Source organism: Corvus moneduloides, chromosome 14 (genome assembly GCF_009650955.1).
Source record: "Corvus moneduloides isolate bCorMon1 chromosome 14, bCorMon1.pri, whole genome shotgun sequence".
NCBI classification, from domain to species: Eukaryota; Metazoa; Chordata; class Aves; order Passeriformes; family Corvidae; genus Corvus; species Corvus moneduloides.
The window spans coordinates 17,089,602-17,148,678 of NC_045489.1; the positions used below are offsets into that span (position 1 = coordinate 17,089,602).

The following is a 59,077-nucleotide window of genomic DNA, read 5'->3' on the forward strand; positions in this document are numbered from 1 at the left end:
TGTGTTTTAGTTAAATGTGCTGATTGACTTACAGTCCAATGGCAAAACTGCTAATGGGAAAGTCGATTTCCTGTGGAGAAGTCCTGACTTGTTGGAGAATAAAAGCTTTACTTCCTTACCAAAAATTTCAGCTCAAATGCTAAGAGGAGAGAAGTGGTAGAGTTTGGACAGAGACCAATTATCTGGATGTTACTGGAGGAAAATTCTTTTCTCTGATAACAAATTCCAGGGTGCAACCAGTTCATACAGCTCGATGGCTGTTAGCTGTTGAAGTTCAGCTTTCCATAAAGACAGATAAGATAGCCTTTATCACTAGGTAGAAAGGAAATCAGCTGGCTCTGCAGGCCTAGAATTAAGTTTTTATAACCTAGAAACTAGATAATAAAGGCACTTTTCAACAGAGAAGGAAGCAATGTCTAAGTTAGCAGCATTGTCTGAGGATGGAGACCTAAGAATGTATTGGACACTTCAGTGAAAACACCTGTGCAGTGCTTGTGACTGCCAGAAAAATGATAGTTACATTTCTGTTTTAAACCTGTACATGCTGGATTTTTATCTTGTGCTCCAGGACATCAAAGCAAATGTACAGTGGTGCCTAAGAGGGAACTTCTCCTAACACTGTTTCCCTGTAACTCCTGACTGTGCTGGTGCCTTCCCTTGGAATCAGCTGTTCCTGGTGGTCTGTGCTGCACAGAAGGGTTACATTATGTTTCTCTGGGTGCTCTTCTGGGAGTACCCTACCTTCTCAGGTGCCCTTGGGTAAGAGATACAAGGCTCTGCAAGTAGAACAAGTGCTGAGGACTATGCTCCATCGAGATTGGAGGTGTTGACGAGGTCAAGTTGACCTGCATTCCACATCAAAATCACTTCTGTGGGGACAAAAAAAAAGGTTATTGTCGTAGGGGACTCGTTTCTGAGGGGAACAGAAGGCCCAGAGTATGGACACTGGAAGCGAGGACGGGCTACATGGGAAAATGGGAGCGATGCTGTTCACCATTGCAGGGAGAAAAATTAATGTGGCCAGAGCTCGATTAGTGTTCAAGCTGGCCATCACTGTGAAGGATGGCAAAAAGAGCTTTTTAAAACATGTTAACAGCAAAAGGAGGATCAGAGATAACATCGGTCTGCACTTGATGAGGTCAGACACTTCACAAACAGGGACACGGACAAAGCAGAGATGTTTAATGCCTTCACCTGTGTCATTAACATCAGTGATGGGTCCTGGGACCCCCAGAGCTCCGTGTTGGAGGGCTGTGATTAGGGGCAGGATAAACTCCAAGACAAAACTGAACTTGTTTGAGGCTTGCTGCTCCAGCTGGATGCACGTAAATCTATGGGGCATGATGGCATTCCTCCCAGGGTACTGAAAATGCTGGTGCTGTCATCACAGGATCTCTCTCCATCATTTTTCAAGTCTTGGGAGTCTGGAGAGGTCCCAGCTGACTGGAAGCTGGCCAAAGTCCTAGTTTTCAAGAAGGGTAGGGAGGAAGACCCTGGTAATTACAGCCCTGTCAGTCTCACTTCAGTGCCTGGTAAAAGAGAGTTATTTTTCTGGGCATTATTGAAAAACACTTGAGAGACAACACAGTCTTTTGGCTTCCATCAAGGAGCAGGTTTCTGGCTGAGAAAATTTCTCTGGATAAGTCTCTCATTCTTTTTAAGTTTCTGGGGTGGGGGGAGGGTGAGAGTTGAGTTTATTTATACATGTATGTGTGTACGTGTTTCCAAGGCTCTCTTTCACGCTCCGGGAAGCCTTGCTGCCCGTGTCCTGGCAGAACGAGGTGACCTGCTCCCACACGGTGGCACTGCTGGCCTGGCTGTGTCCCACACGTGTCCCCTCTGCCTGCCCACGGAGGGGTCCTGAGAGCAGCCCAGTGGACCTTGGCATCTCACAGAGTCATAGAATCGTGCCCCTCTGCAGCTGGTTGATGAATCACAGACCAAGCTGGGTCATCTTCTGCTCCTTCTTGCAGGATTTTGGGGAAGGCTCTGGGTTACACCATTGTGTGGTGAGAACAGTCCTGCTCATCCCTCGCTGGCTCAGGGCAGTCATGGGGCCAAACACCTCCTGTTGCTCCTGTTTTCCCGTCCTCATCTCTTCCCCCGACCCCTCTTGTTTCTCCTCACTGCTGCCATGCTGAACCATTTTTTCCAAACACAAGCTCCTCACAGTACCTCCAAGCTCCATCCACATCTTTGCCCTCAAAGCCTGTTCATCTCTCCCAACACCCCTATAACTCCTCCACACTCTTTTTTCCCCTATGCTTTTCTTTGTGCCCACATTCCTTGTCCTACTTGCCCAGTGCTGCTGGGAATCCATCCGAGGGCCTGGGCCAGAGCACAGACTTGCAGGTGGAGTGGTCTTTCCTTTCCTAAGTCAGGCTTTGGATTGTGTCCTAAATGGGCCAGGTATCCAGGGCTCTGTCAGGTGCAAGGCCTAGTTGTGTTTGTGGACAAACAGCTGTGGTCTTGCAGGACCAGCATGGCTTTTCTGTGGCCATGCTGGACTCTTCTTGTGGCTTACACCCTGCCTGGCTCGGGCTAGAGCTTCAGGGTTTGGGCCCTTCCACTCCGTGAGGCACTCGGGCATCCATCGGTCTGATCAACCCACGCAGCTGCTAAACTGGGTCCCTGCCTGTGTTTTCCTCTTGAGCGTGACTGTCTGTTTGTTAAATAATGTAGCGACACGAGGTTCCTTGAACTCAATTTATCTTCCCGTGTAGCCATGGGAACAGCCGGCGGGGTGGTGACGCTGGGCTTGCCGTCAGATCTGCTGCAAGGCTCTGCGTTAGCCTGGCTGAGCCCAGCTCCTTCAGCTGGTGCTGTCCTGCCTGGCAGCTTTGCCTTCAGGCTTGTTTTCTTGGACTCTTCTCTAGCCAGCAGCACGGCCGTACTTTAAACCTGGGAAATGTCGAGGATGATGGGGTGTTTGGAGGAAGATGAAGGGTTTGGGAGCGGCCAGATGTGACAAAGGGGAGCAGTTGCAGCCAAAGGATGCTGCAAACTCCCTGTTCTGCCCGCAGTATATGATTCATGAGAAGAAAACAAGAACAAGTGTGAGTAGTTCAATATTGTTCAAGCCTGTGCTTATTTCCAGCACAGAAGCATCATAAATCAAACCCGATTTCCTCCTTTATGCCATAAAATGACTGGCTCCAAGGAGCTGAGGAGAACCCACCCTTGCAGTCACACATTCCCTGTCCCTCCTGAAGTACATTCTCTCACCCAGGCCAGCACAGCGCTGCTCCTTTGACTCCAACACTTTGTTTTACCTGGGAAGGCACGAGACCATGTGACAGAAACCAGTGCTGAGGTGATAGCACCAAATGTGTGCCGTGTGTGTTGTCTGAGAGTCAGAGCTGAGCAACACAGCAAAGTGGACAGAGAGAGCCCCATCCTGCGTGGTGAGAACTGTGCCATGTCATTTCTCTCAGGGCTGTACCTACACCTTACCACAGAAGGGACTTTCTCTGTTGCTGCTGGAGGCAGAAAGGATATGTCTATACAGCTGTGGGGTTTTTGCAGTCTGTAGGACGTGTCTCTGTGCCTACCATTCCTGATCTCCTGTTTGGTTGCACCCTGTTTCACTTCCAGCTCATCTTTCAAGATTTCAGAGCTGTTTCTGTGACCTCTCTTGACATTTTCAGATTGTGCTGTTTACTGTGTTTTCAGGTCAGTGCGGCAGGTGGGAACACTTGAGATCGAAGGTAGCTCCCTTATCTCCCTCCATTCATGGTTTGAAAGTAGTGTTTCTTACCTTCATTCATGTTTGGTGTTTTGTTCTGACATCTCTCCAGCTGGTCCTCAAACCACAGGCCTACACTCCAATCATATTTAATTTTCACTAGAGCCATTGAGGAGATTGTACCAGGATATTGCAATGAGCCAAAGTTTTGCTTTACCAGTGTTTGGGATGCTTGCACCAGTGTTTATGGTTGCATGAAATATGGTTTCTGAAGTACAAAATAGCTAACAATCTTGGGGAGCATCCATACTTTTGACCATTCTAGGAAGTTTTATCCCAAAAGCCAATCATCCTTTGAAGCATCTACCCTGGGCGGGTGAAAAGACAGACCTTTATTTTCTTCTCCAAAGCTGCTTCTAAAGCAGGAAATGTCCACACCTCCTTCAGACTTGATCTCAATGTTCTTCACGGCACATATGTGTAATCTTAGCTGCTGCTGCTCCTCCTCTTTGCATCTTTTTTTATTCCCTCCCATTTAAGTAGCTCTGTGATCTGAACTTTATCCCTAACATACTTGACCTTATTTTTCAGAAGATTATTTACAGACATCCCTAGTGTTTTTCATGGAATGTGTCGAGCCCTTGGGGTAAAACCTGTCTCCTGGTTTATTCCTGCCACCCAGGGAAAGGAGAACATGTTTGAGTGATTGTCATGATTTAACCCCAGCCGGCAACTCAGCCCCACGCAGCCACTCACTCCCTCCCCACCGGTGGGATGGGGGAGAGAATTGGAAAAGTAAAAGTGAGAAAACCCGTGGGTTGAGATAAAGACAGTTTAATAACTAAAGCAAAAGTCGTGTGTGCAGTCAAAGCAAAACAAGGGATTCATCCCCTGCCTCCCATGGCAGGCAGGTGCTCCAGGAAGGCAGGGCTCCATCATGTGGAACAGTGACTTGGGAAGACAAACTCAGAATGTCTTCCCTTCCTCCTTCTCCCCAGCTTCATGTGCTGAGGGTGGTGCTGTATGGTCTGGGATATCCCTGGGCTCAGCTGGGCTCAGCTGTCCTGGCTGTGTCCCCCCCAGCTCCTTGTGCCCCCCAACCTCCTCACGGATGAGGGTGAGGAGCAGGAAAGGCCCTGGCTGTGTGTAATCCCTGCTCAGAGATAACTCAAACATCCCTGTGTTATCAGCCCTGTTTCCACCACAGAGCCAAAACCCAGCCCCACAGCAGCTGCTGTGAAGGAAATTAACTCTACCCCAGCCAAAACCAGCACGGTGATGTACAGAAAACAGACACTCAGGCGTTAGTGAGAGGAATGGGCTTTGCTGAATGAGGAGGTGGTGAGCAAAGGCCAGCTTTGATGCAAGCATCCATCAGCAGAGATCTGTGAGCCTATGGAAGCGTTCAACAGCCTGTGAACAGTTAGCAGGCTTCCTATTCTCACATCTCTGTGTCTGACATCAGCAGCAAGACAAAAATATATGCTTCTTACAGCAAGACATGGGTCTTTTGGCATTTGTTGAGCGGGTTTGTTTTCCTCAGTGTGAGGAAATAACACACAAAGTAGTTCTGTGATGGAACATTTCCTAAATGGATGTAGCTTGGCAAACTGCAGCTATTAATTTTCCTTAGATAAGCTGTTATCAGAGTACCTGGGTTTGAAACTTGGCACTTCTCTTCTGCATCTTTCAAAGCTCTCTCAACAATGCCCGTGCCAGGAGTTGCTGCCAGAGTAGTTTGGGAGGGATTAAGTTGTGTAGTGGAGATAAACACTTACTGGAGGTGAGGAGGTCAGAAAGGCATCTTCAGAGATAAGGCTTTCTGGCAAAGCCTCCTCCTCCCAGAGCTCTGAGTGCCCACTGGGCCAGTACCACGGTGTGCCCCGTGAAGTCCTGGGGCTGTGGCCAGCAGCCCTGGCAAGGCCTGGGGGGGACCCAGCCTGTCCTGCCCTTGATCCCAGCATTGCATGGGGGGTGTGCAGGGGCAGGCAGCAGTGCAAGGAGCCAGGGAAGAGCTGTGTTTCCCTTCAGCTCACGCTGCTGAAAGCACTGTGGCTCTCTTCACCCCATCACTGAGCTGAGAGCTTTAGTCCTGTGTTTTCTGGGCAGCCATCCCCCTGCTTTGCAAAGATTTTCCATGGGAAAGGGCAGCTGCACTCAAGGACAGCTGAGGGTAAACTTGTCTCCTCACATAAGACTGGGCTGCCTTCACACTGTGTTTTGCCTTGCTTATTCCCTTTTACTCCCCATGAGGATTTTACTCGGTACTGACGTTGGGTGGATTAGCTGCATCTGCCGGTGACCTGTGAGGTAAAACATACTTATTTCCAGCTGCAGAGTCCCAAGGCAGAAATCAGCCCCTTGGGGATGCTGGTCACCCTAGCACATCTGGGAGACAGGACTTCCTGAGCTTTGGGAAGGAGGCCGTAACCCACAGCAAGACCCTTGCTTGTGAGCAGGCCCTGGGGTGTCAGGAAATTTGGGGGGCTGGAAATTTGTGGTGTGTTAGCAGGATCCCGGCAGCTCTCTGGGCTGGGCTATGGGGACTTGTTCTGGGAGCCACTTTCCCCTTCCAGGGGCTTTGCCTTGTAACAGGGAGATCCTTTCCCTTGCCAAGGGTGTCCCTGGTCCTGAAGCCTTCTCTCCTTGCCTTGAAAACAAGGAGCTCATTGTTTTTCTCTCTGATACCTCTTCCCTGCTGCCTCCCTGGGCAGCAGAGAGGTGGAGTGAGCCTTGTCCCAGCCAGCAGCCAGGCCTGGGGTGAAACGCCCTGCCAGTTCACAATCTGGAAACACCATTAAAATAAAGGGTGTTGGGGAAGGGCAGAAGGCTGAGGAGGAGGCATTCAGTCGTGGGAGGATCAGAGGCTCCCAGTGCTCTGTGGGGTGTGTGCTTGGCTTCTGTGGCAGCTGGGGAAGAACCTGAGGCAAAGAACAGTGCCCTCATTCCTGTAAAAGTGTACTGGAATAGCTCAAAGGGCACTGGAGCATCACAGTGGTGGATCCAGGGACAGCTGAGGTCTGCCCTTAGCTCTGTAATGCCTGCAGAGTCTCTGGGCTTTTCTATGCCTTGAAAAATACTGAAGGCTGAAATTGTGCCCACGCCCTCAAAAGGAAAGAGCTAAAAATTTGGGTAATGAAAATGCATCTGTTGGAGAAATCTTGGGAGCACCTGCCGGGTAGTGCTGTGGGACTTTGCTCCAGTGACCTGAGAAACCTAGAGAGACAGCTTTTCTGGGAAAGTGAGTTCCAGGCAATCATGCTGCTTCTGACGTGAGTCTTGTTCTGCTTTCAGCCTTTTTTAGCAGGCCGGACATCCCAGAAATAGAGAGTGTTGTAAGTTCTGTGAAAAAAGACACCTGACTTGAAGAAAGATTAGTTTACCAGTGTGGGAAAAACTTCATCCAAAGCACACCCTGAAATTCTGAGTAGAGCTAAAAGGCAACCTCAAAGCTGGTGAAGCCCCCCTGGTTTGTCTGCTTACGGGGTGATTTGTTTCTTCCAGACACTTGGTGCTTAGCAGAGAGCCTGGAGGGGCTCAGCTGTGCCTGGAGTCTGAGCCCCTTCTAGGAGTGAACTTTTGTAAGCAGCTGACAAAATGTTGGTGACCTCAAGCAAGGGGATGGCAGAGGTTGCTTGGGATGACTCTGTAGACTTGCTAAAGTGGTGGCAGCTCAGTTTGTCCATGCCAAGGCATTTGGGATCCTCTGGTCTTCCTCTCTTCTGTCCAGCGTGGTGCTGTGGAACCATCACTTGGCAGTGGAGCTGTCGAGGGGGCAGGACAATTTCTCTGCAATTCTCTAAACCAATTCTCCAAAGCAGATTTTGGCAGATTTTGGAGATGGAGTATGTTTTCCCCAATATTTCTGTTAAAATCCCTGGAAGACCTTACGTTTGTCCCACTATAGAAGTATGTCTTGCTCCCTGAATTGGTGTGGGTTCTACTACAAAGCCTTTTTTTGCTGCTACAGATTGCATGTACATGAGGATTGCTGAGATCACTAACCTGAAGCTCCTCTGGTAGAGATTAGACTCAAATTACTACGGAACAACCTGATTGTGATGTTAATGTAATGCCTGAAGATCAAACTGCTGTGTCCTCTGCACGGGTATCAGGTTTTCTGAGATAAACACCTTTTATAACCCTCCTGATAGATTTCTGAGCTGTTGTTCAAACAGGAAGGTGCTTTCTAGCAATCTCCTTCGGTGCACCCAAAGGCCTCTGTCCCCTGCAGTGTCATGGAGTTCAGTCTGCCCTGTTTCCCTCATATCTCTCCTTAAAGACTGAAAGATCCTTTAAAGTGCCTTTAAACAGGTCTCCTCTGGGATGCTGTGGAAAGCCATGAGTTTGTGCACCAGTTTTTCCTCTGATGGAAGGTGTTTTTCCAAAGAGGAGCTCGTTTCTCACCTCCCTTGCAAGGTCTCCCATCAGGACCAGGAGAACCAGGCACCAACAAGCCTGGCTTGTCTGCCCTGACTCCAGACAGGGCCATCCCCATGGCTTCAGGAGGGCAGGAAGCCTTTGGAGTTAAAATGGGAGTGCAATTGCCAGCTGAGCACCACAGATGCCCAGAGGTGAATCCATGAGGCTCTTTCCTGGGTTCATGTGGGGTCTGGGTCATAGCTGGGGCAGGGAGTGCCTCTCCCATTCCCACCAGTGTGTGACTTGAGCCTGGCCTGGGAGTCAGGATTTGAAGTGTCTGGGAGCAGTCCCTTTCAGTTGTGTACCCTCTGCTGCTCCTGAAAAGGCTGCTGCAAAGCCATGGGCGATCTTCCATATCAGCCCTGGCTTGCTGAGGGGCCAGGAGGCTCTGACACGGCGTGGGAGGCAGCTGGGAGTGTGCTGTGGCTGGGGAGAGGGTGGAGGAATGTGCTGGCCCTTTCCAAGTGCCTCAGCCCATTAGGAACTTGGCCTGAATTTCCTTCCCGCTCCCATCTCTCCTATCTGAGCAATTCCTGGGGGCTGCGAGCAGAGAGGGGCCCTCCCAGCACGTGGCCTGATACTCCCCAGAGAGCTTGCACGGATTATTTGCTGCTGCTCCAGGTCAGCTGTGCTAGGCAGGGATGAGAAGCAGGTTGGGGATGCCAGAAGGAGCTGAGCTCTGCTCTTGTGGAGAGCCCCAGGGAGACAGGAGGTGTGTGATTCTGGTGGGTCTGGGGCAAACCTGTGCCCTTTTTTCTCCAGGCATCCCTGCCCAGTGCTGTGCATGAGAAGAGGCTCTGCTTGCACCTGGCAGCAGCAGAGCCCTGCTGTGGGGCAGTGCTTGGTGGGCAAGGGCTGGATGCAAGGGCCTTAGAGATGGGCTGAGTCGTTCCCTCTTTGGAAGAAGAAGTTGTGACTTTTTGCATGTTTCTCGTGACCAGCTGATGAGGTTGCAGTCCCTGATCCACGGTTGGGGTGTACTGAACATTTATAGTGCCTCTATTGCTTTTGAAGATAAGGGCACGTTGTATTTTATTGCCCCCTTTCTTCCATCGAGGCATCATCCAGAGCAAGAAAAGGAGAGGGGAATGAACGACTCGTTTCCTTATGACAGGGGATTAGTCACTGCAGCCTGGCCCTCCAGTGAGGGGTGCAAGGCTCCCCACTCCACCACACCATCCTGTGAGATGAGGGCTTGAGAAGGAGAGAGCTCTTCCCCACCCAGCCCTCTTCCCACCCCTGCTTTGCCCCTGGGTGCCCATCTTGTCCTGAACTTGGCTGGGCTCCCCTGCACCTTTCCTGCAGGGAATTCTGGAGCACCCTCAGCTTTTCCCACTGAGCTGGTAAGGGGCAAGAGGCCATCTGAGGGGCTGGCTCAGCTCCATCACTTCACTCATGCTCACCATCAGCACAGCTGCCCTGTGGGACAGTCTGAGCTCCTGTTTTCTCTGTCCCTAGGCTGGGCCACATCCAGGCTGCCCTCAGGAACCTGGTTTATCAATAATGAGGAACGTGGCTATTGCGTGATGCAGAGATAACCACTAACCATCCTTGCACCCAGTGTCCTCCCCTCCCCTTCCCCATCCTCCTTCCCAAGTGGAAAATCTGCGTCAACCTGCCTTACCCTGTAGCCAAGTTTTACATCTTTGGGTGCATTCACATTGAAGGTCAGGGAAGCTGGAGGGGAGAAACGTTCCCCTCCCTGACCCCACCCACTGCTTAATTCCGGGGCTCCCCTGTGGTGGGGCTGGTGGCACGGGGGCCTGGGGAAAGGCTGGTCCCTGTTCCAGTGTGACGGGTGTTTCTGTACCCGAGCTCTGAGCTCTGCCTGCCCTTGCCTGTGCCAGCTGCCCTTCTCCTTCTGGGGGAAGCTTCCCTTCTGCTGCTTGAATTAAAGCATTAATAAGGCCAGCACCAATCAAGCTCTGAACGGAGCGTTTCAAATGCCCCTTTGTTTAATTAACGCAGCCTCTGCCTGCAGACAGGGGTGGGAGGTGAGGGGCAAGGACCTAGCGCCCGGGAATTCCTCCTCTTTAAGGTGTGACCTTTTGTACCAGCTATTTTCTCTCCCACTCTCTCCACCAGCTGCCCAGAAACAAAACATTTATGGCCAAAGGACCCTCAGAACTTGCAGCATCTCCTGGGGGGCTGTAGCCAGCAGGTTAAGCCTCCTGCATGCCCCAGGCACTCTTTTCCCTGGGGCAGGAATAAATAACTCAGCTGGTCCAGGGTTGAGGCTGTGCTTTGTGCTTTGTCCCTTGGCCATGGAAATGGGGCCTCTGGCCTTTGCCTTGAGATCCACCCTGGTGCCCTCCAGCGAGTGTCACCCTGGGGATGGGTCCCCGTGTGGCTCCTTGCTCTCTGAGGAGGGGAGAAAGCGTGACCCAACGTTATCAGGAGCGTGTTAACCCCACAGCAAATATGATTTCACTGGTGCAAGGGTGACGATGGTGACGTTTGAGTGGGGAGCATGGTCCCTTCCTCTCCATGGCCTAATCTAAATTGCTTTATGAGGGGTCAGCAGGTAGACCAAGGGCTCCTGCTCCCTGAGGGACAGAGAGCCAGGGCAAGGGGATCCCTGGGTGGCCCTGTGCTGTGGCACGGCAGAGTGGGGGTTCTCTCACGTGGGGCAGTGGTACATCAGATGGATTAAGATGTACTTGCTCCTCGGTGGGCTGTGGGGCTGGGCCTGCACCTCCTCTCCTCCTGCACGTGCCCAGCATCCCCCAGTGCCACCAGCAGCCTGTGTGAATGTCATGCTGCTGCTCCCGTGCAGGGCTGCAGCCACGCAGCCTGTCCCTCCACAGCCTATCCCTTACAGCTTTCCAGTGTCTCACTGGTGGCATTTTTCTCCCAAAACATGCCTTTCAAGCACCTCGGGGCTCAGGACCTGCCTGTGAGATCTCTCTGCAGCTGCTCAGCCTACACCATGGCCAGGAGCTGCCTCTGGTCCTTGGGACCGTGTTTGCCCCGAGGGTGCCAGTGCTCACTGGGATGGGGATGGGGGAGTGCCAGAGCTCCCCACCACCTGGGGACTTGGGTGTGCCTCACAGGGGCAATGAATCCCCCTGTGGGCACCCCAGTCTCATCACACCTGCAGAAGGGGAGACAGAAGGGAAGGTGCTGCCTGCTATTAGCCCACAGGGAGCTCTGTTTGCCCCTGCTGGCACCCTGGCAGTAGTGGTGCATGGCAACCTCCCAGCGTGGTGCCCAGGGACAAACTGTACCAGGGAGTGGCCCTCCTCCCCCTCAGCAGTGCTCCCACCTGCCTGGGCTCCTGGGTGACAAAGCCATCAGCTGTGCCACAGCAAGGGCCACTTTCACATCTTGGCCCCCACCACAGCCCCCCTGCTGGTCCCTCGGTGCCAGAGAAAAGCTGGGACACAGTCTGGCTAGAAAGACATATTTATTGCGACATCGGTTTGCAACCAGCACTCAACCTCCCCAGCAGTGACTCCAGACCCACGCACACGCCCTTGACCCCGCTGTGATGCCTCCATGGCCAGCGGGCTGGTCCCTGGGGCCACAAGCCCACTCCCCCCTTCCAGGTAGGTTCATTGGGGCTGCAGGCTGGGGTCCAGCTGTGCCAGGAGCTGCCTGTGAGCTGGCAGCATGGAGTAGGGAACAGAAGCCGGATTCAGGGTCCTTCATCAATGTAAGCCACCAGCTGGGATCTCCAAGCAGTCACAAGGCTCTCAGAATCCCAGGGAGAGAGCGGGGTCAACCCCCCCCAGCACGTGAGAGGGCTGAGCACGGGCGATGCCACCGTGTCCTCTGCTCTTACCGCGTCCCCTTGGTGCCAGCCCGGACGCTCTGGGGAGCCGGGAGAAGCGCCAGCCTGGTTCCCACCTGCAGCCATTACACGTATCCTGTCAGGTTGTAGGAATTGACCTCACTCTTGTTCTTCTGCACCTGGCTGACAGAGGGCCGGGGGCTCTTGCTCGCCAGCAGCTGGGGCTGGTAGGCGCTGGAGTAGGCGGTGGTTGTGTCCCGGGCAGGGCAGGAGGTGCAGAGGATGAAGCCGCCGATGAGGGAGAGGAGGGAGGAGATGGTGCCCAGGTAAAGAGCCTCCCCGAGCTCGAACTTCATGCTGTCGGGGAGGACGGGGTTGCGGAAATCCCGCAGCACCACGTGGATGTTCCACACCAGCGGGATGAAGCAGAGCAGCCCCCCGAGGACGAAGACTGCGCCGCCCGCCACCGCCACCCGGTCCTTGCCCGGCGAGCCCTGGCTGAAGACGGTGCACCTCATGCCCACGACGGAGAGCAGGCAGGCGAGGGAGGACACGGCGCAGGAGCTCACCATGAGGGCTTGGGCCGCCTGGATGTCGGCGGGCAGGTTGAGCAGGGAGCTGTAGATGTCGCACTGGGTGATGCCCGTGCTGTACGTGGCGCACTCCATCCACAGCCCCTTGGTGAAGCTGACGGCTGTCACGATGCTGGAGCCGATGTAGGAGCTGGTCTTCCAGCTGGGCAGCAGTGTGGCCGTCAGCGTGCCGATGTAACCCAGGAAAGCCACGGTGTAGCCCAGCAGCTGGAGCCCCATGGACACCATGGTGGGGGCTGGCTGTCACCTCTGTCACCTACCCAGGGCTCGCAGCTTCTCGCCCAGGTCCCTCCCGTGTGCTCACGTTCCCATGGCCCTGCGAGAGGCTCCGCTCGCAGCGCTGCAGCTCCACCCCGCTGCCGGGGGTGCTTGTTTTGTGCGGGGTGGGAGCCGAGGGGAGGTTACCTGCGACAGTGGAGAGCAATCCCTCCCCGATTAACGATTGACCCAAGCCCGTGGAGGAGCGCCAAGCGCCCTTTCACCTCCGCTATCTCCCCAGCCAGGCTCGAGAGGCAGAGCAGCACTGCCCAGGAAGGACGCCAAAGCCCTCCCCTGCACTGACGCCGCGGGCAGGGATGGAGAGCCAGCTGCTGGTGAGGGGAAAGTGCCCGCTGCTTTCCTCGAGGTCCTTTGTCTTCTGTGACACCCTGAGCCGAGGAAGCCGAAAGCTATGTCTGCACCATCTTATTTGGGACCTGCTGGTGGTGAACCCGAAGCTCCCCCAGCTGAGGAAAGGGGATGGCACTTCGTCCCCATCTGCATGAGGCTCACCCAAGGCACCTGCAGTCACCAACGACCCACCCCGAGCTGCTGAGGCTCCTTTGGGACAAGAGGACGTGGCCACCTGAGATTGAACCATGGATATCAGCCTTTCTGTGCTGCTGGGGACAACGATGGAGAGGGATGCATGTGACAGTGACACCTGCATCCCCAGGAGAGCCTGGAGGCCCACGGAGGGCAGAATTGCTTCAAGCATCTCCTTTGGGATGCTTCCTGGAAGCATGCCAGCCAAGCAGGGCAACCTGTCCTGCACAGGGGTGAGCAGTTCGGGGTGCAGCTCCTGATGGGATTTTGTGCCTGCGCCACCTCCCATCCACAGCCCTGCACACGGGCGGGGGGGCGGGGGTTGGCAGCGGTGGTGGAGAGGGATGGTTTGTTTTCTCTCTGCTTTGTTTCAAAATTCCTCCTCCTTCGGTGCCTTGCGAAATCGGGCTGAGCCCCGGCACCGCGGCCAGTGGCCTCCCTCACCCTGGCAATGCTCCTGGCTGAGCGTTCTGCCACCACCCAGGGCCTCCCCTCTGCTTCCGTCCCCCGCGCTGCCACCTCAAATGCTTGGCACCAAAGTTTCCCAACTTTCCATCTCTTCTCCTGTGCACTAACCAAGACCTCCCACACTGTCTCAGCTGCTGGAAAAGGAACACCTGAAGTGCTCCGGGTGCTGGCAGAAAGGTGCGGGAGGGAGCCCTGTGGTACTTACGGAGGTGGCTGGAGGTGCAGGGTGGGACCCAGAGTGGCTGCAGCCGGGGGTCACCCAGGACTGGAGGCAGCTGCTCGGGGCAGGGTGAGCAGCCAGGGCCCCAGCCCAGGGGATCAGGGGCTGCAGTTGTTCAGCCACAGCTTTGCACAATCCACCTGCAAATCTCCGCCTGGATCAGAGGCTTATTGCAGATCAAAATTAAACCCTTTGGGTGTCGGGAAGGATTGGGGAGCTGGGATGCCTTGTTTTGCTTGTTGTCTATGAATTATTGGGGTAGGTTCACCTAATGGGTTCAGGTTTGAGGCTTGTTGTCATCCTTCTGGACAGCCTTAGTGGCAGGCAGGTGACTGTGCCACCATCCGTGTGTCCACTCTGGGCTGGGCTGCCTGTACTGGGATTGGAGGGGCAGTGAAACACCAGCAGGTTGAGTTTTCCACTCCTCAGAGCCAGCCTGGGCTTTTGGTTTCCTCTTCCTGGCCCTGCTTGTCCTCCACGGGGTTTGTTGTTGTAAGACTACTGGCCCAAATGAGGAGCAAATGGGGAAGGTAATGAGAGCTGTGCTGGCCCCGTGCCCCCTCCTGCTCACCGGCTGCCACAGATGGAGAGGGACAGGGAGGGCCCCTGGTGACAAATTGTGCTTGGAGCTGAGCAGGGTCCAGCCAGCATTTGGACAGCAGTGTTTGGATGCTGATAGCAGAGCTACAGCAGGGACCATTTGCTATTTTCTTTCCTTGTCCCAAACTGAAACTCTCCCAGGAGCGGGAGGTGACCTGTCTGCCAGGGGCACTTTGCCTTCAGTGCTTGGGCAGGAGCAGTGGGCAGGGATGGGATGTGTGGCAGTGCTGGGGACAGGAGAGAGGGTATCAGACTTGTATCCTCATATTGAGAAGCTTTTCTGTACCTCCTGGTGTGGTCCACATCTCAAAAACTCAAAGGAGAGCGCAGGGAGCACTGGCAAGTGAGTGCTCTCCCATCTGTGGAAATGGGAGCTGGCAGCTCCCTGGGGTGCTGGGCCATGGATGCCTGAGCAAGACCATTGCCCTGCTAGTGCCTGGGATCCATCCCTGCCATGTGTCTTCCCTCCCTGTCTGCTCTTGAGCCTCTCTCGAGTCATCACCTGCCTCCTGGTTGCCACCACTGTAGTCCGTCACTGTCCTCATCATGTCCTTTGTGCTGTCCCCATCACAAGCCCACCACTTTGTCCCCATGGCATGCCCAACACACAGTCCCATCCCATTGCACTGTCCCATGCCCATCATGCTGCCCCACCACTCCCCATCCCTTTCCCATCGCCCCCCCCTTATGCAAATGGCTACAAAGAGCACTTAATCATCCTTGTTAATTGTCTCTACCCTCCCCTGTTCCCCCCCGTGGATTTTCTCACAAACGGTGTCCAACTTTTCCCTTTTGTGTTTTGCTTTTCCACCAGAGATCGCAGCCCCTCCGCCCCCAGCCTCCCCCCGGCCCTCTGTTTACACAACTGGGACAAATTTCACACCGCGGGGACCGCTGTCCCCACACCCCCAGCCCCTCGCTTCCCTGCCCCAAAGAATTTGTGAGTCACAGCCGAGGCAGAGCTATAAATGTGTCCCCACCGAGGGTGTGCAGCGTCAGAGGGGACAGCGTCGCCTGCCACCATGGAAGCTGCTGCCTGTTGCCTGACTGCCCGCGGGCTCCGGGTGCCTGTGGCCAGTGCCTGCCCACCCCTGGGGCTGGAGCAAGGGGCAAGGTGATGGGTGCCGCGCAGGCTGGGGGGAGCGGGGCGGGCTGGGGGAGTGGAAGGTGGGATGGGGAGGCTCCAGCTGGGTTTCGGTGAAGGCTGCGGTGCTGGGGACCGCTCTGATCCCAGCGCCATGGGTGGGACAGAGGGTGTTGGTGTGAAGCTGTGGGGCTGCGGTGTAAGGCAAAGGTGCAAGGTTCAAGGCAAAGGGGAGCGGGCCAGGGTGAGTGGCTGTGGCGTTGAACCGGCTCTCTCTCCTAGAGCCCTTCCACTCTGGAGACCGTGGCTGCCCCGAGCCCAGGAGGGACCCGGGACGCGGCGGGAGGAGATGGACCCCGTGAGTTTGGCACTCCCTCCTGTGTGTCCTGTCCCCATGCCCATGAGGCTGGGGTCCCTGTTGTTAGCAGAAAACCAACCTCTCGCCCCAGAGTCCGTCACCCCAGAGTCCTTTGCCCCCGGGCTGTGCCGTGCCCACCTCCCCTGGAGCATCACCCCGCGCCCCAGGCAGCCTCCTGGGACAGGGCCAGGCTGACCCCCCCCGGGGGGACACGGCCACAACAGCCCCCCCACGGGAGCCTGAAAGGGTCCCCTGTTCCCAGGCCGGGCGGGCATTCCTCAGGGGGTTAGTGGGATGCCTGGGCAACAGCTCTTGAGCACGGGGGAGAGATTACACTGGCAAAAAGCCTGTCAGGAGGGTGTGGGGGTAGATGCCAGCTTCCTTGCGGAGGTGTGAGTGCCTCAGCTCAGGGGCAGGGGAGGGGGGAGCTGCTGGGTGTGTGGGGCTCGGGCACAGGGCACCCTGGTGCCAGCCCGTGCGCCCTGCGGGCAGGGGCAGCGGGAGCCCGGGTACCACCCGGCTGTGTCTCCTCAGGCTCAGGCTCGGGCTCGGGCAGCGGAGGGGGACGGCGGTCCCAGCAAAGCGCTGGCGTTCTTCCAGCACCCGGTCAGGTACGTGCCCTGGCACCGGGGCCTCGGGCGGGCGCGGCGGGCGCGGCTTCACCCCGGCTCTCCCCACGCAGGCTCCTCTGGCCCAAGTCCAAGGCCTTTGACCACCTGTACAGCGTGGGGGAGAAGCTGCTGGAGAACTTCCCGGTGCAGGCCACCCTCTTCTTTTATGAGGACTCGGGCAGCGAGGAGGAGGAGGAGGAGGAAGAAGAAGAGGAGGATGATGAAGAGAAGGAGGCGATAGAAGATGTGGCCGCAGGACACCCGCGGCATGCTGGCAGCCCCGGCCTCAGCAGGCCGGCGTGAGGCAACAGGCAGGGGAAAGCAGACAGCGCTGCGTGCGGCAGCGGGAACAGACCCGCCCGGGGCTCCGGCTCATCCCGGGGCCGCCTCCGGGCCGCGCCCGCGCTCCGCGGGACCGCGGCGGGGCTCAGGACTACGACTCCCAGCGGCCGCCGCGGCACCGCCCGGCAGCCGCAGCCCGCTCTGATTGGCTGTCGGTCCGTCGCGAGCTGGGGGAGGAGCGTGCGGCCCCGCCCACTTCCCCGCCCCGCATTCCCATTGCAGGAGGAAGGCGGCGCGCGCGGGCCGCGGAGAGGCGCGATTGGCCGAGGGGAGGGAGGGGGCGTGTCGGGGGCGGGGCCTCCCTTCCCCTGCCTGTCGGCGGGAGGGAGCGGCTGCGGCGGGCGCGGGGCCGCCATGAGGTACCGGCGGGGACCGGGGTGCGGCAGCGGGGGCCGGGGCTGGAAAGCGGAGCTGTGGGACCGCGGCTGGGGGGCTGGACCGGGAAGGAAGGGCTGGGGCCGTGGAGGGGGGAGCCGGGAGCCGTGGGACTGGCGCGGCGTGTCTGGACGCGCGGGGAAGAGCAGAACGGCGGTGACGAGGGGGATGTGTCGGTGGGGGTGAAGGGTGGGGCTGGAAAGCCCCCGCGGAGCCGGGCAGGTGGGCTGGGGGACACCGCTGTGGGGTGACAGGTGACGTGGGGGTCCCTGATGTAGGGTGACAGGTGAGGAAGGGGACCCCGCTATGGGGTGACAGGTAGGCTGGGGGGCTCTGCCGTGGGCGGCAGGTGAGCTGGGGGTCTCGGCAGTGGGGTGACAGGTGAGCTGGGGGTCCCTGCTGTGGGGTGACAGGTAGGCTTGAGGGCTCTGCTGTGGGGTGACAGGTAGGCTTGAGGGCTTTGCTGTGGGGTGACAGGCTTGAGGGCTCTGCCGTGGGGTAGCACTGAAAGCTGAGGGGTGACTGGAAAGCCCCTGCACACCTGGGCAGGTGAGCTGGGAGTCCCTGCTGCAGGGTGACAGATGAGCTGGGGGGTCCCTGCCGTGGGGGGGCTCTGGAAGCTGAGTACAGTGGGAATAATTTGGAGTTGGGTTTGGGCACGGAGGAGCCGGGCTGGGGGCTGCCGGGGCAGCGTGAGGACCAGCCAGGGAGCAGGATGGGGTGTGAAGGCTGTTTTGGGAGGGCGAGGCTTCCTGCCCTGTAGCCTCTTCTCCTCGCCGTGGATCTTGGCACGGAAAACCCCCAATATTGCTGGGATCCAGCTGAGCCGCTGGCACCGCGGCTACGTGATGCTGGCACAGTCAGCATCCTCCCTGCGCGCCGTGGCGCGTCACTGGGGGCTGTGGATCCCCCCGACCTGCACCTATGCCCCCTCCCAGCCTGTCGAGGAGCTGCCACCTCCCAGTGTGGACCCCCAGGTCCCCTCGGGGGCTGCGGGGGGCCGGCTCCACGCGCGCACCGTGTTTTCCCCGGCACTATTTCCTCCTTTGGCATCAGTGACGGGAGCGGGGGCGGAGATGGGGGGAGCCTGGGGGAGACACAAATGTGCGACTGCAGCATCCTCACTCCCATGGCTGCATCCCTCGCGCCTCCTCACGGTTGCCTTAGCAACCTCCTATTGATGGGGTATTTATAGAGGATGGGAAGCCGGAGCGGGGGGGATCGGGAATGGGTGGGCGTCTGCTAGGTCAGCCTCCAGCTTCAGGCTTCTCTCAGCCTGCGTGGGGGCAGGAGGGATGCTGCTCCCCTTGGCGTCAGCCTGTGCAGCGCTCCAGCTTTTCCTGCTTGCTGGAGCCAGGGGAAGTGGCCAGGAATTAGCTTGTGGAAATAAAAATAAGCGTCTGGGGCATCTGCCCTTCTCACCGGCATTGCTTGTGCTTGGAGGGTTGTGTGCACCTCCCTGATTGTGGCACTTGGGTGCATTGACACAGATACTTGGAAGAAAGACTGTAAATTAAATTATACAACATTAAATTCGTTGCCTGGTGTGTGACGCGGGAATATCCTTATTTCTGTGTCTTTGTTCTCCTGTCCGTCAGAGGAGGGGAATGCCTGTGACAACGAGGGTTTGTGTGGGAACTGTGGCATGTTCTCTGTGCTGTGCTTTCTTTTATCCTGGGGCTTTGGGTCTTTTTGTAAAAACTGATGACAGCAGACGTGGGTCAGATGGTCCCTGCTCAGATCCTGCTCATGCCCTGTGGGGGAATGCAATGATCCAGAGGCCTCTCACATCCCCCAGAAGGGCTCAGAGAAGTGGGGTTGGGCTGTGGGGCACAGGAAGCAGCAGACCCCTGCCATGTACTTCTGGTGCTCTGCTGCTTTCCCTCGCTCTTGCTTCGTCTCCAGACTGAGGTTTGCAATCTGAGCTTCCAAAACTCTTGGGAAGAAGCTGCTTTGTCCCTCTGGACACAGCTCCAGTCTTGCATGCCTTCTTGCCACTTACGGTGTAGGAGCCTTGGAAAGCACAGCAAACCTGATGTTGGCAGGGAGAGGTGCTCCATTTACTGGAAGGTGGCTGTTGTGAGGTGTGCTGGTGAGCAGCACCAGCCCTTTAGTGTGCCTGTCTTCTGTGTGAAAGGAGAGCTGTGTTTCCAGCCCTGCTGACCCTGTGAAGGGCTCTGTGCTGTCCCTGACCTCACTCCAGCAGAGCAGATCCAAGTGCTTCTGCAATAACTGGGTATCTAAAGCCCTGGACCTGAGACCAGCATGTGGTTTAGTTCCTGCTGTTTCTAACCATGCTTGCTCCTTCATTTGCAATAAATCACTGTAGGAGCTGGGCAGTCCCGTCCCCTCTGTCTCCAGACAGAGTTGTGGCTTTGCCACAGCGTCACATGCAGCAATAGTCAGCCCAGGGCAGTCTGATCCGTGGGGCACTGAGCACAGGGAGAAGACAAAGCATGGAAAACAAGCAGATAATCCTTTGCTTTTGCAGGGCTTTGTTTAACTTCTGTGGGGTTTTGTTCAGTTTAGTTTTGCTTTTGAAGGACAAAAGGTGCTTTTCCAGCTGGAGAGCTGTATCCTGGGTGTGCAGGGAGCTCTGTCACTCTTGCTGCTGCCCTTAGCTTGGCCCAACAGCCAGATTGTGGGTAGGAGTTGCGGAAGTGAGAGCTGGCACGGCTGTGAAGTTGCTCTAAAATAGGATGATTGCTTCACCTGTATCCATCAATCTCTTGTGGAAGGGGAGAGCGCCAGGCTGCTCCCAGCAGTCTCTGACATGCAGGTCATCTCATCTGCTGGTGAGAAATGGGGGTCTGTCCTTCATCCAGTTCTTCCTTTTTTTGCTTTGTTGATCTGCAAGGGCCCTGCTCCTCCCTGGGACCTGCCCCAGCACTCTGGGAGCTGAGGGTGCCCTGAGCCCCTCCAGCCCCTCCAGGCAGGTGAAGAGTGGGGAGGCAGCTGGAATGCTTGGCTCTCTTCAGGGGTACTGCTTGGCTGGGATCTGTCGTGGGTCCACCACTCAGCACCATGCGTTCTGCATGAATCTGACCCTGGGTGATGGAGGTTTGGGCTTTGAGGGGTTGGAAATTTAAGCTGTCAGTGACTCTCCTGTTTTCTTCCCTGCAGGTAGGCAGGACCCCCCCTTGGCCGAGTGAGGCAGCATGGCAAGTAAGTGCTCCCCAGGCAAGACAGAGAGGTGGCGGTGGTGTTGGAGGAAAGAAGGGGGATGTTTGACAGCCACTTCTGAAGAAAGGGGTGCCTGTGCGTTTTGGGGGCTGTTATCCTCTGTGGGGAGCAGCTGCCATCGGCTGTTAGGCCTGGGTGAGGTCTGAGGTCCGGCCTGACTTGTGCTTCTCTCTCCCCTCTGCAAGGTGGGAGTCGAGAGGAGGTGCTGAAGGTCTGACCTCTCCGGGACTACCCGGTGGCCGCAGGATTTCTGTCTCTGTGGTGCTTGCTGTGCAGGACGGGCCTCCCCAGGGCTCTCAGGGCTGCCTGTCTGCGCTGACATCTCTCATCAGCAGTGCTCCTCATGCCCATGACTGGCACCCTGCCAGTGCCCACCCTGGGGGCCACACTGCCCTGTGTGGCTGGTGGCAGCGGGGCTCTGTGTTCTGTGGAAGCTGCCGAGCTCAGCCCCACCCTGAGCTCGCTGTGGCACACCCAGAGCAGTGCTGGGCCAGTGCTAAAGATGGGCTCAGAGACTGGCGAGGGTACAGGGAGTGTCCAGAGCTGAGCTCAACCCTCCCTCCTCGCTCTCCTGGGCAGCCTGCACGGAGGCTGTGTGCCCTGGTGTGATGGGAGCCTAAGGAGGATGGCAGTGGTGAAGGGGGAGATGGAGAGATCTGTCTGGGATCTCGGGATTTGCTCGGAGTGTCGCCAGAGCCAGCTGTGAAGGTGGAGGCAGTAGCCACGCTGGGGAAGAGGAGGACCCCAGGGATGACAGGTATGCCTTCTTTCATTATCTGTGCTGTGCTTGGAGTGGGAGGGAGCAGAGATCTTCAGGCAGTGTTTTTAAAAGGCTGCTTTAATCTCCAGTTAATGAGGAGGGTGCCCAGCTGGGTCCCTGTCTTCCTCCACTGCTGCTTTTTCTCCTTCCCAGAGCTCAGGTGCTGGCTCACCAGCATTTCCCTGTGGTGGCAGTGACTCCTGCCAAGCAGTCCCCTTCATGGTGACCCTGATATGCAGGAGCGGGATGTGGCCATGGGCAGGTTCTCCACCACACACTCCCTGGCAGCCCTGGCTGTCCCTCTGCAGGCACAGCCACAGTCCTTCCCCAGAGAAGCAGCCCCAGGGTGTCCCCCCCAAGCAGGGCAGCTGAGGTGTGGGGTTGTGTCCACCAGGTGCCAGCAGCACCCCAGGAAACCCAGCAGGGATGAGGTGAACCCAGCCCTTGCTCCTGCTTCCCCTGCCTAAAGCTCTGATCTTTCCTGAGCACCGGTTCTCCAGCTGGTGTGGGGAGGCTTGGAGAGGCACAGGGGATCAGCATTGAGGCTGCTGGGCATTGGAAGGTCCCCTCAGCCCTGTGGTTTGGGGACAGGGCCTGCTTGGCTGTCTGCTCTTCATGTCAGTCGGGGATCCAGCTGGAGATGAGAGGCTCAGTGGCTTTCCTGCTCTGGTCCCGAGCCACGTGTGAGCTTTTTGCACTTTGAGGGGAGGGAGCAGTGACTTAGTTTCTGCTCTCCTGCCATTTCTATGTCCCTGAGGGGAATTGCATGTGGGGAAGGACACACACCTGTGTCACAGCATGCTTGCAGTTGGGACAGTGCTTGTGATACCTGCCTGCCTGTGTGTCTGTTTTTATTTCCCACCATAGTGGCCAGCTCAGCACGACAAAGCAGGGAAGGGGTCCAGTGACTGCTTTCTGCAGGGATGGAAAACCCTGACAGTGAGATCTGCAGCCAAGCTTGTTGCTCTAAGACGTGCTGAGGAAGTTGAAATCCGAGTCTCAGGCTCAAGTGCCAAGGAGGAGAGAGTTTATACCATGGCCTGATCAAGGTGGGAGGCAAAGGAGGTGAGGCCAGACTTCTCCAGCAAAGTATGGGACATTTGCAGAATGAATGTTGTCTTTGTAAAATTTCATCTCCTTCTGGAAAGGCTCAAGAGAAGGTCAGCCTGCCAGCCTGGTCCCTCTCCAGCCAGAATAGCCTTCCTCAGCTGTGAAAGCCAAGGCAAGCTGATCCCTGCCCTTCTGCAAGATGCCTTCTGTGCCTCTTGAAAATGCTTTTTTGGTTGTCCTTGTAAAAAAAAAAAAAAAAATGTTTGCATAATAAAGTCGATTCTGAGGGAAGATCTGTGACTCACATCATTCATGCTGCTCTTCATTCACACCTCAGTGGTTCAGCCCTCTGCAAACTCTCTCACAGAAGCAAGGCATTAATAAATCACAAGGGGAAAATGCACCTACACAGCACAAAAGGAGCTCAGTGCCTCCAAGCCCAGGATGGTGTAGCACAGTAGTAGTTGTTTCTTACACCACGATCTTTGGAAATACCTGTTGATATTTCCAAATACTCTCACAAATACTTTGCTGTATTGTTCCAGCAGCAGCATACATGGAAGGTAAAGCAGAAGGAAACTTGCCTTTCTCCCTGGCAAAAGGCTCCTAAGGAAAGAAGTCGGTGGCTTTTCACTGACTGTTTTGCTTGTGGAGCCAGTATTTTGTTAGTGCCAAGCTGGTCAGATGGGAGATTGTCCCTCTGCCTCCTTTGATGCTGTTGCTGTGTGAATGGGTTCACCGTGTTGATCCAGTGGAAGACTGAGCCTGAGGGTGAAGGAGGTAAATAGGTTCCTGTGGATCACCCAGCTGAACTGATTCATCTTCCCCAGGGAAGCAGCAGGATTCTGTGGCTTGGTGGGAAGAGCTGGAACCAGCCTACAACTGAGTGTGTTGAACTGCATTGTGGAGACACTCATTCATGAAATGCGTGTTTGGATCCTGGAAGGATCATGTTTTGTGTGAAGTTTCTGCTCTCTGAGCAACAGCTTCTTTGCCTCCTGTGCTGCTGCAGGTCCTGGCAGGTGCTTGCCTCTTGCACCCCATGGAGGTGTCCCTCCTGCAGGATATGAGGGGGAGAGGCTTTGATGTCTCTCTTGCAGGCAGGAAGGTGCTGTTCCTGCTCCCTCTGGCTTCAGGACTGCATGTGCTGTGGGAAGACTTGAGGAGTCTCTCAGGCTTTGGGAGCAGAGCAAAGTTTGTGAAGCCTTTGCATCAAAACACAGTGAGGATGAGAATGCGATGCCTTGTGAGGAGAGGTTGCTCAGGCCCCTGACTCATAACCCTCTGCGCTGTCCCTGTGTTTTGGGGATGTTTGCCCTTGTTGTCCTAGGCGTGGGAGAAGACAGTGGTTTTTCTAGGGCCTGAACAGAGTCCTTGATACCACCTGAGCTTGCATGACCCTGAGCAGCTGGCAGCAGGGACACCAGCTTCCAGCAGGCTGTCATGTTTTGAACTGTCGTGAGCTGTGAGTCCCTCTCAGTGCTGGCCCCATGTCCTGGCAGAGCTCTGTGTCCCAGCCCTGTGGGGTCTTGCTCCTGGTCGGATCTCCCTTGCCCTGCAGCAATGGGGCAGAAAGATGAAATCCATCAGGGGTAGAAGGTTGAAAACAAATATTTTTGGAGCCTTCTGTCTCTTCCTCAGTTGCCCTGTGTGGCTGCAGCTGCCGCTTCTGATGTCTCTAGCACCTCAGCCCTGACAGAAGGGCTCCTGGTGCCATATGTCTCTGGGCAGACCCCAAGAGTTCTGTGCCCCTTTGGCTGTCCAGCCTGCTGTCCTACCTGATTGTAGCCCTGGGTTTTTGATGCTGGGGATGCATGTAGCATCAGGAAGCTGGGGCGGAAAGCCTGGCTGGGCAGAGGGTGGGCATGGGGTTGTCCCTGCTCAGCGTATTTCTGCCTTGTGTGTTGCAGTGTTCTTGGGGGCCAGGAATGCCCACTCGCTCCTGAAACGCTTTCCCAGAGCCAATGGCTTCCTGGAGGAGATCCGGCAGGGCACCATCGAGCGGGAGTGCATCGAGGAGGTCTGCAGCTATGAGGAGGTCAAGGAGGTGTTTGAGAACAAGGAGAAGACGGTGCGTTTGTCCTGCCCTGCTCCCCAGTGCATGTGTGAGGGCTCACGCCTCAGCAAGCTGGAGACAGAAGGAAAGCACAGGGGGAACAGCCTCTCCTGTTCCCTTTGTCCTCTTCTGTCTGCAGGCAGCATGTGGTGGCCTCACTTCCCAGCATGGCTTTCCTTTCCCAGGCAGTGGCCTCACCTTGGTTTTGCTGGGACACCCTGCCCACAGCTGCAGGTTGAGCTGGTGCTCCCACGGCACGTGTGGCAAATCTGTGCTGTTGTCCTTGATTCTCTAGGCTGGGGTTGGTGTGAAATACATTTTTCCCTGCTCGGTGTGGGGGCTGTTGAGGGACGTTCCCGTGACCTTTTGCGTTTGTTCCCACAGCGCCTCAGGTGTAAGGGGTGCCCCTTTTGTGGGCCTGGGGAGGGCAGTGATTATTGCTGGTGGTGGTCAGGGGGTCCTTCTCCCACCTGCAGCATGTGATGGTTGTTTCTCTGTTCCTGTCACAGATGGAGTTTTGGAAAGGCTACACCAGCTCTGTGTACTCTGTCAAGGACCCCGGGCACAGCACGGAGCGCTCTGACGCTATGTACGTGGTGGTGCCCCTCTTGGGAGTGGCTCTTCTCATAGTCATCGCCCTCTTCATCATCTGGAGGTGCCAGCTGCAAAAGGCCACCCGCCACCGCCCTTCCTATGCCCAGAACCGTTACCTGGCCAGCCGGACGGGCCGCAGCCTCCCCAGGGTCATGGTGTACCGGGAGCGGTCGCAGAGCCAAGGGGAGACCCAGTACCAGCGGGAAGCCAGCAACCGGGGCGCTGGGGATGGCAGAGCCGGGGGCACCCCCCAGCCAGACGGCACCCTCTGCCCACCAGAGCATTCTGTATCTGTCCTCTCCAGACTGTCCAGTGCCACCCCCCCGCCCTCCTATGAGGAGGTGACGGGCCACCCAGAGAGCAGCAGCGGCGAGGAGACCAGCGTGTCCTACAATGACCCTCCGCCCAAGTACGAAGAGATCGTGGCCACGGCCCCTGCCGCGGGCAAATAGCGGCTCTGCCTCCCTCCTGCCTCTTCACACACTCACACTCACCACCCACCCTCCCTTCGCCGTGCCTGGGACCCCCTTCAGGTGTCCATCGGGCCTCCGTCTCACCTGTACAATCTGGTGCCATCACACAATAGCCTTACCCTCCTAACCAAAAATAGCTGTCCCCAGGTGGGGTGAGGCAGGGCTGTGGGATGGCTCTGGAGCCAGCCAGCCACCTCCTGCCCCTCACTCCCCACTCACATAAGTGCTGTAGCAGCCAGAGCAGAGCAGCAGCTTGTTCCTGGCTCAACATGGGGGTCTCCCCATGGTGCATTTGATTTCCTCACTTCCCCCTCAAACAGACATAACATTTCCCATGATTAGAGCAGCCTTGCTGCCTCGCTGGGCTGCTGCCCAGCCTCACCCCACGTCCTCACTGGGCCCTGTTCTACTGCTCAGGGCTCTGGTTAGGAGTTGGGGATGCAGAATTGGTGTGGCAAGTTTTTGTCCATCCCCGCAGTTGGTGAGGCCAGCTCTGTATTTGGGGACATGTGGATTTGTTGCCAAGTGGGAGTGGGGAGCCCGGTCCACACTGTGGTGCCTGTAGCGATATTTGCTGTGTGGAGATCAGGGAGGAGCAGTCAGGAAGACGCTCTCTGATCTCCTAGATCCCTTTGGAAAGGGAGAAAGGGCTCGTGGTGGTCTTGCACCTGAGGTAAGTGACTTTGGAGTAGCAGGGTCTTTTCCTGATGCTCTCTGCTTTCCCCCTGTGGGTGCTGAGCAGCTGGAGGTCTGGCTGCTGCAGAGCTGGCCAAGGGCGTCGTCTTTGACCCCGAGCCAAATGTGGTCTCCATGGCTTTAAGTGGTGGGGATTCAACTCTCTCCTGGAGCGTGGCCTATATGGTGTCTGCCCCAGAGCTGAGAGCCTGCAGACAGGCCAAACCTCCCCTCTCCCTACCCCAAACCTCTCTGCCCTGCCTGGCCCCTCTCTTTGGGGCTCTTTGTCCTCCAGAGTCGGCAAAGCGGAATGCGAGACCCCACTCTCCTCTGGTCCCCACCTGGTTTGGTGTCCAGGGTGTGGCATGGAAGTCCTGTTGACAGGGGCAGGAGCCACAAGACCACGCCTTGATAGGAGCAGGGCCAAGCCCTGCTCGGGTGGTTGTGTTGCCAGAGCAGGGCAGAGCTGGGTGCTTTGCTGTGGGATCAGAGTGTCCCCTTTTCCTGGGCAGCTGCCTTTAGGGTCCAAGCAGTGGGACTGCCCTTCCCCAGTCATGTCTGATGGATTAAAACAAGGGTTGTGCTCCAACCTCCCAGAAGCAGCCCAGAAACTCCCAGCACTGCCACCACCCGGTGTTCACCCAGCACCAGCCTCTCCACCAGCACCGAAAGGCTATTGTCCATCCATCAGTGGCCTGCATCCTGCCCGGCCCCAGCGATACTCTCGCAGCCGGTGCCCTCAGCTCAGAGCTGAGGCTTGCCCAGCGCAGCTGTTCCTGGGGCAGGACATGCTGGCACCTTGTCTGTCCCCTCCCCAGCCTTAGCAGATCAGGGTTATGGGGAGACCTGGCAGCGAGCGTCAGGGCCAGAGCCTGGAGAGCACCGGAGGGAGACACAAGGGTGCTCCGCATCCTCTGTCTTTGATGCTCAGTCATTATCCCTGCAGTTTGTATTCTGTAAAACTTGGTATATTTCTGTGCAAAAAAAAAAAAAAAAAAAAAAAAGGTATTTATTAAAAAACCCTCACTGTCTGAGTGGCACAGGGTGGCTTTTTCCCACAAAGGGTGTTGTGGGGGACAATGACACCAATAACCCTGCCACGGCTGCAGGAGCGTCCCCAGAGCAGATGGGAATGTCTGGGAGTGAACCCCACACATCCAACTGGAGCCTTGAACTTCACTTGGGGTTGTGTTGTACCCTCTGTGAGAGCTGAAGGGTGTCCTGTGAGCCTCAAGCAGTTGGCAGCTGAGGTGCAGAAAGTTTTTCCGAGGGTCTTTGAGGGGATTGAGGTGCACAGGTTGTCCTGCCGTCCTCTGTGTGCTCCTAAACCCCTTAGATAATCCCCTTTAAATAGCAAGACTAGGGCAGCGGGGGATTTATTTTAAATCCTTTCAAACCCAGATTTTACGGTCAGGTCTTGGACCCTGTCCCCATTCAGAAGTGTTTAAAACTGCCGTTAATCCCAAAGGGATCATTTTATCGCCTCTGAGGGGCAGAGATTAGCTCCGGCACAGGGCGGCCCCGGGGCTGTGCCGGGCCGGGGGCTGCCGGGGGCGGGGTGTGCCCGCAAACGTCCCGGGGATGGGGACACGGGGAACGTCTTGGCTTCGGTTCTGCCCCTGGCAAGAGCAATCCCTGTGTTCTAGCAGCGGCTGAGCAGGGCTGGGGACAGGGGGGCTCCCGGGGGAGGTGGCACCAGGGTGAGTCGCAGCGCGTTAATTACCGGCTGCGGCTTTAAGCGAGGAGGGACCGGCTGGATACCGGGGGGGCCGGGCTAATTACCGGGGGGCCGGGCTTGTTACCGGGCTTGTTACCGGGGGGGCCGGGCTGGATGCCGGGGGCTGGGCTCATTACCGGGTGGGGCCGGGCTGGTTACCGGGGGGCCGGGCTAATTACGGAGGGGCCGGGCTAATTACGGGGGGGCCGGGCTGCCGCCGGCGGCGCCGCCCCGTCCCGGCAGCGGGCGTGGCTGTTTACAGGTCCGACAAGTTGCGTCGGTCTGCGAAGAAAAGTAAGTGTCCGTCCCCCGCCCCGAAGTGTCCCCCTTGTCCGGCCGCACAGCCGGGCCGGGGCTCCCCCGGGGCAGGGCCGGGATGTCCCCACCGGGAGGACGTGGGACCCCCCCACCCCGTGCCTTGCCCCCGCGGGGATCAGCGCCCGCGGTGCCCGGAGCCATCCCGGGGGCAGCGGGCTCACCCCGAGCCGGGTGAAGAGCCCCTTCCCCTGCCGGTGACCCCGCTCCGCCGGGACAAGGCGCATCCCCGAGCCGAAGGGCAGAGCTGGGAGCAAACCCATTGCTCCCTCCAGCTCGCCACCCCGAGAGGCGAACGGGGGGTGCCGGACCAGGCTGGTGCCCCGCCTGCTTTGTTTGGGGTGTCCTGGGCTGGAGAGGGACAGGGAGAGGGAGGTTGTGGAGTTTGCCTCCCCAGGGCTGGTTTTCCTGGCTTGCAGGACTTAAACCTACTCCGGCTTAGTGAGCCGGAAATTCCCTGTCACTGCAAATCCAAGGAGAAGTGCCAAAGCAGAGGCTGAGCCTCTCCAAGCGAGTGGGGGGTGCTTGGCAAGAGCTCGAAAAAGCCCTAAAGAAAGTTAAAGGAGGAAATCCAGCCACTTAAGCATTTTGTTCTTGTAAGTTTTGACAGCTGATTTTTTTTTTTTTCTTTCCTTTCTTAATAGCTTGGTCTCAGAGCCTGCTCCTCACCCCTTCCCATCCTTCTTGTTCCTTGGGAGCTGCAGTGGTTTCACAGGTGATTAGAAAACGAACCCATCTGCCCTCTCCAGATTTACAGTTGTTAATATATGCTGGTTTCCCAGAAAACAGGCTGGGAATGCAACACGGGGTGTTCAATCCTCTGAAGCACTAAAAATGAGATGGAGAAGCCTGGTGGCCTCCATGGCTGTGTACCATGGCTGGGTGTCTGATGCAGGTTTCTCCTGCGGGACTGACACATTTTGAGACCATCCCAGGAATTACTGTTCTGCTTCTGAGTATGGGGTGCCTGCAAAAATCCACTTTCTTTGGGGTTTTGGGGAGAAGCAGGGGGGTGTGTGTGTTATGAGACCCGTGGGTTGGGGCTGGGCAGGGTGGTGAGGATGGCGTGGGGCCCCCACTGGGTCCCCAGCAGTACCTCCAGGGCAGACCCGATGCAGGGACAGCATTGCAGGGTCTGCAAGGCTGGAAGCAGGGAATGGCCACTGCTGATGCTGGGCAAATGCCTGTGTAATTGAAAGGTTTTCAGTGACAGAGGAGGAGGGAGCAGCATGAGGTGAGTGATCACTGGAAGTGCTGGTCATGGCAGGTGCAGAGCTGGTTCTGCCACCCTTCTGTACCCAGAGTCTCAAGGCCTGGCAGCTGCAGGGAGCAGTGATCCTTCTTTCTGCTCCTCTACCCTTTAGGTGAAATCCTAAAGGGTTGCAGTGGGCTGGGGAAGGTGAGAAGGTCCAAAGAGCCCTGAGGAGCAGCAGTGAGGGGGGTTTTGGGCAGCCCTGGCTACTGCTGTCCCCTCTTAGGGTGGAGATTTTTTTCTAGAAGCAAAGAAGGACCTTTTTGGGCACGGTAAACTCAAAAGGTGGCAGCAAGGAGGGTGCAGGGGTGATGTGCACACGTGTCTGGAGTGCCTGGGCAGCACTGGGGTCTGCCAGCCTCAGCACCTCTTGCTTGTTGGGGTTTTCTCCTCAGCTGCAGCTTTTTGGGAAAGAATGAAGAGTGCATATGCTGGGAGCCAGGAAGGTGTATTTTGGGGCTCCTCTCCCAAAAGTGTACATTGATTGCCCTCTGCTTGTATGGCTCAGTGAAAATGTTGGGACATTGTAGCCCCAGAGCACTCCTCAAAGCTGAGCACCAAAGCCTTGCCCATGGTAACCCTGAAGCCTGTCACCAAAATGTGTGTTTTGCTTTTAGAAAACCTCAGTTTTCCTCAGAGGTGTAGATGAACACAAAAATGTGATCCCGGCCCTCCAAAAAACTTTGCTTCTGGATGGAAAAGAATTTTTTTCACTAGTTTTTAGGGTACACTGAACTGTGTGCTGAGCCATTTCCTTGCTGTCAGTTGAGGCAGTGGGTGCTAAGCAGGACACCTGCAGCCTTGTCCCTGCCAGCTGGGCACTGTGGGACATCCCATTCTCTCAGACAGCTCCTGCAGTGTCTCTCTTTTGGGTTGTTTCCTGAATTTTAGCTGTCTTATAGCATGTTGTGTTGAAAGAAGAAAAAGCTGCCCCTGTTGTCACTTTTGGAAGTGCTGCTCCTGCTGCCACTTTTCAGCTTTCTTTCCCTCTGTGTGAAACCCCAGGACCCTTGAGGACATCTGCAAAGATGTGGCCGCTTTGGGGACTGGACGTGAACCGGGTGCGCTGTGACCTGCTCTTCACAGAAGCTATCAACCAGAGGATGCAGGTTCCCAACAGGCTGAAGGTGGCAGAGAGCTGCAGCCCTGGGGACAGGAAGACAAGGACAGAGGATGTCCCTCCATCCTTTCGAATGCACATCCCTGATAGGATTTCTCTTGCAGGTAAAGCCCTGGGTTGTCTTTTGGGGTGGCTGAAGGTTGGTGGGGCACTACGGCATCCTAGGGAGTAGGATCCCTGTATAACCCCCCCCAGTCACTTGCTTTGCTAGGGGAGAGGATGGGGGCAGATAATGTAGGCACTTTTCTTCAGGAGTGTAGGACAGGATGGTGGATAGCTTGGGAAGAGGTGGGCAAAGGTCACCAACAGAAGTCTGGAGGGGCCTTAGTTCCAACGGGTGAGAAGCAAAATGTGGAGGCATCTCCCTCCATGTGTCTTACAGTTCCCTCTTGGCCTTTGGTAGGGCTCCTGCTTTGGGATGCAGGACATTTGGCCCTGTCTTTGGCAAACAGCTCTGAAGCCTTGCTGTCCTGAAGCAGTGGGTCTGCCTCTCTGGGCTGTCCAAAAAACCCCAGGCCATGGTGTTTGTTCATCTGGCACCAGACACAGCCTTCACTCTCCACATGGGTGCATCTCTCTTCTCTCCTCCCCTGAGGCCGTTCAGGTCGGCTTAACTCTTCCCTCTCTCCTTTCTGTAGAGATATCAGACACCAGTTTGAGGCCAGTCCTGTTGACCCAGCCAAGGAAGGTCCCCTCTGTCGTGGTGCATGTGTCCTCAGACCCCTCTGGGGATCTCCCTTTCCTGCCCTCAGCCAGCAGAGCCAGCGCCCAGCGCCGCAAGCGATCGGTACCGTGCGGGCAGGGACGGGGGGCCCATGGTGGGGAACGGGAGCAGTCCCAGCTTTGGGGTTCTCCAGGTGGCTGTTAGCACCCCAAGCCAGGATTCATCTCCAGGAGACCCTAGGAGGGAGGGGGGGGATGGTGGGATTTCTTTCTGTCCTGGAACCAGTGCACATCTGTGTGCTGGGATGTTGATTCAGCCACATCTCCTGCTGCATTTTGTGAGCAGGGGGTAGGCTAAGGTAGGTGCAGTCCCACCACAGGCTGCTGCTGCTACTTTTAAAGTCCCTTTTCAACCTGTTTTCCTTCTTGATGAAGTATGAGGCAGAGCTGGTTCATCACTGCAGTGTAAAGAGTGCTGGGGTCAGAGCCAAAAGCAGATTTTAACCTTGTGTGAAACTCTTTCAAAGAGAGGTCCCAGGCATGGGCAGGCAAAGACATGGTTTGGCTGCTGGAGCTGCTGTTGAGCCTCTTGAAGTGCTTTAACCTCTCTGAAATTCAAGAACTGATCCTGGATGGGTTAGGCTCAGGGTTTTTGATCTGGCTAGAGTTCAGATCAGCAGGCTCGTGCTGGGACCCTCTGTCTGCTCTGAGCACATCTCCCCACGTGCACCAGCATCAGGTCACCAGGTTGGGGCTCCTGAAGTGCTCCCAACACTGATTGCTCTCTCCGTGCAGATGTGCCCCTGCAGCCCACCCAGGGCACCAGGCTGGGCTCAGCTCTGTGCTGATGTGGTTGTGTTTGATTCCCACAGGGCCATCACAGCAGCAGGTCACGGCGGGACAGGACCCCAAGTAACTGTGCCCAGCTGGCCTTGCACAGCCCAGGACAGCACCATGAGGGGTGAGCACGGGCCCAGCGTCACCCAGGGCGGGTGAGGAGCAGCATCTCCTCTCACTGGGCTGTTTTGGAGCTCTCTGGTGTTGTCCTGAGAGGGGCATGGGGGATTCCAATCAGAGCAGTGCAATGCCTGGCAAGTCATACACATCCATGAGAGGAACATGGCCTTTGGCATCAGAGACATTTGTTTTGGGCAGCTTTGGGGGCAGCTGTGTTGTTCCTCAGGCCTCTGCTCATGGCCTTGGGCTCCAGAGTCTCTGCAGTGGGGAAATTGTCTCTGAGCTAATCCTGGAGCAGGGGCTGCTGTCCCACTAGAAGTCCAGAGCTGTCGTGGGTGGCAGGAGAGCAGCATGGCACACAGCCATGCTTGGCTTTGGAGGAGTCAAGGGGCTGCCTCTGAGTCTGGGGGCTGCTGGAGAGGGTTCTCCCAGCTGATGACATCAGGGTCTGGGTGCTGGTGGCATTGCCCAGAGATGCTTGGAGCTGCTGAAGGGATGAGGGGCACTAATGCCAGGCTGTGCCCTGTTGTGCGAGGCCAGGGAGTAACAGGCATGATTCTATGTGCCCCCAGGCCGGATTCGTGTCCCCTGCCTGCTCCCAGTGCCCCACTCCCCCTCCTCACGGAGCCAGGCAGGATCTACTCCATGCAGAACATCTTCCAGACCATGTACCTCCTGGGCCAGGTGCTCTTCCACCGTGTTCAGGACTCTCTGCGAGACCCAGCACCGTCCAGGTGACTTTGGCTTGTCCTGAGCCAGCTCTGTCACTCTGCAAGGTCTGGCCTGTGCCTTGCTGAGGCGTGAGCCAGGCACGAGCTCTGTAAGCTGTGGGCTGCAGGATGGTGCTGCAGGGCTGCCTTGGCCTTTCTTTCTCACCTGTCCTGTCTGCCAGCTCTGGGTGCCTGGCCTTGGAGCACCTCACTAACCCAGCCAGGCTTGAGTCTGCTGCTCAGCTTAACACCAGTCCCCTGGGCACCCCGAGTGACCCAGCGCTGCTGTGACATTGCTGGGGGGGTCACTGCTAAGCAAGGACTAATTTTTCTGTATGGTTTGACAGCTTGTTGGAGAGGAGTGTGTGAAGGGAATCGAAATCCAGAGCAGACAGCCTGAACCGGGTGCTGTCCCTGAGCCAGCCTCTCCTGCAGGCTCCCAGCAGCTTTGGCTGCGTCTCGGTCACTCTTAATTAACCTTTCCATGAACTGGCTGTACCCATCCCACAGCCAGTGCCCCTGGCCAGCGTGTGCTGTGCCTTTGTGCTCCTTGGAGCAGGCATGCAGTGGCCTCAATCCCTCCAGATGTACTGGAGGAACCATCTCCACCACCCGTGTATCTGTGCCACTGCAGTAAATTCTATTTGTTCGAAGACATCCTTGCAGCCTTAAGATGTCCCCACTGCTCTAAGGCTGCTGAGCACCTGGAGGAACATCTAAATACTTCTCATTCTCCTTGAGCAGAGCCTTTAGGCAGAAAGGGAGGAGAGCAAGCACCCATCATCGCATCCATCATCGGTGGCACATCCTCCTTCCCTTCCCAGCTGGCTGCTGCTTGCTGATGATGCAAAGCGATGTCTCTGCTCTTAAAAACAGCAGGCTGAGGCTGTCTTCAAACATCATTTTAATTTCTTAATGATGAAGAGATCTGGTTAGTGGCTACATAAGACCTTCTCTCTCTCCTCCCTCCAGCAGTGGAGGACATTGAGGCCATGGTAGCCTGCAGAGCTGCTGTAATGCAGTGGGATGACTCCGGGGCCTCTCCCCAGGTCTTGATCTCCCTTTGAAACCAGCCACCCTCAAACAGCTCTTCTTAGTACTTTACATCCCTTCAGATGCAGACATCCCTTCAATATGACAGCTTTGTACCCCTATGCAACAATAAAATAAACAGAAAGACTGTGCTGACTTGTTTGTCCTGAAATTTTAGTGAGGTCTGGTCTCAGATAGAGGCTGGAATATCTGGCTCTTGTGACCTCTTGAAGGGTATGAGTCATCAGAATGCAATTTCTAGTCTCCACTCTAAAGGAGTTCACCTGTATCAGCTGGGATTTTGAGTCAAAAGCTGCAGGATGTGTCCTTTTTTCATGGTTCTCTGCCAGGGAGAATTGCATTTTCTTTCTGTTGTGACTGTCATTTTACACTGCACTACATTTTGTGGAGGTATTGTCTCACAAATGGAGTTTCAGATGGAGATCCAGTGAATCTCCACGTGCTCTTCTGGCTTGTCTTCACCGAGATCAGCATTGTGATGCAAACAGGGATAAACACCCTCTCCTCCTCATGGTCTCCAAGGAGTGGGGTTAGGTGCTCGTTAACCCCTCAGGGATCAGTGAGTGCCTGTGTGAGCTATTGGTGTGCACAGTTTTGGTTGTAGAGCAGCTGATTTTGGGCTAGCCTATGATGACAGGAATTTTTCTTTTTCTCACTGTGCATCTGCTTTATTTTTTGACTCAGTGTTGTGGACCCTGTGCCTCCAGGGACTGCTCTGGAGATCAGTGGTCTGTGCTGCCTCTGCCAGTGCAGCAGCTAATCCCAGTGCGGGCCCCTGTGTTTCCAGGGAGGGAAGAAAGTGGTGGACATTTGGGTCACTTATTTATGTTTCAAATTGCAGGTAAAATTTGCTACAAGATCAAAAAGTGATAGCTCCCTCCAGCTGATGGCAGCTTCCTCCCCTGCTGATGTAAATGGGATCACCCCTAAATGGGATCACCCCTCCATTTCTGCACTGGTCCTGTGATACTTGACTGGCTCTAAAGATGATTTATCCAGCCCTCATTGAACTCCTGGGACTACAGAGAATGGGTGCTTAGTAGATATGTTTTCTTTGTTGGACCTTTAAAGAAATACCAGCATGTGTTTCCCCTGGTACCTGTCATGGCATGTGCTGTCTGTTTGTCCTGATCACTTTGGGTGCATGCTGTGGGGGTACAAATGTGCATGATGGGGTTAAGAAGAGATGAGTGGATGCTGTGCAGCTGCTGTTTGCTTTCTCCTGGTGCTGCACCCAGGCAGCCCAGCCCGGGGACACACACTCTGCCTGCACAGCTCAGCTCCCCATGGCAGTGCTGCCTTTGTGGGGAGTCAGCTGCACTCCCATGAGCAGTGCTTGTCCACCTGCATCTGTGCTTTCCTTTCCCAGCTCCCAGGAGCCCATCCTAGCTGCAGAGAGCGCCTTGGAGGAGGCCGGGGTGACGGAGGTGGCAGCGATGAGGAGGCAGGTGAGATGGGGGTGAGGGGCTGCACGTGTTTCCTGGGAAAGCCACAGCGGGTGGGTGAGGAGGCTGCAGGGGTCAGCTGGTCAGTCCTGGTGGGCTAGTGCTGTCAGGCTGGTCCTACCTTGAGGAGAAGCAGGAGAGGACTCACATGTGTGTTGATCCCTCGAGCTCCTACCCCGAGGGGCTGAAGGGGTGCAGGACACAGCCAGCCCCCTCTGTCTGGTGGCAGTGAGAGGGGCTCAGATGCTCTTTGATGGGAAGAACCTTTTCCTGAAGCATCTGCTGCAGGCCTGAGGTACTGCTGCCAATCCTCCCACACAAAGGTAGCTGCTGCTTAAGAAAAGGAGGACCTGAAGGAGGCAGCAGCTCCCATCCTTCCATCCCTTGCTGTCCCATGTTTCTGGGGTGCTGACAGCATCCTGTGCTTTGCTGCAGGGCTGACAGTGGCCCCACTACTTCCCTTGCAGCTGGTGAGGATCTCAGGGAGGCTCCGTGTGCTGGAGGAGCAGTGCCATGCCTGGAGACAGAAGGAGGCCCTGGTGTACTCCGTGATGATCTCTGCTTGCCTCATCAACACGTGGCTCTGGCTGAGAAGATGACAGCCCATGCCCGACCTCCCCTGCTCGCCCTGGCAGGATGGGTGAGGACAGGGAGAGGAGTTCTTGCCAGCAGTGAAACTCTTTCTTCTGGACTGTTTTTTGCACTGTGGGCCCTCAAGAATCCGTGTCCTTCAGGCCTTGACAGTGAAGGTGTGAGAAGCTGCTGTGAAGAGCTGAGGTCTCCTAAGAGCTTGGTGGCTGGCACAGGAGGTGTCTGTCCTGTGCTGTTGCCCTCAGGCTGCCGGAGGAGATGCAAACCCAAGGCGTTGGGTGTTTGTGCACGTGGGGTCCTGTTACAGTCGTAGCCTGTGGCGGGCCCGGTCCCCTGGCCACATCCCACCTTGGAGAACTCAACTCTGACCCCATAAAAGTCCTCAGCTGACTGCTGTGGTCTATTCCTCATCTTCTGTAGAGTGACTGAGTGTTTCTAAGCTTGTGGTGGGTTTTCTTTTCTTCCTTATGCAGCTGCTGTTTGGTGGAGGTAATGCTGCCAGGTGTCCTGTGCCACAACCCCTCTTCCAGGAATGGAGCTGGAGGGGCCAGGAGCTCCCATCCCTGCAGCCACAGCAGGTTTGCAGATGTTCACATCCAAAGTGACTGTAAGAGCCTTGCTGACATCTGGGCTTATCCAGGAGCTTGCTTCTTTCCCAGAGAGATTCACATGGGAAACCTCCCCATGGTGACTCTCTGGATTATAAAACCTCGTCCCGACAGCGATGGCACCAAACAGGTCAGGGAGAAAAGATACTTGTTAGGCTCCCAGTGGCACAGGGCAGCGTTGCTCCCAGGTCTTGCTGCCAAGCTGTAACTTCAGTGATGGTGCAAGGACATGGGTGAGGGAAATTCCTGACCTAGATACTCTTTAGCTATAAACAAGCTGAATTCAACAGCTCTTCTGTTTGTTTCCTTCTCTAGAGTTTAGTAACACCTGAATCTGAGGTGACTTTGAGATGGTTTCGGTGCTTCATCCAGCACATCTGCTGGAGTTGTGCCTGCAGGCTCTGGGGGCAGGTTTTGGCAAGGCTTAACAGGACCTCTCTGTGCCACCTATACCTAATTATAGCTGGATCTACATGTCATCCAGATGTCCCAGTAGCTTATTTACAGACATCAGTGCTTGGGTGTTTTCTGCTTGACACCACGTCAAGCGTCCGTGACTGTAAATCTGGCAGCTGGACAGTGACTAATAAATAAGTGTCCCAAAGTAATTGCAGGTCTGAACCTGTGGCTGATTGCTGAGCTGAGGAGAGTGCTGGGATTTATTGCAGGCGAGAGCTAGGATGGTGTGGTGGGCTCGGTGTGCTGTGCTGTGGCAGGGGGGATGTGCAGGACAGGTGGCTCCTGTGGCTTGTGGCTCAGGGATGTGGCCAGGGTCACCAGAGGACCTTGCACAACTGTTATGTATCAGGGGGTGTGAGTCGTGCCAGGAAATGAGGTAAATTGTGTGTCTGGTTTCTCTCCTTTGAGAGGTGTTAATGTGTTTTGGAGGAAGCTTGTGTTTGGGGTTTATTTTAAGCTGTGTTTTAGGGTGAGAAGGGATGACTTTGGGAGGGTACACCACCTTCAAAGTGTGGCTTGAAGATATTTGGAGGAGAAGTGGTCAAACTGGATGTGTTCTCATGGGCTAATTACTGGCAGGTTGTGGAAGATGCAATATGACTTCTATGTAAGGGATAAATTCTGGTGTAAATCAGGAAACACTGAGCACAAAATGCATATTTTAATAAACTCTGTGTGTTCTGGACATGTTTCTTTGCTGTGGAGTCTGATCCTGATATCCCAGTAGGTGGGAACAGGTAAGGTTTATTCCCCTGGCAGCAGGACTGTGGCCTGCTCGTGGACGTCTCAGCCCCAGCTGCCCTGGCTGGGGGGCGGATCTCAAGGAGAAAAGTTTCTGGTTAATGCTATTCCTGTTGGGGTGCGATGCTTTTATTTCCTTTTTTCTCTTCCTTGCCTCCTCCTCCTGGCTGCTTTTTCCCAGGGCAGCGCACGTGGCGGGGCTGGGTGTCCCCAAGGGCCACTGCCACAACGACGTGCACAGCAAATAAAGCACCTTGTGCACGATGGTGCTCGAGGGAGCTCCGAGGGCAGCAGCTCCTGGAGTTCCCGTGTCCCTTTTGGAGGCAGCTGCAGGCAGGGAGCAAAAAGAGAGTTGGAAGGGGGATGTGTTGCTGCCAGTGCTGCTGGTGACCTGTCACCTGGGGTCTGTGTTGTGGGGACAAGAGCAGGGTGACATCCTGTGCTGCTGGGTGCTCGCCCAGGAACCACAGCCCCAGCCAAGGCTGAGAAATTCTGTTTCTCCCTTTGGAGTCCCTGCTGCCTGGGTGCTCAGTGAGATCAGAACAAGTGGAATTTAAGGCTTTGAAGGGGAAAGTAAAAGGTGAACCTTTGATAGCAAAGATAAAAGAGACTCCTGGCGCTGGTGCTTTCAGATCAGCCCTGCACAAGGTGCAGCACTCCATGTGCCCATGAGGGAGGGATCCAGCCTCAGCCACGGCAAGGGGTTAGATCCTGGAGGAAGAGGGTAAAAGCTGACCTCTTCCTTATGGCCTTGGGGATGCAGATTTTTTGCTAACTGGGTGTTAGAATGACTTCCTGAGCAAAAGAAGAGGGCAGAAATTGGTGAAAGGTACATCTCATGATCACCTTCAAACTCTGCAGCTCTCTGACGGGACTCCAGAGCAGCACTTTTGGTCCCCTGCTCTGCCAGCACGAGAAGAGGTAAGTGGATGGGAGGGTCTTAAAATGTGCCTATTTTTTCTAGTTTTTCCATCCTGGCAGTAACTGTGGCACAGCCTCTGAAACAGGGAAACAATCACCATCTTTTTTGCCCCAGGGCAGGAGGCTGAGAGGGAAGCAGGACCAGAAGGCTGGGGAGCAACCCAGGTGCATCCCCTGGTGTGGCAGGACCTGGGCAGAAGGCTGGGGAGCAACCCAGGTACATACCCCGGTGTGGCAGGACCTGGGCAGAAGGCTGGGGAGCAACCCAGGTACATACCCCGGTGTGGCAGGACCTGGGCAGAAGGCTGGGGAGCAACCCAGGTACATACCCCGGTGTGGCAGGACCTGGGCAGAAGGCTGGGGAGCAACCCAGGTACATACCCCGGTGTGGCAGGACCTGGGCAGAAGGCTGGGGAGCAACCCAGGTACATACCCCGGTGTGGCAGGACCTGAGCCCATCTGGGGGGGTGCTGGCTGTGCTTGTCCCTGGGTGGACAGTGACCCTTCACCGAGGGGACTCAGGGGTCGCTGGACACAGAGCTGCTCAGTATGGCTGTGATCTCCAGCTGGGCTCTGTCCTGGAGTTGTCTGCGGTCCTTCCAGCCCCCGAGGAGGTGACGGGTGCGGGGGACAAGGGAACACGTGCGTAGGGAAATGGAGCACCCCCGAGCACCACATTTCCCTCCTCCCCTTCCATCCCCAAACACAACGCTGGCTGCTGTCAGCTCCTCAGGGCATCGAGGATGCTCAGGGGATGGGCGTGCGGGGCGGTGACAGACGCACGGGTGTGCGCCCTGTCCCCGCTGCCACCCCGCTGCTGCCCAGCCACCGTGCCAGCATCACCTCGTGCTGCCCTGGCTTTGTGTTTTAAAAGCTCCGGAGGCAGCCCGGGAAGCTCCTGGGGCAGGGATGCTCTCCAGGCAGCCCTGCCAGCCCGCCTAAGGCAGCAGCACAGTGTCCAAGGCTTCGGGGGACACCGGGCTCGTAAGTGGACGCTGGTGGCTTCTCGGCAGTGGTGTGGAAAGGAGGGGCAGGCAGGGCAGGGCAGGAGTGGGGTAGGTACGGCAAGGGGGGCAGTAGGAAAGGGAGGGGTAGGCAAGGACGGGAAAGGCGAGGGAGGGGCGGGGTAGGCAAGGGAAGGGAGGGGTAGAAAAGGAACAGCAAAACAAGGCAAGGCACAGAGAGGCCAGGCAAGGCAACCCGAAGCAAGGCAGAGGAGGAGGAGGAGGCAGGCAAGGCAAGACAGGGGTAGGAAGGACAAGGCAAAGTAAAGGCAAGACAAGGGAGGGGCAGGCAGGGCAGGGAAAGGCAGGGAAGAGGAGGAGAACACAAGGCAAGGAATGGGAAGGGGAGAGGCAGGCAAGGCCAGGGAACCGAAGGCAAGGAGAGTAGGAAAGGCAAGGGAGAGGGAAGAGAAGGAAAATGAGGTGTTGCTCTGGCAATGGATGAGGAGCCTGAATGATGAGGAGAGCATCTTTCATGGGCCCAGGCCGCTGTGGGATCTCTTGGAGAGAACAAAATGCCCTGCAGGACTCCTCCTGCAGCATCAGCCATGGCTGGTGGTGGGAAACATGGGGTGGGCCCATGCCGTGGGATTTGACCCTCTCTTCCCATTCTGTGCTGGATTTCTGTGTTCGAACCATGTGCTGTGTCCTGCACGTCTTTTCTTGTGGCTGTTCTGTGCTTTTTGCAGGTCCCTGGGGTAGGGTGTGTGCCCGTGGTGTCCTCACACTGAGGATGCCAGCGAAGAGCAATGGTCTGCACAGCCCCCCAGCCAACTGCCAGCCCTGCCCTCCCCAGCCCGAGGGTGACACCGAGGGGACAGGGCTCAGCACCAGGAGGTCAGGCTGGTCCCTGCTTTGGTTGAGGGAGGCAGTGGTGGGGCAGGGGAGGGGAAGGCCTGGTGTGGGCAGGGCTGTGATGCCCAATCTCTGCTGCCAGCTTCCTCCCGTTCTCCTGGCTGTGGCAGTGCCGTGGTGGCACAGTGTGGCTGTGATCCCCCCTTCTCCCCACTGCAGGGCCTGCTCAACCCAGGACGACTCCTCCTCAGAGCTGCAGAGAGGAGCCAGCCCGGATGGGGGGGAGCAGAGAGCTGACCACGCTTTCCAAGGCCAGGGAGCCTTGGCCAGGTACCTGTGTGTGCCACTGGCATGGGGTGAGCCTGAGCCTTTTGTGCCTGGCCTTGTCACTGGGGCCTTCCGTGGGGTCAGGATCCCCTTCTGCTCTATGGAATTCACGGGAGGCAGGGATGAGCCTCTGTGAATGCTGCTCTTTGTGTGTGGAGAGGGTTGTGATAAGGGATGCCTTCACCCCCACTGGGGCCCCAGGAGGGCTCAGGGGCTCCTTTCCCTGCAGGCAGCCTCCCTCTGCCTCAGTCACCCACAGATTCCCCATATTCCTGTGGGAATGACAGCAGGACTGGGGGAAAAGTTGTGGAACTCTACCAAGGTGGTCTCGCTTGTATATTTTCGGTCCCACACCATCACTACAAAGGGTAAAAAAGAAATTCTAGTGCTTGAGAGGGAGCTGCAAGAGTTTTCTTCTCAGCTGTAGCTCCCCTGATGACTCTGAAGCTTTTGCTTTGTCCTTGCTCTGTTAACAATTCCTGAGTGTGCCTCTCTCCCGTGTCCAGGATAGTCCGGCTGGTGCTCGTGCTCAGGGACTGGGCCAACAAGAGCCTGCATGAGGAGCAGCAGAGGCCAGACCCTTTCCTGGAGCGTTTTCAAGGCCCTGAGCTCCTGACAGCAGCTGCAGATGAACTTGAGGATGAGGAGGCTGAGAAGTTAAACAAAAAGTAGGGTCCCTTCCCTGTGGCCCCAACTGTCCCCAGCTGGGGATCAGCTGTGCGTGGAGCTCAGGGGCTCCCAGTGGGGATGGCTGATGGGGATGGGAAAGAAGGAGGTGGGATGGAGTGGTGGGAAGGGTCCCTCCTGCCCTCTCCAGCCCCTGCCTTGGCAGCCAGCCTGGCTCTGCTGGGCTGTTTTGTTGACACACAGGACCTGGTGGTCTGTCCCCGTGGGATATACCTGTCCCTAAGCCATGGGGTGTTCTCTCTCCTGGTCCATGCTCTGGTGGGAAACACATCAGACCTCCCAAATTTCATACCAGTCCCACACTAGGATTGTGTTTGGAGCCAGCCCTAGGTTAATAATAATAATAATAATAATAATAATAATAATGATGATGATGATATAACGTGCACCTGCAGCTTGTGCATATGAGGGGCTGGACACAAGCCAAGGGATGCAGGACTCCACCCAGCAACCACTGCATCCCACCCAGGAGCCACAAACCTGTGGGATTTGCCGCTCTCATTCATCATCTGCAGGATGAAGCGAGTGTGTGTTTGCTGCCTGTGCCCCCACAAAGAGCAGCTTTCTGAAAAGGCTCTTTCAAATCCAGCCCTTTCATCTCCTCAGCTCACACTCCTGGTGAGAAGCAATAACCTGGCTTTTCTTCTGCTGGCTAATTAGAGGGCAAAGCTCATAGACTAGTCTGGACCCTACCATTATACATGGTAATTAAAACACTGAGAAATAATTGTTTTCTGTAGGAGAAAAATAATCTGAGCCTTGTATGTGGGTCTTTACCAGTAATGGAAGAAAAACTGGTCTGCCCTGGGAGGTTAAGGGGAGCTTGTTCATGACTAGAAGGAGCTGAAGTGTGCTGTGAGAGGGCTGTGAAAGGGCCAGTGGGTTCTGGGGCTACAGTGGGAACTTCTGGGGTCTTCTAGGTCCTCATCTCCACAGGTAAGAAGACCCCCAAGTCTGGTAATCCCACGTGAGCTGCTGCTCATGGCTGTGGCAGGCTCCACGGCTCCAGGCCTGAGTGCAAAGCCTTTGGGGAGAGGGAGATGATAATTCCCTCTTCCTGGGTTAACCCAGAGCCCTGGTTTTCCAGCCCTGCCCCGCTGCCAGTGTAATGTCAGTGACTCTGGCCAGCAGTCACGGCAGCACTGGTGATTTAAAGCTGACATTACCAACATCATGAACAGCATTATTGAGGTGCTTGTGGGTGAGTGCTGGCTGGGCTGGCTGCAGGTGGGTCAGTGCTTTCTCTGCAGCAGTGCTGTATGTCCTAGGGAGCAGAGTCCCTTTCTCAAAAAACAAACGTTCAAGTTGCACTTTCTGGTTAAAAATAAGCCCTTTTAATGGGAAGGCTGGACCACCGCTTGTCTGTGGGTGCACAGAGGGTGAACATGAGGGACTGGGGCTGGCTTTGTGCCGAGTGCCGTCCCCACGCTCCAGGCACTGCCTGTGCTCCAGGGAAAGGAGACTTCCAGGCAGGGGTTCTGCCTTTGAAGCTGCCAGAAGTAATGGGGTGGGCATGGGGAATCTGTTGGCAAGTGGGTTGTTTTCTTTCCTATCACTGGAGGGAGTTTTGTGTGTTCAAAAGCTGGAAAGGAGGGAGGGAAGGAGGGAGAGAGTGTTTTGCCCTATCAGGCTGCAGCAGCTAAGCCTATCAGCCCAGCCACAGAGTTCCTCTTCCCTAGCTTCTCCAGTGAATCTGGCAACTGGAGCACACATTTCTTATCTCAGAGTCCCAAGATGAGCAGGATCAAACACTTGGGAGCAGTTCAAAGGCTGGACCCCAGGCTGTGCTGACTGCAGGAGGCACAACGATGGCAGCCCTGCCATGCCAGCTGCCCCCAGGGCCACTGCTCTGGGGCTTGGGCAGCCCCTCCTGGTGCTGCCACTGATCTGCAGCACACTTTCCTTGCTGCTCCAATTAATCTTCTCTTCAGATCTGCCTGGCACCGGTCCCTACCTCATCTGGGAGAGGCAATGTCATGTCACGTCACGAGAACTTTTCTGATTTCCCTCTTCCATACATCTGTTCCTGGCTGTGCCACTGGGGTGCTGTGTCATGTGGGCCACCTGCTGTGCCTTAACATCCCACAGTTTCCTCTTCTGCTGCATTCTCAGCTCAGTTTTAGGGATAAAGGAACTTAAACAGAGCTGGGATTCAGCACTGCTGGGATTGGTTTTGGCTTACAGACTGGCACCCAAGCTGCAGCTCGAGGCAGTGTGGTGCAAGGGATGAAGGATGTGGCTCAGATGGTTCCTTCCAACCCTCTTTTGCACACACACTGCCAGCTCTGGCTTTTCTCTCTGCTTCCAGGAGGAAATGGCTGTTCTTTGTCGTGGACCCTGCGGGGGACTGGTATTACCACTGGCTGGCTGTGATTGCAGTTCCTGTCCTCTACAACTGGTGCCTGCTCGTAGCCAGGTGAGTTGGGAGGTTGTAGGGTCCCTGCCTCCTCCTCTGACCCTCCTGATCACCTGGCTGTTGTGGCTCAACCAGGATCAAACTGACACTGATGGTTCTGGTGCTGGTGGGCACCAAAAGGAAAGGGACCCTCCACTATCACCGTGAATTCTGTGATGCAAAGGCAGAGCATCCACCCTCTGGCCCAGCTGGAAAGGGCCATGGTTTCAGGGTCATTTGGGAGGTGGTTTCAAAACGTTGCTTTACCTACATCAAGGGAGGGCAGATTTTTCAGAGCAGGGAGTTTTGATTCCTAGAAGAGGAGCACCCAGTGGCCAAGCTCTGTTGCAGAGTTGGGTGCCTCAGGATCAGCCTATCCAGCTGTAATAGTTACAGAAGATGTGGGGATTTGTGGTCTCACACCCTGTTTGATGACTTTCCTCCAGGGCTTGCTTCACTGACCTGCAGAAGACCTATTTTGTCCTGTGGCTGGTGTTAGATTACATCTCAGATGCTCTCTACCTTGGGGACACAGTGATCCGCCTGCACACAGGTGAGCAGCATCCTGGCTTTCCTTTAATCCCTTAAAAGTGATGAGCTGCAAGGGGCAGGCCTAATCCACAGTTCCATTAGAAGGAGGGTTTTGTCTACCTTGGTGTTCACCAGTATGGAGGAGCCTCCAGAGAAGGAATCTAATTAGAAGATCTGAGAAAGGGAGTAAGTTTCAATATAAAAGATTAATCATCCCAGCTTTCAACTTCACCTTTGAATAATTGTACAAAATTACCCGCATTACTATTAGTATTCGGGCATAGTTGAAGGCCTGTGTTTCTGATTTTGCATCAGTTCAGCTAATGAATTATCTGCATGGAAAAATGGTAGAAATTAATGTTGTCGGAAGGCAGCACTTGGCCAGATGTTTTCTGTCAGAACTGCAATATTTCATGATCTGGAAGATGGAAACCTTTGTGTCCCTGTTTCTTTGTGGCAACAGACTGAGTTATACCTTTGCGTAGATTTTGCCAGATGTTTTTGTGATAACAAACTGAGTAGGGTGGGTGGGACCGGTAATATTTGGGTGACCCTGTGTAGTTATGCCTACAAATCCACTGCATGCCATAAAGTGTTGCTCAGGTGTTTACAAAACCTGCAGAAGAGCCGAACACAAACCAAGGCAATCCTGTGATTTGCTTCCCTTCAGGATTCTTGGAACAGGGCCTCCTGGTTAAGGACCTGAAGAAGTTACGGGGTAACTACATCCACATGCTCCAGTTCAAGCTGGATGTTCTCTCCATCCTGCCCACAGACCTGGCCTATTTTGCAGTGGGATTGCACTGCCCTGAGCTGCGTTTCAACAGGCTGCTGCGCTTCTCCCGCATGTTTGAGTTCTTCGATAGGACTGAGACCAGAACCAGCCACCCCAACATCTTCCGCATCAGCAACTTGGTTCTTTACATCCTGGTCATCATCCACTGGAATGCCTGCATTTATTATGCCATCTCCAAGGCCATAGGCTTTGGGGAGGACAGCTGGGTCTATCCCAATGTCACAGACACTGAGTATGGGTATCTGACCCGGGAGTACGTCTACTGTCTTTACTGGTCTACACTGACTCTGACCACCATTGGGGAGACTCCTCCTCCTGTGAGGGATGAAGAGTACCTCTTCGTGATCTTTGACTTCCTCATTGGCGTCCTTATCTTTGCCACCATCGTGGGGAACGTGGGATCCATGATATCCAACATGAACGCCACCAGGGCGGAGTTCCAGGCCAAAATCGACGCCATCAAACACTACATGCAGTTCCGCAAGGTGAGCAAAGACTTGGAAACCAAAGTCATCAAGTGGTTTGACTACCTGTGGACCAACAAGAAGGCAGTAGATGAACGGGAGGTCCTCAAGAATCTCCCTGATAAGTTAAGGGCAGAGATTGCCATCAACGTTCACCTGGAGACACTGAAGAAGGTGAGGATTTTTCAGAACTGTGAGGCGGGGCTGCTGGTGGAGCTGGTGCTGAAGCTTCGCCCTCAGGTGTTCAGCCCAGGCGATTATGTGTGCCGGAAAGGGGACATCGGGAAGGAGATGTACATCATCAAGGAGGGCAAGCTGGCCGTGGTGGCCGATGATGGAATGACACAGTACGCTTTGCTCACTGCAGGGGGCTGCTTTGGGGAGATCAGCATCCTCAACATCAAAGGCAGCAAAATGGGCAACAGGCGCACGGCCAACATCCGCAGCTTGGGCTACTCTGATCTCTTCTGCCTGTCAAAGGAAGATCTCATGGAAGCAGTCACAGAGTATCCGGATGCCAAAAAGATCTTGGAGGAGCGTGGCCGGGAGATCCTAATCAAGGAAGGGCTGCTGGATGAGTCAGCTGCAGAGGAAAGCACAGAAGGGAAGAGCATGGAGGAGAGGCTGGACAGGGTGGCCTCGAACCTGGACACACTGCACACCCGCTTTGGCCGGCTCCTGACTGAGTACAACGATGCCCAGATGAAGCTCAAGCAGCGCATCACCGCTCTGGAATCCAAGATGAGGCAGGAAGAGCTGGAGGACTTCTTCTCTGATAGCTCAGACAGTCTGTTTGAGGACGAGGAGAAAGCTTCAGCTGGTGGGAAGCAGTGAGGGGGTACAGAGATCATCTGGATGATGCCTGACCTTGTCCTGGGACAGTGTTTGCTGTTTCACAAGGCAGACCCTGTGGCTGCCTTGCTGGGGCCTTTTCTCAGGTCCTTAGCACTGCCGCTGGCACTGCCTTGACAGCAGCTCGTGAGGTGGCTCCAAATCAGGGGATTGTCCCAGCTCCCCCTCTGACCTGTCCCTTTTTTCACTGCCTTTTGGGTTCAGCCTTTATAACTCACTTCAGGTAACCAGTGCCCAGTGAGTGTCTGCAAACAGTGCCCGCTCTGCACCCAGAGACTCTTCCCCCACAAGATCCCATAACTCAGCTAAGACCAGCCAGACTGTGCCTCTGACATCTGCAAATGGAGAGGCTTGTCTGGGTCACTGTCACTGCCCTGGTGACCACCCTTGCTGAGGCTGGGCACTGACCTGTCAGGGTCTGCAGCCGCTGCCTCCTGCCTGCCTCTCTTTTCTGTTGTATTTGGTGCTGTCAGGGGGCACCTGGTGCAGGTGGTTTGGTGCCCTGAGCACTGCGCCTTCCTGGGGACAGCATCCCCAAGCCTGTGGGAGCAGTGTGACTCCCATTTTGGGCTGTGAATGTCTGGGATGCCAAGTGCAATTCAGAGGTGCAGTGCTGGCAGTGCTATGAGCAGGAGTGAGACAGAGAGTGTTTCTCTCCTCTATCTAATGACAGCCAGATGTGCCAGGAGAGGTTTGACTGAAATGACATGTTTTTAAGGAACAAAGCCATGGTGGGAGCCAACTGTGCCCATATTTGCTTTGCTGTGGGTAGCTCAGAGAGAGCGCAGAACACATTTATTTTCTTAGGCAGGGGGTTTTCTTGTACTCAGTGGGAGTTTTGGGGCATTGCAGGCTGCAAAGTCCCCTGCCTTCTGGAGGAGAGATGAGTGGCAGAGCCACGGGGACACATGTGACGATGGAAACGTGGCACCACTGCGAGTGCCAGCAAAGCTCTGCCAGGCTGTGCTGCAGCCTGCTCACAGTGTGAGCAGCTTGATGGGGAGCGGGACAGTGCAGGAGCAGCCCCCAAACCCCTCCACGCAGCAGCACCACCAGTGCAAGCTGCAGTGTCACCCACGCCTCAGGGCACTGCGCAGGTGCTGGGACTGGAAGATGACACCTCATGTCTTGGTTCTGGGCCTGTGGGCCCACTGCACCGGTGGGGTGGGCTTGGGCTGGTTTGCAAGCAGGAGAATATTTGGCGGAGAAGGGAATTTATGTTCTGGGTCAAATTGAGCCAAGAGTTTGGCTAAAATGATGGGAGGACACATGGAGAAATATCAACCCAGAAAGGTTCATAGTGGAAAACTGAGTTTATTTCCTTTGTTCTTTCTTTCCCTCCAGTGCAAAACTGCCTCTCTGCATTTCATGTGTATGTTTTCCATTTAAAAAGAATGGCTTTGCTTTTGGGGATTGTGGGGGTAGGAACAGTTACAATACCAAAATTAGAATTTGGGGGAAGAATAAAAGTTTTTTCGTCATCTCTAAATTAAATTGTAGATCTTCTGGGTTTAGTTTTTTTTCCTTTTATGACCAAGATGCTCTTGGTTGAAGTCGGCGTGGTTGCAGTTCAGCTACTCCTTATAATGCCACGAGCCCCAGCTCCCAGATTCCCCCTCCCCTGGGAGTATCGCTCCTGCATTTGCTGCTGGCTCTTTGCAAAGCCCGTCCGCTCTGCCCGTTCCCCTCCTGCTCTGCCCGTTCCCCGCCTGTTCCCCCCTCTCCTCCCGCTCCCCGCCCGTTCCCCGTTCTCCGCTCCCCGTTCCCCGCTCCCCGTTCCCCGCTCCCCGCCCGTTCCCCGTTCTCCGTTCCCCGTTCTCCGTTCCCCGCTCCCCGCCTGTTCCCCGTTCCCCGCCTGTTCCCCGTTCCCCGCCCGCTCCCCGTTTCCCGCTCCCCGCCCGTTCCCCGCTCCCCACCCGTTCCCCGCTCCCGCCCGTTCCCCGTTCCCCGCTCCCCGCTCCCCGCCCGTTCCCCGTTCCCCGCTCCCCGTTCCCCGTTCCCCGCTCCCCGCCTGTTCCCCGTTCCCCGCCCGCTCCCCGTTCCCCGCTCCCCGCCCGTTCCCCGCTCCCGCCCGTTCCCCGTTCCCCGCTCCCCGCCCGTTCTCCGTTCCCCGTTCCCCGCTCCCCGCCCGTTCCCCGTTCCCCGTTCCCCGTTCCCCGTTCCCCGTTCCCCGTTCCCCGTTCCCCGTTCCCCGTTCCCCGTTCCCCGTTCCCAGCCCGGCGCCGCGGGGCGGGTGCGGCGGGCGGGCGGCAGAGGGCGCTGTGGCCCGCGGAACCGCCGCGCCCGCTCGGAACCCTCCGGGCCGCATCCTCCGGGCGGCCGAGGGGACCCTCAGTGCCGCATCCTCCGGGCGGGGGGACACCCTCAGTGCCGCATCCTCCGGGCGGGGGGACACCCTCAGTGCCGCATCCTCCGGGCGGCCGAGGGGACACCCTCAGTGCCACATCCTCCGGGCGGGGGGGACACCCCCTGTGCCACATCTTCCGGGCGGGGGGGACACCCCCTGTGCCACATCTTCCGGGCGGGGGGGACACCCCCTGTGCCACATCCTCGGGGCGGGGGGGACACCCTCAGTGCCGCATCCTCCGGGCGGGGGGGACACCCTCAGTGCCGCATCCTCCGGGCGGGGGGGACACCCCCTATGCCACATCCTCCGGGCGGCCGAGGGGACCCTCAGTGCCGCATCCTCCGGGCGGGGGGACACCCTCAGTGCCGCATCCTCCGGGCGGCCGAGGGGACACCCCCTGTGCCACATCCTCCGGGCGGCCTGTGCGACATCTTCCGGGGGGGCGAGAGGGACCCTCTGTGCGGGGGGTACACTCTTTGCGCAGTACCCTCCTTGCGGGCAGGGGACAAGCCAGGAGGGACTCTCTTTGCGGATGCGACTCTCCGTGCGGCCGAGGGGACCGTCTGTGCGGGACCCTCCTTGGGCGGGACCCTTCGTTCGGGCGGGGAAATCCTCAGTGCGGGACCCTCAGTGCGAGACCCTCCTTGCGAGCGGGTGGGACCCTGCATGCGGGACCGTCTGTGCGGGCTCGCAGCCCGTCGGCGCGGGGATCCGAGCCTTTGGCAACGCCACCGCGAGTGTTTCCCGATGCCTCTTCCACCACTCGCCGCTCCGCAGCTGCGCCCCGACCCGCGCCCGGCGCCGCGGGCGCTGCTCCATCTGCGCCCCTGCCCGGCCCCGCATAGGGCAGCTCCTGGCGCGGGTCGGGAGCTGCCGGCGGCTGAGGGAGGTCTGCCTTACTCCCGCGGATGGGGAGAAAAACCAGTCAAACCCCCTCCCTCGCCCAGTTTTAATCCGAGATAATAATGCACTCGGGAAATTTTAAGCCTTCAGACAAATGACCCCAGGGGATGGCTTTGTGAATTCAGAGCAGATCCCGCTTGTTTCCTCAAGGCGGCAAGCCAGGAAATCATGGATTGATGAACCGCTTGACGGGCCTACTAATGAAATTAGCAGCAGCTCCATGAGTTTTTTCAGTGAGCAGGACAGGCAGATGTTGGAGGGAAGCACACAATGGCACAGCTGCACTTGCAGGCTGCCTAAATTCCCGGCAGAGCGGACACGGGGCTCAGCAGATCCAGCTTTGGCTGCTGCCCATTTTACAAGTGGTTTCCCCACTAAGGGTCTCCCAGAGATGGGCAGCAGAGGGCTGCCAGAGGCGTCCCGGAGGAAAACCCCGCTGTAAAGGTCTGCTCAGTGCCCTGCAGAGACGTGCCCATGTGCCACGATGTGTTGAGCTGCCTTGTCCATATATTATTAATAATTCCCTTCTTTTAGCTCTCTCCAGAGATAGCTTCTGTTGTACAGGGGACTTTCTCAGCTGTGGGCTGTGGATGGGAGACATCAAATATGGAGCAAATATATTGACTTTGGGAGAGGTCCTGCCAGGGGGAAACGTGTACTTCACCAGGCAGCCACCCATCGGACCAGGGAAGCCCCCTGACATCTGCAGCAGATGTTTTCTGCTATCAAAGGGTGCATCTTCAGACCTTGCCTGCCTGTACCAGAGCTGCAGGAAAAGGACTGGGATGCTCAGGTGAATCAGCCATAACTGTGTTGTATCATACTGGCTTTCCCTCCCCTGTGAGCATCGCTTCAAGGAATGAAAAGACTGTCACTGGATGATACCCAGAAAAAGCTCTCTCATCGACCTCTGGGAAGTGCAAGTACCCATTTCACAGCTGGGGAAAATGGAGAGAGCCTGCCAGGACACAACGGTGATAACTGCTGCCTCCCAGCTGCCTGCTTTTTGTTTTTCTTAAGGTGTTCATGAAGAAGCCATTTTGGTGGTAGCAAGAGAGCCCCAAAATAACCTCTGCTTAGGCTGTGGGCAGCAGGGCTGGAGACTGCAGCACAGGAGACCATCTGGCTTTGCCCATTCTCCAGAGCTAAGTTAGGTCAGCAGGCTGCAAACAAGGTTTGTATGAGTTTGGACCAGTGGATTTAGGGATTGCAGAGAAGGCCTGGCTCTGAGCCCAGGGTCTGGCATGAAGCCTGAAGCGCAGCAGGCTCAACCTGGTGAGAAGATCCATGTGCCAGGGGAGTGGTGGGGGCAAGCTCCAGTCTTGCTCTGTCCTCCTGACCACACTGTGTCTCTCCTATGGGCTGGCTGGACCCAAATCTCTTGAAAATCAGGAAAGTTTGGAGGCAACTCCAGGCTCTCCAGCATGGGCCACTTTCAGAGCTCCCTAGACAGCTTTTCCTCCCCCAGCTCCTACCTCCTCAGCACCCAGGGGAACCAGGACTGCTGCTGCTGCTGGTGGTGCTATCCCAGGAGTGAGGCATTGAATGCAGAGGGCTGCTGCAAGTGAGATTCCACCCATTCTCCAGGGGCTGGCATGTGGAGGTGGTGTAGAAGGTCGCCAGCCTCCCATGCAGCTGTTTCCTGGAGGAGGACATATCTTGCTCAGGCTCCTTTGGATTCAGCAGCTCTGAAATCAAAGTGCTTCTCCTGCAGGTTGGAGCGAGGTTCCAGAGGAAATGTTCTGCACTCAGCTTGTTCTCATGGTCCAGGGGTGATGCTGGACATGCCGTGCCCTGGGGCTGCTCTTGGGAAATGGCTCGGGTGGGCAGCCACCACCCCCCTGTGCAGGAGCCACTGCCAGAGGGGGTTGGTGGTGCTGGGCAATGTGTGTTTTCTGTGCAGCCCCCGGTGAGTGCTAAAGGACCTTTCTGAGGTGTGGTTCCCTCCTTTGGAGGGGAAGATTGGTGCTGGGCACCCAGCATGTCCCAGTTTTGTCCTGTGCAGGTGAAGCCCTCTATCACCCCATCTCCATGTGGGGGTCCCACTGTGGTGTGGGGACTGTCACCATCCCCACGAGCACATCTCCCAGCCAGGAGGAGCAGAGCCAAAGGGGATGAACGCTGCACCCTTCTTGTGGGTGGCAGGAGGCTGCAGCCCTGCAGCTCATGCAGGTTCAGGTCAGCCTGTCCGTGAGCTCCCGTGCTGACTGCTGGCTCCCTCCCCTCCTTCTCTCCTGTTCAAAATACCAGGGTGCTGCCTCCTTCTAGGGTAAACAAGCCGAAGTACCCATTGCTTCCTGAATTCAAGCATGTGTTGCCGTGACAGCAGCCCTGGGTGAGGGGTGAGCAGGAGGTGAAGGCAACTCAACCAGCTCCCTTGGAGGGATGGACAGAAGATCCTGGGATGCCTTCCCAACAGCCCTTCTCCCCCTGACCCACCAGTTTTGGCTTCTGAGGGTGAAGGCTTCCTTGTCCCATCATGGGGCTCTCCCTGGTGTCCTCCTCAGCCCAGCCCTGCATGTTCCTAAATGTTGCCTTTTGGTCTTGGCCACACGTCACATTACATCTTCTGGACTAGAGAGTGGAGGGAAAATACAGTAGAGGATTTAGGTTTATCCTTCTTGGAGCCAGATAAAGTCTGTCACAGAGAGTGAATCCCTCTGCCTGCCTGTCTGGATGGATTACCTGCAGCTGTAGCGGGGTATTTGCTCTCCTCCAGCGCTGTGATCCCCAGGTGTGGTGTGGGATGGGGGAAGGGATGCTGTGAAGTGGCCACTGGCCCTCTCTGTGTCTGGCTGTGCTCTGGGAAGAGCTGCCCTGGGTGCTTGGCAGGGCAGGATGGTCTGCAATGGCTTGGGTGGGGCAGGCTGCTCGCTGGGGAAAACAGGAGAGGAAGCAGAGCAGAAGGAGGCTAAGCTGTGCCTGCAGTCCCCACAGAGCTCAGGGGGAAGCCCTGATAACACCCCAGGCAGAGGATGGAGATCCCCTCAGGGTCCATGCCCATGATGTGGGTGCAAACCTCGCTGAGGAGGCTGCCAGGGCAGTTTTTAAAATGAGAAGGTACTTTGTCACTTCTCTGAGAAGCTTTTGGAGCGTATTCAGAGCAGAAGTCCTTTCCTGCAGGTTCCTCTTTGTTCCTGAGTCCTCAGATGGGGATGATTCACTTGGGGACTCTGTTCCCTTCGTACTCCAGGCCATGGTGGCATCTGCTTGCTGTGTGAGGTCAGAGGGACAGGGAGAAAGCTTTCGGTGACAGTTTCTGGGTCTTTTATGATCCCATGCGGACAGCTGTTGGTAGCTGTGCAACTCAGAGGGGTGGGGAGATGATGGGATGGGTAATGCAGAACAAGAGAGTGACAAGTTCTTACCTCACGCGTGGCTGTGGATGCTTCTGAGTCTGTTCTCAGCTCTGTCTCTGGCACAGCACTGTCTGGATGCTCCTCACTTGGCTCATCTCTTGAGAAGCAGACTTTTTACCCTTGTGGGAAGTGAGCATTCAGCAGCCACCTTCCCCTCCAGACAGACCCACACTGGCCACACAGGAAACCCCAGCTCCTGTCTTGTCATGAGCATCTTCCTCTTCCTCTGTATAGAATCATGGAATGGCCTGGAAGGGACCCTGCTGTTGTATACAGGGACACCTTCCCTTAGACCAGGTTGCTCAGAGCTCCATCCAGCCTGGATTTGAGCACTTCCAGGGATGGGGCATCCACAGCTTCGCCGGTGCCAGTGCCTCATCACCCTCACAGAAAGAATTTCTTGCTAATAGCTAATCTAAGCCTCTCTCAGCTGGGATCCATTCCCACCAACTCTCTACTTGCCCACAGCAGACACCTGAGACCCTGCTGATGGCCCCCATCTTTCCCATTCCCCTTCCCACGCGAGCGACAGACACTGACTGTGGTTTTAAACCCATCTTGTGCAATGGTGTGCAGAGCAGGTGAGCTGGAAGCTGTCTGGATTTGCTGGCCCCAGGCACCCTGCGAGTCCTGCACGTACCTGAGTCACAAAGACAAGCATGTCCCGTGTGTTGGCTCCGCTGATGTGAAGGTCAGAGGGTTCTGCAAGCGGTGACCTTTGAGAGCCTCGCTGCAGAAACACATCCCGGCTGTGTTTCCCCCCCATTTCAGGGTGGTTGTCTGCCTGCTGTCAGCCAGCCTTAAAAATACATGGGGCATGTCAAACGAGGGTTCACACGGAGCTGAGGGAATGGGAATCTTGGAGATTTGTCTGGTAAAGAAAAGACCCAGTGTCTCAGGGATGGTGCCTTGAAGGAGAGGGCTGTTAGCGCAGAGGAGTCTTCCTCGTGTAAGAAATCACAGGGAGCAAGGATACACTTGACTGCAGCACTGCAGTCCTGCTGTGCCCTGTTCTCTTCCAGCCTCTTCACCCCTCCTTCCCAGCCCTGTCTTGGTCCGGGTAGTTTTGAATGCCACATGAATCGATACTTTTAATTAGCTGCCATATCTCATTTCTGCTTTATTGCTCGGATAAGCAAATTAAAAGTGAGCATGCTGTGGTGAGCTGTTACCTTGGGTGGGCTATGAGCACAGGCTGTTTCTTGCCCCTGGAAGCCCTGAGATGCTGCCAGTCACTGGAACAGAGGCTCAGAGGAGTTGCAAGGGAGGGTGTGCAGAGGAGATGGAGAAATGCCTGGCTTATTTGGGTTGCTGGGAAAGCTGGACAATGTCTCCATTTGAGATGAGGGACCTGGGGCTAACCAGCTCTGTGCCAGGTGGCCAAGCTCCTCTGTATCCTCCCTTCATGGTGGGAAAACCCTTTGGACTGAGAAGGTACAGCTGGCATGGGCACACAGAGGGGCTTTGCCAGGGCTGAGCAGCCCCACACTGGGGCACAATTTGGGGGACTGTCAGGCTTGTGCCAGTCTTCAGGGTGGTACCTGTCACATCCATCCCCAGAAGCAGCCTGGGGAAGGGTGCAGGAGGTGAAGCAGACAGGGAGGGACCCTGCATCAGGTTGGTGTGGGGCTGAGCTTTTCCTTGCAGTCAGATGCCCTGAACTCATCCATCCCCCTTGGGGGACAGGGCAGGACAGAGATGTGTTAGCCCAGCTGGGGGGTGTTACCTACCAAAAGCCAAACACACCTCCTAATGCCGAGCCCAAAATGTATCATATGTCTAATTAAAAGTTTTAACAGTATAACCAAAAATGCAATGAACAGTTGTTGTTGTTATTATTAGTCCAGTTAAAATGCCACTAGCGCTGACAGCCTATTGATTGTGCAATCAATACCTAACAAATGCTATCAGCAGTGCTGCTGTTGGAGCTGCTGTGCAAGTCAGAGCCAGGATTTCCCCTGTGCCCCTGGTGCTGGGCTCCCCCAGGTACTTTGGGGTCCAGGCAGTGGGGGCAAAGAGCCATCACCCTCCTCAGCTCTTTGCCAGGAGGACTGTGGGGGTTTCATGTGTTTTCCCGCAGGCCTCAGGCTCAGCATGTGAACTCACTTGTCTGTGAGTTCATGGGGCATCTGACTTGACTAAATGTGTTCCCTTGCACATCCATGGGACAGCTCCTGTCCCATGCTCCTGCTGCCCCTGAGGGGGATTCTGCTCAGCTCACAAGTTTGCATTGCCAGCCCTGAGATGTGGGGGGTCTCCCATCATCTGTGCCCACATCTTCAAGATGATACTCAGGCTGGTAATGCTGCCTCTGCAGCTTATTCTGGAGCCTTAGGGTTCGCCCTACCTCAGCTTTTAAATCATTTATTTATATCGTGATTATGAACAACTCTATGGGTCCAAATGCCACAGTGGGATCCTCTGTTCCTTGGCACTCCCTTCTCCCTCCTACCCAGTCTCTGGTCCCAGGTCCAGGTCGCTGTGCTGAGGTGTCCCAGAGCTACTCCTCACATTCCCAGTGAGATGAATCTGGGCTGAGGTGAGCCCAGGCTCGGCTCATGCTGCCTTCCAGCACCTCAGCAAAAGGGAAGTGTAAATGATTACTCTGAATGCTGAGTGCTTGACATGGCTCTTCCTGGAGCTGATGCTGCCACGTGCATGGTTTTTGGTCTAGGTCATCCAGCTGCAGTCCCTGCTCGGGTGCTGCCCTCCAGAAGGACTGGCAGGAGCAGAATGAGTTTCTTGTGGAGTTTCTTCACCGTCCTGTGCTGGTGGAGGACCCCACACCCTGTGACCAGGCTCTCCTGCCAGCTCTGCAGCCAGCAGGTGACACAGAGGCAGTGACACAGAGCCCTGCCATCTCCTGATGCTTTCCCCTGCCTGCTCACCTGGGACATGGAGAGTCTGACTCCTCTCCAAGCTGCTGTGATCCCTGTGTATCTCACCATTATCTGGATGCTCCTAAATTTGGGACTGTTCTGTACCCTCTTACCTGGCTAAGGTCTGCTTGGAGCTTTCCTGCTGTGGCTACCTGCATTTCCCCGGCAGTAACGTGGATTGTAACTCCTGTGCCAACTTCTGCCTTGTGCTGGTGCTCCCTGGTTTCTGGTAGTGTGCTAGCCTTGAAGGGAGAACTCCATTAGGGGAATTAAAAGCGTTGAATGTGAAACCTTGAATGTAGCTGCGAGGCAAAATGTGGTCTGACAGATCCTCTGGCTTGTCAGAGCCTCTGACTGATGGGCGCCAGTGGGCTGCTGTCTGTAAGAATGACCTTTAGGGAAAGACAAATTGAGACAAAATGTCTCATGAAAAAAAACCACCAGACCAGCAATTTATGGAAATCTTTCTACTGCAAAGCAATGGCAAAGGTTCCCTGTAAGCTGGGCTGGGCTTGATTGCTTTCTGTCAGACACAGAGGGCGTTCTGGGAGAGCTCAGACTGACAGACCTGTTTGCATGGAGTAGCTGGCTGTTACTCCTTTTTCCTTCTCCAGCCTTGGTCTGGACCAGGAGGGTGGTGAGGCTCTGCTGCTGGCAGACTTCAGGCTGAGCTGCTCACCAGCACAGGTCATGTTGTCTCCTGAGCCCAGAAAGTTTCTCAGCTGCCACCTCCAGTCTGGCCTGGACTGGAGATGCTCCAGTGACCCCCAGCTGCTGATGGAGTTCTGTGCACTGACCCACTGGACTCACCCTCTGGCTCCAGCACAGGGTGTTCTGCACTGCCTTCTGCCATGGCAGCTCATGACTTTGCCACGCAGCAAATGAATTGTGTTGATGCTGCGGACGTTCTCTGTAAATTCAGAGGCGTTACCAGGTGAACTTCCCTTCCCTTCCCTTCCCTTCCCTTCCCTTCCCTTCCCTTCCCTTCCCTTCCCTTCCCTTCCCTTCCCTTCCCTTCCCTTCCCTTCCCTTCCCTTCCCTTCCCTTCCCTTCCCTTCCCTTCCCTTCCCTTCCCTTCCCTTCCCTTCCCTTCCCTTCCCTTCCCTTCCCTTCCCTTCCCTTCCCTTCCCTTCCCTTCCCTTCCCTTCCCTTCCCTTCCCCCTAAAACATCCCGTCCCCGAGGCTGTCCCCTGGTCTCCTGGTGGTCACAAACCAGCTGTGAGCAGCTTTGAAACCGAACAAGTCAGCCTGAGAAATCCCTGCAACCACAATGTGCCGGAGGGGAAAGTGTCCGTGCCTCCTTCCTCTGTTCCTGTTCTCCTTCCAGTGTTCTCCTGGGGCCTGTTAGAAAGCCACAGATCTCTGTGCCCCTGGTTCTGCACAGGTGAGGTTTTAGGTTGTTTCAGCTGCTGGCTGCTGCAGCAGTTGGGTCAGACAAGAGCTGGTGCTTTTGGGAAGTCCTGGAAGGATTTCCCCTCCCTGTGGGAGCTGCCCTTGTACAGGAAAGCTGCAGGTGACTTAAGGCAACATTTAGCACAGCAGGAGCTCGGACAGCAGGAGAGGGAAGAGCTGCTGGGACCATTTCTGAAGGTGAGATGTGTCTGGGAAAGTGAGACTCGTGTCCTGAGGCTGTGGAGCTCTTCCCCTCCAGCACACGGCAACACTGGAGGGGCCAACACGCTTAGAGTGGGAAAAGTGCAGTAAATAGCTGTGTGCTGGCTGGTGAGGGAGGAGGAGGGTCTGCACAGGGTCAGGCAGGATCTGGCTTCTCTCACCCCGTGCTGCTGCTGGAGCAGGGACAAGGGACATGAGAAGAGGGATCTGGTGAGTGCCCATTGCTGTGTAGCTCACTGAAGCCTGGCTGGAGCATCCCTGCAGGACAGGGGTAGAGCCCAGGCACCATTACCCATCGTGGCCTCAGTTTTCCTGCCTGGGAGCCGGTCAGAGAGCACCAAGCAGGGCTGTGGGGAAACTCCTGTGTGTGAAGTGCAAGCGTGCACCTTCAAATGCCACCAGCTTGCAAAGAGCACGGGAGTAATGGTCTTACACTGCAGTACCCAGAGCCAGAGCACCCCATCCCTTTTTCCTGATCTTCCCAAGAACCCAACAGGACTTCTTAAATAAGGATGTGGCCTTGCAGCCTCACTGTTATTGTCCTTTTTCTGTAAAAACAATTTCCATTTGAATTGCTGGGACTACAATGTGGAGACAGTTTTTACTGGGGGCATGAATCTTCTTCAGTCTGTCTGCCACGAATGGCTGTTCCCTCATCTCCCTCTTTTGTGGCTTTGTCAGAAGGACAAAAAATGGCTTTTGCATCAGTGTCTTTGCGTGTTGCTTGCTCAAGCAGGGGCAGTGTGGTGATTCAGGCAAGGATGTGGAGAGAGCAGCTTTTCTGCCCCTGAGCTGCTTTGGACCATGAGGTTCAGCCCTGAGACTCCTGCTGCACAAGGCTGTTGTGTCTCAGGCCACATCTGCAGTGCCGTGCCCTCACGGATGCCATCCTACAGGACAGCCTTCAGTGGAAACCCCTCAGCTTTTCTAGGAACCATTGCCCTGAGGTGTATCTGCTCCCACTGAGAGGGGTGTCAGGTTTGGCAGTTCCCTTGGCCATATTTTCACGCAGCTGCATGTTCCCCCCTCAGCCTTTATCGCTACTCCACATTGTACCCCTTGGTGGGTTCAGGATTTGAGGATTCCCTGGGGTTTTCTGACACTTCAGTCTCATTCAGAAAGGGCACTGGTCTCTCAGCTGGTTTTCCAGGTGGTTCCACACTCTGTGTGTGTGTACCTGCTCAGCTCTGCCTGGAGGCCAGGGTGCTCTTTGGTTACAAACCGTGCTTAGGAAAGCTGGGTTTCCCTTTGTGAGGGTCTCAGCCCAGCCCTGGGGAGGGGTGTCTGGACAGTCTGGCCATCCGTCAGCCTAAACCCTCTGAAAAGCGGCTGTCTGCTGAGTAGGGAGGGACTTTATTTCCCTGCTCTGAGACAGAAAATCCTTCTCCTTCTCCTTGTTCAGCTTGCCACAGCATGGCACACATTAAGGGTAATGAGTTAACCAGCCAGGGGAAGTGACAGGGCTTTGTTCTTGGCCTCTCTTTTC

The 59,077-nt window shown here is 56.0% G+C and overlaps 4 protein-coding genes across 20 annotated transcripts; 3 read left to right on the top strand and 1 right to left on the bottom strand.

Moving 5' to 3' along the window:
• Nucleotides 1–11,494: 11,494 nt before the first annotated feature.
• On the bottom strand, nt 11,495–14,010 carry CLDN2 (claudin 2). The gene is made up of 2 exons (XM_032124140.1): nt 13,911–14,010; nt 11,495–12,838 (listed from the first exon to the last, which is right to left on the bottom strand). The coding sequence occupies exon 2, from the start codon at nt 12,659–12,661 to the stop codon at nt 11,966–11,968; it is 696 nt and encodes a 231-aa protein (XP_031980031.1). The 5' UTR covers nt 12,662–12,838; nt 13,911–14,010; the 3' UTR covers nt 11,495–11,965.
• Nucleotides 14,011–16,562: 2,552 nt separating this feature from the next.
• On the top strand, nt 16,563–27,126 carry PRRG3 (proline rich and Gla domain 3). 10 transcript variants are annotated; one of them, XR_004243062.1, is made up of 4 exons: nt 16,563–16,578; nt 20,419–20,460; nt 20,664–21,235; nt 22,106–22,581. XR_004243062.1 is itself a non-coding variant. In XM_032124139.1 (4 exons), the coding sequence occupies exons 2-4, from the start codon at nt 20,454–20,456 to the stop codon at nt 25,388–25,390; spliced, it is 705 nt and encodes a 234-aa protein (XP_031980030.1). In that variant the 5' UTR covers nt 17,212–17,279; nt 20,419–20,453; the 3' UTR covers nt 25,391–27,126. The 10 variants fall into 10 exon arrangements, 2 of the variants coding, with proteins under 2 accessions (XP_031980030.1, XP_031980029.1); XM_032124139.1 differs by lacking the exons at nt 16,563–16,578; nt 20,664–21,235; nt 22,106–22,581 and adding exons at nt 17,212–17,279; nt 24,199–24,359; nt 24,854–27,126; XR_004243061.1 differs by lacking the exon at nt 16,563–16,578 and adding an exon at nt 17,215–17,279.
• Nucleotides 27,127–27,999: 873 nt separating this feature from the next.
• On the top strand, nt 28,000–37,663 carry LOC116451029 (mitochondrial fission factor homolog B-like). 8 transcript variants are annotated; one of them, XM_032124134.1, is made up of 8 exons: nt 28,000–28,097; nt 28,763–28,833; nt 30,376–30,594; nt 31,129–31,277; nt 32,026–32,114; nt 32,683–32,844; nt 35,243–35,321; nt 35,786–37,663. In XM_032124134.1, the coding sequence occupies exons 3-8, from the start codon at nt 30,399–30,401 to the stop codon at nt 35,915–35,917; spliced, it is 807 nt and encodes a 268-aa protein (XP_031980025.1). In that variant the 5' UTR covers nt 28,000–28,097; nt 28,763–28,833; nt 30,376–30,398; the 3' UTR covers nt 35,918–37,663. The 8 variants fall into 8 exon arrangements, 4 of the variants coding, with proteins under 4 accessions (XP_031980025.1, XP_031980026.1, XP_031980023.1 ...); XR_004243053.1 differs by lacking the exon at nt 28,000–28,097 and adding an exon at nt 28,129–28,292 and having other exon boundaries at nt 33,168–35,321; XR_004243054.1 differs by lacking the exon at nt 28,000–28,097 and adding an exon at nt 28,129–28,292 and having other exon boundaries at nt 33,793–35,321.
• Nucleotides 37,664–39,981: 2,318 nt separating this feature from the next.
• CNGA2 (cyclic nucleotide gated channel subunit alpha 2) lies at nt 39,982–47,989 on the top strand. The gene is made up of 6 exons (XM_032124119.1): nt 39,982–40,479; nt 40,657–40,767; nt 41,271–41,432; nt 43,760–43,867; nt 44,293–44,399; nt 45,048–47,989. Exons 1-6 carry the CDS (start codon nt 40,097–40,099, stop codon nt 46,469–46,471), a joined length of 2,295 nt encoding a protein of 764 aa, XP_031980010.1. The 5' UTR covers nt 39,982–40,096; the 3' UTR covers nt 46,472–47,989.
• Nucleotides 47,990–59,077: the final 11,088 nt, after the last annotated feature.

Bases quoted from the DNA above. Each gene is read 5' to 3' on its own strand.
- LOC116451029 (XM_032124132.1), top strand. From the start codon at position 28,180: ATGTCCCCACCGGGAGGACGTGGGACCCCCCCACCCCGTGCCTTGCCC. The intron at 30,595-31,128 runs GTAAAGCCCTGG...TCCTTTCTGTAG, and splicing joins TGATAGGATTTCTCTTGCAG to AGATATCAGACACCAGTTTG. The intron at 32,845-35,242 runs GTGACTTTGGCT...TTCCTTTCCCAG, and splicing joins CGAGACCCAGCACCGTCCAG to CTCCCAGGAGCCCATCCTAG.
- CLDN2 (XM_032124140.1), bottom strand. From the start codon at position 12,661: ATGGTGTCCATGGGGCTCCAGCTGCTGGGCTACACCGTGGCTTTCCTG.
- CNGA2 (XM_032124119.1), top strand. From the start codon at position 40,097: ATGATGAGGAGAGCATCTTTCATGGGCCCAGGCCGCTGTGGGATCTCT. The intron at 43,868-44,292 runs GTGAGTTGGGAG...ACTTTCCTCCAG, and splicing joins TGGTGCCTGCTCGTAGCCAG to GGCTTGCTTCACTGACCTGC. The intron at 44,400-45,047 runs GTGAGCAGCATC...GCTTCCCTTCAG, and splicing joins AGTGATCCGCCTGCACACAG to GATTCTTGGAACAGGGCCTC.
- PRRG3 (XM_032124139.1), top strand. The intron at 24,360-24,853 runs GTGCGTTTGTCC...TTCCTGTCACAG, and splicing joins TTGAGAACAAGGAGAAGACG to ATGGAGTTTTGGAAAGGCTA.